Source organism: Neovison vison, chromosome 1 (genome assembly GCF_020171115.1).
Source record: "Neovison vison isolate M4711 chromosome 1, ASM_NN_V1, whole genome shotgun sequence".
NCBI lineage: Eukaryota > Metazoa > Chordata > Mammalia > Carnivora > Mustelidae > Neogale > Neogale vison.
The window spans coordinates 284,781,260-284,838,859 of record NC_058091.1 but is presented as its reverse complement, the minus strand read 5'-3'; the positions used below and the strand labels follow the sequence as shown (position 1 = coordinate 284,838,859).

The window sequence follows — 57,600 nt, the reverse complement described above, 5'->3', positions numbered from 1 at the left end:
GCCCGCGGCGATCTCCCCGAATCGTTACTCATGGGGAGGGGTGCCGCTCTCCTTGCGATTCCGAGGGGATAGATGGGCACTGGGGAAGCCCACGCGGGCGAGGCAGCTGTGTGGCTGGTTACTAGTGCGGCGAGAATTGAAACATGGCAGGGGACACCGCCCTGCCCCAATGTTCTAACCTCTTCATTTTTCCTGTGCGGATGGAATCTAAAAGCCACGGAGAGTTGTCACTTGCATCTTCGATGGAGTTTCCCCTTTTTCCACCCACCGCGCTGGTTCTTTGTTGTTGTTACTTTGAACCAGTAAGTTGCTATTGGGCATCTCGACAGCTTTCCTCCTTCTGGATGCTTTTCTGAAATTTCCTTCCCAAGCAAGCTCTGTTGGAAGGAGCAGGTTGGAAATACTGTGAACGTGCGTGTGCTCGGGAATGGGATGTTACAGACATAGGAATTAATATTTTTTGATTACCGATAAAATGTAGACTTTGAACTGAAAACAAGGCTTATATTTACAAGTCAATCGACAAGTATTTATTGTACTTGCAATGAGTAAGATTTAGTCTATTATCTGTACAAATGGGATGTCCCATGTTACAGGGGAAGTAGGGAAAGTATGCTTATTTCTATTCAATTTTTAAGCGAGTTCACTGCTCAGTTGTATTCCCCTGACATGGGTAAAATGAAGTGTCCAAACGATATGATCTCTGCTTTGCAGTGTCATAGCTTTTGGGCCAGTGTCAATGGGCAAAGAGTTGAACTCTTCAAGAAAGTAATATAAAAAAAGTAAGACTAAAAATGCTGTCCTTTTTGTTCCTAATCAAAGTAACCCAGCTCCTCTGATGTTTATATACTTTCTCTTTATGAAATCAAAGTAACATGAATTAAGTACTGCTTTGTTCCAAGCACAGCACTGCAAGGGAAGCAAAAGCTGGCGCTTAGAATTACAACAGTTACAACTAGGCTTGGATGATTAGTTTTTATTGTATTAGGGACCGCACATAGTCTGAAGGAGCATGAAGGTAAGAAGTCTGATTACTGACACATTTGGGGGGTTGGGCAGTGGTTACTGTTGCAATTTTTGCTCTCTGGTTTCTTCACCTTTTCTTGTTTGCCTTGTGAGTTTCTGCAGCCCAGACATTTTGGATCTCTACAAAGCAGAAATAATTTACTGGGTTATCTTAGGGGGGGCTTTCATCCCTAACCAGCGAAGTGTCATCTTAAAATGACTCTAAATTTGCATCATGTCTAGAGTTTAACATAGCAAAATTATTTCTTCTAAAAGAAAAAAGTCACAAGCTACCTCAACCTTGTATGGTTAAGCTGGGGAGCATCTTACAAAGAAGCAAACTGAAGCTGAATTTTGCAAACCAATTGCCAATCTCTTCGTGAAACTATGAAGACCCAATTAAGAAAATAGTATAAAGTTTTTTTTTTAACAGAAACATCAGTTTGTTTCTGTTCTAATATTTTAGATTATAGTTTCAATACATATTCATTAAATGCCACTATTTACTCAAAAGCCTTGTTGGGGAAAGAAAACCTAGAATCTTAGATCAAAGGATTGAGTAGGAACTTAGAGCTCACCTTAACTGGGTCTTTCATAGTCTCTGTTTAAGCAGCTTTTATTGCTGGGTTTTGTTTTTTTTTTTTTTTTCTTATGAGTTAAAAACTGAATTCAATTAAGAATTCCTAAGAAGGTAAACGATAATCCTCCTTTAATCTTTTGCTTTTTCTCTTTCCTTCATTCCTTTTAAAAAATTTCTGCCCCATTTGCTTCCACTTCTCTTCCTTTCATTATCCCACTGATCCATCCCCAAACCTTCCTTTCTTTCTTCTTCAAGCATTGTCAGATACTGTGGATAAATACAAAAGGAAGATTCATGATCCCTCCTTTGAGGAGCTCATAGTCCAAGGTGAGAGTTCTCTATATTTCTCCCACCCAGGACAGACAGTATTCGCACTCTCAACATTCTCCTAGGGTAGAAGTGAAAATAAGGCAAACTGGTTTACACCCAGTTTCCAGACCCATCAGTTGTAACCCTAACCCCTATCTCAAGCCAAGTGTATTGGAATGTAATTGGGCAGGAGTGACTATACAGAAGCAACCTTGATTGCACACTAGTTTAGGAGGGAGGGAAAGGTAAATTGTTTTCAGATTTCAGTACTTCAACTTTTACTAGTACAACTAAGTCACAGTATATCTCAGCACGGATGAAGACATACCATAATGACCCAACAACCTGATAGGGAACTTCTGGTCTCAGAAGAAGCTAAGTAATTGTCAGCTGTTTCCTCTCTGGCCCTTCAGAGAGTCTGTGGGAGCTATGCATTCTCTTGGGCTTTTCTTGCTAAGGCCATCACAGAGTTAGTAGACTGTACATTGTCAGGTGGATATTACACTTCTTCAATCTCTTTCTCTAAATATGGTGGCCAAACTAAAACTTCTAAGTACTACACTTCTATTAATAGAGCCTAACATGTCCTTAGGTTAATTACATTGTAACTAATATTCAGTGTTAATTAAACAAGTCGGGATTAGTTTGCTAGAACCTGAGTACTCAAAAAGCAGAGGAACACAGTACTGCCTTCAATGTGGCAAAGCAATGTGATAGTTGCTCTAATAAGAACATGTATATGGTCCTTTTTTTAAAAGATTTTTTTGAATACTCTTTACACCCAACATGGGGCTCAAACTCACAACCCCAATATCAAAAGTCATATGATCCACCAACTGAGCTAGCCAAGACCCCCTTATTTATGGTCTTTGGAAAGGGTTTCATGAACGAAAGGCATAACCTTTATCTGTGGAGGTCCATAAAGTCTTCAACTTGAATATATTTAAGAGAATAGAAAGGGATATTGCACTGTACTCAAAGAAGGGTGACATAGGGTGTAGGGGAGACACAGGGAACAAGGCATCCCAGGTAGAAGGAAGAGCATATGCAAAATCACAGAGGGAAAGAAGCCTATGGCTTTTCAAGGGAGAGCAAAGTAGTTACAGGGGGTGAAATCTGGAAGCACAGAGGAACTTATTAGAAGAAACAAAAGAGAAACAGGAGTAAATCCTGAAAAGCCTCATAGGTACTTCTCAACTTGGACATTATAGATGATGAACCACGGAAGACCTGAAGACATGGAGATGTAAAGTAGATGCATTTTAGAATTACTTTCTTTGCCAAAGAAATTGATGTCTATGGGTGCCTTTGGTAAGTGAAAAGAGTGATCAAGAAGTCAGGTGCAAGGGGCAGACTTTTCCCTGTGAACCTTCTTAACTTCTTAACTTAACCTTCCCTTCTTAACTTTTTGGTTTTGCACCTTATGCATATATTATAGAGTTGAAAACTATTTAATGATTAGAAAAAAAAAGTCTTAAACTCTGAACTGGATTGGAGAAGAACAAGACCAAAATGGTGATAAAATAGGAGAACTGGTGATTATCTAGTGGAGAAATGATGAAACAGGCCTTACGTATGCAGAGGAAAAGCATAAGCCATAGACATGGAATTAGCAGTGGACAGAGAGGGTGAGGAAGAAATTTTGGCTACCTCTTTACATCTGGAGGGATGATGGGGGAATGGGGAATAGAGGTTCTGTAGAGATAATTCTATTTGTAACATTGGGACATCTAAGAGACATTCAGGTAAAGATACCCAGGATGATACTGGTAATACAGGTCTATTACCTTGGAGTAATAGACCTGTCTCTAGGTCAACCTAGAGACAGATTGGGTGTCATCACTACAAATAGCAGATGAATTAGAGCAATGAGTATGAATGAGGTCTCCCCGGTTCATAGAATTAAGGGATCCAAGGACACAAGACTTACTTAGAGAATGAGGATATTTAGAAGGGTCCAGAAGCAATATAAGCCTATGGGAGGAAAGAAAAAAGAGCAATTTATATTAGCTCCCAGGAAGTTACAGTGATTAAAATTAGTTGGTGGATGAGTGTCACCTAGAGTAGATGATTCCTAACTCCTCTAATTAGAAACTTTTTAGGCAAAAATGTTTAGAACCTTCTTATGATGACAAATTTTAAGCTTCAATTACCCTTGTAGAGATAGGCCCAGAACTGTTTCCTTGGGAAAATCTTAGCACTAAAGTTTATGAGAACTCCCTTGGCCTATCTCTCTATACAGACGGTTGTTTGATCCTGGTTGGCTTAATTACTGTTAGCGAGAAAACGTCAACCCTGCTCACCTCCCAGCTGATTCTCTGAGGATTAGGCATGTGGGTCTATCCATGATAAGCAGCAAAAAGTGTATTCAACAAAAAAATGTGACTCTAAACTTCGCTGTTTTTATCTGCTAATGGGAATAATAATACCCTTGAGACTCTTAGGGAGACAAAAGTAATTGCTCTTTGCTTGATTTTGCTCGATTTGGTAATACAAGGAGCAGATAAACACTTGAATATCTTGAATGGGTTAATAATTTGTCTCCGTTCAGACTACTGGCTTGGTTCCCTTCAAAACAATACTCTTTAAAAATTCATTCAACATTGGGGTGCCTGGCTGCTCAGTCAGAAGAGTGTACACAACTCTTGATCTCCAGGTCATGAGTTTGAGCCCCATGTTGAGTATAGAGATTACTTTAAAAAAAAAATACTAAAAAAATTTTTTCTGTTTGACATTGATCTAAGTGGAAAGGCATAGAATAGAGGATTGCTAAGTAGTGTCCCGGGGAGTGAAGACCCTGCTATTACCAGACCCTCATTTCTTAGACACAGTTAGCAGGCCCCCCAAGCACACATTCCATTGAATCGGGCATTCCGTAGCGGGGGAGCTCCTCTCCCACCCCAAGTGATTTAGCAAAGTGGTCCTTTTTCACCACGCCTTTCCAGGAAGAGTTCAGGTAAATAAAAATTTGAGTGTTATTTTGGTGCCCCAGAGAAGTGTAGTATCCCTTGGGGACTGACTCCCATGCAGCTGCTGGCTTGGCGCTCTCTGGGCAGGAGCTGCTGTCCTTAGGGCAGGGGTGCATTGTAGGAATGGAAGGGATGCTGTAAGAAATAGACGCGCAAATTCTCTTCAGCCCGCCCAAATTTACAGCCCACTTCTAACAAAGACATAGTTACTAACAATATGTTCTAGAGTGTTCTAACCTCATCCCTGAGTTGTATTTTGTATTGTATTTTCCTTTCCCTAAATTCCTTATTCCTCAGCTATTTCTTGTTTAAGGGAACTATTACTCTTTAAGGTTCCCAGATTGATTGATTGATTGACTGACCGATTTTGAGAGAGAGAGAGAGCACAAGTTGGGGGAGAGAGAATCTCTGGCAAGTTCTGTGCTCAGTGCAGAGCCTGATACTGGGCTTGATCTCAGGATCCTGAAATCGTGACCTGAGCCAAAATGAGGAGTTAGATGCTTAACCGAATGAGCCACCCAGGTGCTCCCAAGATGCTTTTATAGTAGGCTTTATTTTTTAGAATAGCTTTAGCGCTACAGAAAAAAATGCGAGAAGACTGCAGAGTTCTCATACACTACACAGCCCGTTTCGACTATTGTCAACACCTCACACTCTTTTTTTTTTTTTAAGATTATATTCATTTATTTATGTGAAAGAGAGCAAGAGTGAGAGAGATCACAGAGGGAAAGGGAGAAGCAGACTCCCTGCTGAACAGAGAGCCAGATTTGGGGCTTGATCCAGGACCCTGAGATCATGACCCAGGCCAAAAGCAGATGCTTAAAGCCACCCAGACACCCCAACACCTTATATTCTGTGGTACATTTGTAACAATCAATGAGCCAATATTGATATATTATCATTAACTAGACTTCACACTTCATTCCAACGTCTTTAATTTTTACCTGATTTCCTTTTAGTGTTCCAGGACCATATTGCATTTAGTTATCTTGTCCCTGTAGGATCTTCTTGGCTGTGACAATTTCTCAGGTATTCCTGGTTTTGATGACCTTGACAGCATTGAGGTGTATCGGTCAGATATTTTGTAGAATGCCTCTCTTTCAGAATTTGGTTTTTCTCATGGCTAGACTGATGTTACAGGTTTAGGAGGAAGAACACAGACACTGGTCCATTTTAATCACATCATATCAAGGGTTTATACTGTCCATATGGTTTATCACTGTTGATGTTGACCTTACTTACCTGCCAGAGGTTGTGTTTGTCAGGTTTCTCTACTGTGGAGTTACTCTCTTTTTCCTTCTTTCCATACTGCACTCCTTTCTGTATTCTTTGGAATGGAATCACTACCCAGAGCCCACTCTTAAGGTTTGCGAAGTTGTGCCCCCCTTCTGTAGGGTGTGCTATCCACATAAATAATTTGTCATTCTTCACAGGAGGTTTGCCTCTTTCCTTCCATTTATTCATTTACTCCATCATTTATTTATAGCAGTGTGGATTCACGGCTATTTATTTTATAACTGGGTTATAATCCCCTACTCCCTTCATTTATTGCCCGGATTGTCCCAGCTTTAATCAGTGGGTGCTTTTTCAGTTAGCGCCTATATCCTTTTGACATACCTCTATCAATGTCGTTTTTACTGCTTTTCTGTTTTACGCTTTCTTACTTTCTAGCGCTACAAGGAAATCTTGTGTACTTCCTGCCCAGGGCTAGGATCAGCCATTTCTCCAAGGTGTCCTGGCTACTTTTATCAGAGAGTGGTATTAGAACCCAGGATTTGGTGTTTGGAGTGTCATTGCTCCTAGACACCCTCAGCTGACAGAGCAAGGAAATATATGTATATACTAACCAATAAATATACCTGTATCTCTGAATATTTCTAGAACTGTCCCTGTCTGTAATAAGCTTAGCATGATGTCATGCAACCAACTCTAATCCGTTCCTGCATAGGTTAGCCTAGTCTCTTCCCTTTGCTTACCTGTAAACTCCCACTCCAACAGTGAGAAACCTAGCTTCCATTATCTAACAATCACTTACTGAATTGCTCAATCAGAGTAGCATATATATTTGTGGAGGTATCAGAATTGTTAACCCCACTGCTCTGGACAACAACTGTATCATACTTGAGTCCCCTGCTTGTGTGCAGTTCCTTTTGTCCTTAGTCTTATAGATTTCCCCTCATTTCCAAGTGCTAATCTGGACTCCACCATTTCTTTAGGTAAGCACCTTTGCCTTCCACTCTCTTCAGTGAGGCTGTTATATACAAGAATAATACCAATAGATTTTCTTATCACTATCTGTTTTCCATCCTGGGATACCCCATCTTGGTTTTTTTTTTTTTTTTTAAGATTTTATTTATTTGACAGAGAGAGGTCACAAGTAGGCAGAGAGGCAGGCAGAGAGAGAGGAGGAAGCAGGCTCCCTGATGAGCAGAGAGCCCGATGCGGGACTCGATCCCAGGACCCTGAGATCATGACCTGAGCCGAAGGCAGCAGCCTAACCCACTGAGCCACCCAGGCGCCCCCCCCACCATCTTGGTTTTAATCTCCTATGCACCATGTTGGTGAGAGAGGAATTCCCTCTCTATGGTTTTGTAGATGGCCAAATGCACAATACCCAACACAGGACAGATGTATCAAGAGTGGTCTACTGGCCACATATACTCACAGCCTGTGGCATGTGGGGGGCACCATGTAGGTGCACTTAAAAACTCAGAGCTGCACTTAAAAACAGAATGAACAACCAGTGGCTTCAGAAGGCAGACTTTGTAGTATCAGTAGGGAAGGCTGCCTCCTGGTTCTTGTGAAAAATGGGCTTAGTTATTTGAATGATTCTATAAGCTCACAGGGAACTGAACCCACTACTCCGGGATTAGCATTAACTATGCCTGGCCTTTGGTAAGGAGGGTTGTTTGGCTACTTCTCTATGGGAGCAGCATGGGGAGGAGAACTTAGAGCTGGGCCATTTGAGGCCCTCAATAGTTCCAGATGTCAAAGCAACATGTAATATTGAGCCTTAATATTAGGGCTTATACCCACAACCTTGCAAAGGAATTTTTAAAAATTTGCATCATTGAGGTTCACTTTCTGCTGGAAAGTTCTGTGGGTTTGACAACTGTTCAGTGCCATGTATTTGCTATTACAGTATCAGAATATTGTCACCACCCTAAAAATCCCCTCTGCTCCACCATAATCAACTCTGTGCTTTTTTTCCTGTCTCTATCATTTTGCTCTTTTTAGGATGTCACCTAATTGGAATCATACAGTGGAGTCTTTTCAGACTGGCTTCTTTCCCTTAGCAATAACCATTTAAAGTTCATTTCTGTCTTTTCTGTCACCCTTAAATGCTTTTGAAATAAGGAAAATTTGCAATATTTAAAAGCTTAAGATTGGTCTCCATTCTAAAATATTGTCTTCAGATAATTTAAAATATTCTATACTTTTTAAAAGAATCTGACAATGGTGCAGCTTTGCTAAAGGGTGTGTTAAATGTACCAATAGGAGATTGGATAGATAGATAGATAGACAGACAGTCACTCTGTTATTTAGCTCTGGTGATTTCCTTAATAACTAATGAATTGTGTAGGCAAGAAAAGAGTTAAAGACCTGATTTTGAGGGTGCCTGGGTGACTGAGTCAATTAAGCATTAAATATCTGCCTTTGGCTCAGGTCATGATCCCAGGGTACTGGAATGGAGCCTGCTTCTCCCTCTCCCTCTGCCTGCTGTTCCCTCTACTTAATGTTCCCCCTCTCTCTCTGTCAAACAAATAAATAAAATCTTTAAAAAAAAAGAAGAAGAAAACCTGATTTTGTTTTCTGCTTCAGTAAAGAATATTATTCCTTACATATATAATCAGTACATGAAATTATTAATTTAATTCTCCCATCCTTTATATATATTCTCTTACATAGAGTAAAACACAAATTCATGTACATTGTCAAATGTGTAGAACTTTTAATTTCAGAAATTAAGATGGTTTTGGTTTTGTGTGGGAATTTTATTTTCTTTGTGTTGGGAATTTGTTCTAAGTCTAGTATATTTTACCTTTACTGAAATGGCTCTAGATTTCATAGATTGACTCTATGAAATTCTGACTTGGAGCATCCCCTAGGTGTCTTATTCAATGACATATATTATAATTGATCTTTAGTAGACTTTGTTTTGTCTGGAACTAATACTTTGTCATGTTTTTTGCCTGTTTAGATTTCTACGTACTTACCATAAATTCAACCCAAACTTTCTAACAATTGTCTAAAATCTTTTCTCGATATTAAAATGCATGAGGTATATGATATGCAGGAGGTATTCATACTTTGTCATAGTTTTTACTTGCTTAGTTTTCTATGTGCTTTTCATTGATTCAACCCAATTCCACCAATTTTCTAAAATCTCTTAAGACATTAAAACGTGGTATGGAGGGGCACCTGGGTGGCTCAGTGGGTTAAGCCGCTGCCTTCGGCTCAGGTCATGATCCCAGGGTCCTGGGATCGAGTCCCGCATCGGGCTCTCTGCTCAGCAGGGAGCCTGCTTCGCTCTCTCTCTCTCTGCCTGCCTCTCTGTCTACTTGTAATCTCTGTCTGTCAAATAAACAAAATCTTTAAAAAAAAAAAAACGTGGTATGGATTATCGGTTTATATTCTTACATAGAACTCTCCTAGACCTTTCTCCTAATTTGCCTTCTATCCCTGTGTCAGAGTTTCCACTGGAGAATCCCCTTTTGCCTTCTTCATCAAGAGTTCCTTTACCTTTCTCCTGTGTTGGATTTATTATTTTCAATATACCATGTTTTCTCCTTTTTTGTCCCATTTTTGCTTTTGTTTTCCCTGGTTTTGGTGAAGCCTATCCCGCCAGTAGCTTCATGAGAAAGGTTCAGGGAAGTTAATTTTTCTGAGAGCTTATGCATTTGAAAATGTCTTTATTCCACCCCACACTTTGTAGTTTGGTTGGATATAGGGTTTTAAGTTGTAAAAAATTTCCTTGAGAATTTTGAAGGCATTACTCCATTGTCTTCTAATTTCCTTTCTTTTTAAACAATATACTGAAATGTGATTTACATTTAATAAAAGTCACTTTTTTAAAAGATTTTCTTTATTTATTTGAGAGAGAGAAAAAATGAGCATGAACAAGGGGTTGAGGGATGGAGAGAGGCAGAGGGAGAAGCAGACTGCCGGATGAGCAGGGAGCCTGATGCAGGGCTTGCTCTCAGTACCCTGGGATCATGACTTGAGCTGAAGGCAGACACTTAACTTACTTACTGAGCCATCCAGGCACCCCTAAAGGTCACCCTTTATTTTAGGTGATCCAGTGAGTTAAAAAAAAACAAAAAACAAAAAAAACAAAAAAAACAACTACATAATGGTGTGTAACCACCACCACTCTTAAAATATAGAATACCTCTACCGCCCTATAAAATTCCCTCATGCCCTTTTACGTCCACATAATTTTACCTTTCCAGAGTAATACACAAACTCATACAACATTTAGACTTTTGCAACCAGTTTTTTCCACTTAGCCCAGCCCTTTGGAGATTTTGTGGCATGGGTCAAGAGCTGATTGCTTTTTTATCCCTTAGCAGTATCCCATTATGTGGATATACCAAAATGTACTTATCTGTCCTCCAGTCATGGTGTTTGGGTTGTCTCAATTCCTACAGCAGGAATAGCCTGCTATACACATTCACATACAAGTCTTTGCCTTCCCATTTCTTTGAATAAATACTAGAGACTGCTGGGGTGTAAAGTGTATGTTTGACTTTATAAGAAACAGCAAACTTGTTTTCCAAAGTGGCTATACCATTTTGCATTTTCACCAGCAATGAGCAAGCAATCCAGTGGTTCCTCATTAACATTTGGGATTGTCAGTTTTCATTTGCTTTCTATTTTAGCCACTCTATTAGATATGCAGTGCTATGTCCTTGTGGTTTTAATGTGCACTTCCCTGATGACTAATGATGTGGAGAGTCTTTTCATGTGTTTATTTGTCATGCACATTTATTCTTTGGTGAACTATCTGTTCGAATCTTTTGCCCATTTAAAAAAACAAGAAACTTAATTGTTAACTTCTAAATACAAGTCATTTTTATATATGTTTTGCATGTATTTTCAAGTTGTGTCTTGTCTTTTTATTTATGTATTTTTAATTATTCCTTTTGGAGAACAGAAATCCTTTCACCTTTTGGTGAAGTCCAGTTTAGCAATGTTGTGTAGTCCAGTTTAGCAATGTTTTTCTTTTATAGGTTGTGCTTTTTATATCATATATAAGGAATCTTCCCCTAACCCAAGTTCACAAAGATTTTTTTTCCTGTCTTTTTCATAGAATTTTCCTGGTTTTTTTCCATATAGTTTCAGGTTTTACATTTAGACCTTTGATACAACTTGATTTCATAATACAGGGTAAATTTTGAGATTCTTTTTACTTAAAAAATTTTTTTACATGTGGATGTCTGATTTTTCCAGGACCACTTGCTGGCGACTATTCTTTCTCTGTTGAATTACCTTGGCACCTCTGTTAAAAATCAATTTACCATATTATTTGTCGGCCTGTTTGTGGACTCTGTTATGTTCCTCTTATGTCCATTCTTACATCAGTACTACACTATCTTTGACTATCATAGGTTTATAGTAAGATCTTGTGTGGTTTTTTTTTTAAAACAATTGCATCATTCCATTGCAAGAATGTACTATAATTTAACTCAACTTCTACTTAGGCAATTTAGAGTTAAATATATATATATATATATATATATATATATATATATTAGAAATAATGTGACAACAAATGCCCATAGGCATAGAATTTTGTGTCCTTGTGATGGTGCTTAGATAGTATACATGCTTCCAGTTGGGCATGTTAGATCAGTGTTTCCCCACACTTTTTCCTAGTAATTGCGTGTACTTTTTTTTTTTTTTTAAGATTTTATTTATTTATTTGTCAGAGACGGAGAGAAAGCGAGCGAGCACAGGCAGACAAAGAGGCAGGCAGAGGCAGAGGGAGAAGCAGGCTCCCTGCCGAGCAAGGAGCCTGACATGGGACTCGATCCCAGTACCCTGGGATCATGACCCGAGCCGAAGGCAGCTGCTTAACCAACTGAGCCACCCAGGCGTCCCTAATTGCGTGTACTTTAAGGTCCAGACCCAGTTGGGTGGCCTTAGAGAGTAATTAACTAGACTGTCTTGACTGTGTTCCAAGGCACTGCATCTGATCTTAGTTTCTACTAGCTCTGTGTTAAAGCAAGGATTTCCTGCTTTCTTCTTTGGTTAGTTCATGAGCAATGACAAGGTGTTCTCTCAAGAACACAAAGATAAGAATGCTCTTTTAGGGTGCCTAGGTGGCTCAGTTGGTTAAGCGTCTGCCTTTAGTTCAGGTCATGATCCCAGGGTCCTAGGATTGAGCCTCACATCGGGCTTTCTGCTCAGCATCAAGTCTGATTCTCCCTCTCCCTCTGTGCTCTCTCTCTCTTTCTCTCTCTCAAATAAATAAATAAAATCTTTTTAGAAAATGCTCTTTCAGAGTTAAAGTGTTTGTCAAGCCTTCCAGAGCATTCTGCCTATTTGACAGTTACACTTTTGATTAGTTGGCAAGCTAATTTTCAAACAATTTCTAATTACCTGGGAGTGGGTTAATCAGTTTGCAGGAGGCTTGAATTCGTGACCTTGAGAACTAGTCACATTATCTACTGACTGAGCCAGCCAGGGCACCCCCCCCACCTTTTTTTATATAGATTTTTCGATGTGGCAGCTAGAAAATTTAAAACTCTATGTGTGGTTTGCATTTATGGCTCACATTAAATTCCTATTAGACACTGATTGTCTAACGTATTTTACAGATGCTGTATTGGCTAACTCAGTACAAATTTTGCTCAGGTTGAATCTGACAAAGAGCTCTAAGCTGGGGCACCTGGCTGGCTCAGTTGGTAGAGCATGTGACCCTTGATTTTGGGATTGTGAGTTCGAGCCCCATGTCGGCTGTAGAGATTACTTAGACATAAAATGATTCTTGGTAAACTTCAAAGAAAGGCCTAGGATTTCTGCAGTCAGGCTCCTGCCCTGGCCATGGGTGGTGAGTGACCAGAAGCTTCCCTCAGAGGCCCTCCAGGCAATTTCACAGCAGAAGGCTGTTGGGCATTATACCTCCCTGTGAATGGCTTTCCCATCAGCATCCCCCTGGGCTTTCCCGCTAAGTCCGGACAGCAAGACACTTCAATATCCAGTGAGCTATGCTCGACCTTCTCAGACATCTGGATCTCAACTCCAGGGGTAGGGCCTTTACCTTTGGTGCTCTATCTCAGGTACTAGGGGTGGTGGCTCCTCCTTATTTCACTCTTCCTAGAGAGTTCTCTTTCATTTTTACTATTCAATCCCTCATTACCCCAATCCCTTACATTATATGATTCCCATTCAAATTACTGTGTGGTTTCTGTCTCACTGAAGTCTGATATATCAAATATTTTTACTGGATGTTTTTATTTTATACTCTGAATGTTATTTTTATTATTTATGTGCTACACTACCAAGTTTTAGTACAGTAAGTGAAGTTTTCTTATTTTGCCAATATTAAAGGCCTGTCTGTTCTTGCATCTACACAGATTTTCATATACTCTAAACTTAGGACATGGAAAAAAAATCCAGAAGGGAGAATGTATGGGATACTGCTTTTAAATCTACCTATAGTTAATCTATTCAAATTTTAAACGTTATCTCCTTAATGCATACAAAATTTATTCAAAAAATTTTAAACTGTTCAAAAATGAACTATTGAGGATTTTATTCTATAATATATTCTCTCACAGGACTTTTCTGAGAGGGAGTGGATCAGGAAAGAGCAGATTTGCTCTGATTGAGACTGTTGGAAAATGGCTTGCTATTACCTTTTTTTTTAATTTTTTTTTATTTTTTTTTTATTGCTATTACCTTTTAAACAAGCTTACCTAATGCTAAAATTATATATGTAATTAGTGTCTCAGGTCTCTGTACTTTATGACATATGATTGGCCCCGTGGCTCCACATCCAGGCTACAGATGAGTAAGGGTTCCATTTAATGAAGATAAATTTTCTACAAAGTAACCTTACATTATGCAGCATCTTTTTAGTATTTTTAATATTTTTATTTAACACAGAGAGAGGGAACACAAGCAGGGGGAGTGGGAGAGGGAGAAGCAAGCTTCCTGCTGATCAGGGAGCCTGACACGGGACTTGATCCTAAGACCCCAGAATCATGATCTGAGGTGAAGGCAGATGCTTAAAGACTGAGCCACCAGGCACCCCTGTGCAATGTCTTTTTAAAGGAATGTGTCCCAACACTTGAGGTTGTTGGAATTTTCATTACCAAAGAAAATACATACTTTTAATAAATAATCTCTGTGCCTTAGTTTTCTTCTCTCCCAAATAAAGAAGTGACCTTATGCCCCCTCCAGGCTCCTGCAACTGTGAAGGCACGGTGCCATGCGTGTTACCTCACAGGACTAAGTTCCCGGAGGTTTCTCTCCCCAGAGCCATCCCTAATTGGACAGTACTTCTCTCAGAGGCTTCCTGCTTCCTGTCTCCTCTCCTGGGGGGCTGCTGCTTCTCTGAGGGCTGCTCCTCTGTGCCACAGGGACTGTAAAGAGTTTCTGCCCTGACTATGCCTTCTCCATTCTGAGGTTGCTGAATCATATACCACCCCTTCCTCCCTCCTATTTGCCCGAGATAGTTATGCTCCTGAAATAATACCATCTGCCACCTGGCATAATAGCCTTTGCTTCCTCCTCAGCCACCTCGACTATCTCTACTCTAACTGGGGGAAGCTGGACCTTGCTCTGATACCATTTTACCAGTTGTCTTTTTTTAAAGATCTTTCCTCTAAAGGATTTGTTTTCTCTATATAACAGTCAGGAGTTCAGATCACTTTAAACATTTTTCAGGGCAAACCAAGTACTTTTAGATTTGCTAGATGTTTATTTTCAGAGCTATATAAATATAGCATTCTATCAGAATAGGACTTTTCCTGCCTCAAGGAACTACCAAAATGGGACATAAAAGAGAATATATCCAAAAACCTGTCATAGCGCTTAGAATCCTCAGATCAATGACATAAGAGGGGTACAAGGGAGAGATTAGCAAAGAAATTCCCTTGAAGAGAGTTTTAAGTATTTAATCCAACCTTTTGGAAAAGCGGGTTGCTACCTTCTGGTGAAGGAAACTTCAAAGGAACCACTAAGGGAACTTTGAAATATGTTCCTGCAACGGTTTTGGCGGTGTGCCAGGAAAGGCCCGCTGCACTTCAGAATTTGGTCAGGTCAGGAATGTGGCAATATTTCTCGTGGCCCAAATGTGGGCCACTCAAGGCAAGAGAGAGCATGGGATAGTTCTGGATCCTGCCAGTAGGGCCTTAGAGGTACAGAAAACCCTAGGAGAAAGAGGCGGAACACTAGGGCCTAGGAAGAAATCACAAAAGACAGTTTTGAACTGAGATGGGAACTATAGGAGAGGGGTCTCAGTAGGAAATCTCCAAAGAGCTAATACAAGAGCCCAAGAGTAAAAATCGGCTTAATCCTCTGCTCGGTACAGGTGAGGAGTAAAGTTGCAGCTGACAGAGATGTACAGGAGAGAAAGGTGAAACCAGAGGGACCAAACCTTCTCCTCCACTGCTCGCATCCAGCCCAAAGGAAGCCCAGGCTGGAAGTGAGGTAAGGTGAAGACATCTTTGAATTTTGACTTATTACATAGGACTGGACATTTTACTTAATGAAATAAAACTGTTTTGCAACTAACCATGACTGGAAGGGTTTTTTGTTTGTTTGTTTTTGTTTTTTTGTTTGTTTGTTTGAATCTGTGAGTGCTCTAAAAATACATGGGTCAGACGAAGTCTTTATGCTGGGGCACTGGAGCATATTCCCCCTGAATAAAGAAAGCACACAAAAATAAAGTTGTGTTTTTATCTCAATCCACATATCATGCCTATTCTACAAACTACTTGCACACACAGGAACCATTTTTTCATTGGAATTTTCCTTGACAAAACATCCCTCTTCCTTACTGTGCAGGGACATTTTTATTTCAGATTCCATTTTGGGGAAGGTAGAAGGCAAAAGGAGGGAAAGAATCTTAAGCAGGCTCCATGCCTGGTGCAGAGCCCCAGGCGGGGCTGAAATCAAGAGTTGGATACTTAACCGACTGAGCCACCTAGGTGTCCCACATTTTTTTTTTTAACACCTTTTTGTTTTTTTTGTTTTTTTTTTTAGAGCATAAGGAGGGATAGCAGGAGATGGAGAAGCAGGCTCTCCACCCAGCAGGGAGCCCTATGCAGGGCTTGATCCTAAAACCCTGAAATCATGACCCGAGCTGAAGGCAGAGGTTCTACTGACTAAGCCACCCAGACGCCCCTTTTCTAACACTTTTTAAAAAGAATTTTTATTAAGTAATCTTTATATCCAACATGGGGCTTCAACTTATAACCCAAAGATCAAGTCACATGCTCTACCAACTGAGTCAGCCAGGCACCCTGTTACTTTGCTTTTCTTATGTGAATATACAATATTACACAATTACAGCTAATTATAGCCTAAGCTAAATTTTGCAACCAACCCAGAACTCAAAAAAGACTGAATATCTGCCTGAATGACTGTTGTCTTTGCAGGGGCGGCTCCTTATCATTTAGCTTTCTTAACCACCTTTCTAAAGAAGGGTCCTCTGTCTCCACATTCTTTATCGCTTCTTTGTTTTTACAGCACTTATTGCTTACTTGTTCCCAGTAACCCTCCAACACACACACACACATACACAAGCTTATGTACACACAATTGAAATCTGTCGGAGCAGGGTCCTTTGTTGTTTTCCACCTACCTCCTGGACCTGGGCGTGCTTCAGGCACACAGAGGTCACTGAACACGTATTTGGTTCAGGAAAGGACACCATATCATCAATAGAAGTGAAAGGAAACCATAGAATTTCCAGGTAACCTTCCCAAAGCAACTTTTTTAAACTTGTCATTCCTCATTGTCTGATCTTTGCTGAATCCCTAGAAAACTGGCTTTATTTTCAATACTCTATTGAAATCAAGTTTATGCCAAGTAAACATTATCCCAAATTTTGCCAAATCTGGAAGTCCCGATTTTTAAAGATTTTTTTTATTTGAGAGTAGAGAGTGTGTGTGTGTGTGCATACACATGAACACACATGAAGCAGGGGGAGGGGCAGGAGTAGACTCCCCTCTGTGCAGGGATCCTGATTCAGGGCTGCACTCAGTACTTGATCCTAGGACCCTGGGATCATGAGCCAAAAACAGACACTCAACCAATGGAGCCACCCAGGCACCCCTGGGAGTCTTTATTTTTAAAATCTTCATTCTCAAAAAACAAAAACAGTCAAACCCTTCATTTTATTTATTTATTTATTTATTTGCTGATGATTGAGTGCCCCCTCACCTCAAATAATCCCTTTTCTTTGTTTGTATGACTCAACCCTGTCCTAGTTCATGGGCTAATTAATTCTGCAACGCCTGGTGTCAACTGTCAACTTCAACCACGTGTTTTTGTTCCCACTGCACCTCGAACATGGCCTGCCACATAGTAGGTATATCACTGTGCACATTATATGTTGAACAAATGAATGAACCGCTCTCTCTAATCTATGGACTTCTCCCCAAATCCTTCTTTGAGACTCTCTACATCATCTTTTTTCTTGAATTTGTGTATTTTCAAACAGTTTCAACTGTCAAGGATGGCTGCTGAAGTTCCTCAGTCAAGTAATTGCATCCTTTTCTCTCCCCATCATCTCTTATCTCTGTGTAAATTATCTTCACCATTCTAACCCTTAAGGTCCCTTTCCCAACTTCACTACTCCAGTGTAGAGCTCAAGCCCAGACTTCAGGTCCAACTGCCACCAGGTTTACTCAATTCTTCTTGAACACCTCCTCCTCATGTCCCATGGGGATTACAACAAAACCAACTTTAGCATTTCCCCTCTTGCCTCCATTCTATTCCATCTCAGTGAAATGCACAAACCACCACTTTGCCCTGGTCAGAAACCTATCATCCAAGACTCCTATCTTCCTGTTAATTTTTTTTACAGAATTATTTTTTGTCAAGCTTTTACTTATTTACTTGAGAGAGAAAGAGAACACAAGCAGGGGGAGTGGGAGAAGCAGGCTCTGCTGAGCAAGGATCGAAACGTAGGGTTCAATCCCGGGACCCTGCGATCATGACCTAAGCGGAAGGCAGACGCTTAATGACTGAGCCACCCAGGCGCCCCTTCCTGATAATATTTTTGCACATATGACCTCCTGGAATCCTTACACAGCTATGTTACAGAAGGAAATGGGAAGCTTAGAAGTTCCCTTTGATTTAAATTTCAGATATTCTCATTAGAGACTTTCCTAATATAGCCAGCCCCACTACCACTACCTCAGTCCAAGTCCTCATGATTTTCACATTAACTTTAGAACCTGCAGCCTGATCTTCTAGCTTCAAGACTCATGACATTCACATCACCACCTTCTGTAATTACCTTGCTAGTGAAAACTAACTGTGCTGTGCCCCTGCAGGGTTGAAACCTTCAATGATTTATCATTACTTTCACACTAATGTCCAAACTCCTTAGCTATGGTACTTGAAACCTTTCATGATTTGTTCAGCTTACCCCTCCAGATTCTGCTCTTGCCAACCCTCTCTTTCTCCTGACCCGACAAAACCACAGTATCTGATTAAAGGGTTGGGTTAACAATACAGGAGACATGAAGCACTCATAAATTATTTCTGGATTTCATTTCAACAACATGTTGATGACTAATCTGGTCCTGAATACCCTCTGCCTGAGAAACGCAATTTTCTCCCCAATTCAGTAGGGTAACTAAGCTGCCTTGAGTGGGTCAGGTGTACTTTCTACTGTCTTACATACAATTAAGTGGGACATGTTTTGTCGGATAGGGATCCACTGCCCAAACCTCAACCAACACTCGGGATGTCATCACATCAATCAGACATAAACTTTCTGCAAATCATGACTTGTCTGAACTGTTTGCTCTCTAAATGTGCTAACCCAGCTCCATCTCTTTGCAATTGCTTCTCCTTGGGCCTTAAAATCAAATTTAACTTATTGGAGTGGTATCATTTGGTCCATGAGCCTTCTATGATCTGGGGGGATAATTACCATAGCACTAGAGTAATTTTCCAAATTCACTGTGTTAAGGGCCACACGCACTCGCAAATAAAGTCAGCTCACTTATACTCAATAAACACAGGCCTTGGCTAATGCATCACTGCCCACCTGCCCCCTTACCCTTTGCCCAATGCTTTTCCTGACCCAGAATTCAGTAATTTCACAGGTGTTCAGGTCAGTGCACATTTGCCCCACAGACTGTTTATTTCATACTGGCCAATACCTATCTTAGTGGGTCCCTCCATTACTTAGGAAGCATTAGTGACACTGGAAGATTTCAGGAAGACGTTGAGAGCAAATCAGATTATTTCAATTCTCTCCAGTATAGCTGAGACTTGTAACAATGCAGTTTTGGAGAATCAATACCCCAGGCAGTAAAAAATGCATGTTTAAGTTTCACCTCTCCAAAACCTTAGTCTACTGTTTATAAACTTTACTGGTTAAGTCAATACATTGTGTATATATATTATACACTGTGTTCTTATAATAAGCTAGATAAAAGTGTTTAAATGAGTAAAGCTTATAGGATTGTACTGCATTTATTCGAAGACCAAGACTCCAGGAAGCATGCTCTAACAATACATGCCTAGAGTATAGAGGGGTCACTCTAGTCTCACACAGGGAAGCCCAATGTATTTAGATGAGCTGGGGATCCCTCAAGTCAATGTAAGCCGAGATCTTAAGGATGGGTTAGAAGCTAAAGGAAAAAAGCAGGGTGGTGCCTGGGCGGAACATTCCACCGATCTTGGCTCAGGTCATTATCTCAGGATCCCGAGATCACTCAGTAGGGCATCTGCTTGAGATTCTTTTCCTCTGCTCCTCCCCCAGCTCCCACACACCTGTGCTTGCTCTCTCAAATAAATCTTAAAAAAGTAGGGAGGCAGCACTTAGCTAGTATCCTGGGAAAGTACTGTAGGGTACAGTAAAGGTTGGCAAGGCATTGAAGATCATGAAAATCCTTTACAGGTCAGGTTGTGATCAATGGGAAGCTGCAAATTAAGACCGCAGTTGGCCACTTTAACAGTGACTGTTCAAACACTCGTGCTCCACTTAATCTCTGTTCTCTCACTCAGCAGTCCACTGTGTTGGCCTTGTCTCATTACAAAATACTGGCAACAAACTGCCAGAATTGGGAAAGCATGGCAAAAATTTGAGAGCCCTATAACAGAAAAACCAATGATCACTCAGTTGAGGGTTAAACACACCACTGAGGACTTATTTACCACTGCCTTTCATCTACAAATGTTAAGTTTATTTTTTTTGTTTTTCCTTTACTTTGTACGGATTGCATTTGCACGTGGCCCAACTTTCTCTTCACCCATCCCACTCCAGTGTTTTGACTCACACCTAGCAAGGAGCTTCCGATATTCAGCTGGCTACCTTTAATCACACACAAGCCTATATGCTAGATACCAAGCAAGCATTTTGGAGACTAGAATGAGTTAAAATCACCTTTCCAAAACAACTTATTCAATCACTATCCTTCATGTTCTCACTGGTACTCCAAACCCTATCACACAGGATTGAGGACTACTCCCCAAAGTCAAGACTATAGCAGATGAATGTTACTAAAAGCTTTTTCATCTAACATTATGCTTTTTCATTTACTCTAACATTTTTTTTTTAAGTTTTACTTAAGTCTCTATACCCCAAGTGGGGCTCAAACTCATGACCCTGAAATTAAGAGCTGCATGTTCCTCCAACTGAGCCAGCCAGGTGCCCCAACTCTTAAATAAATCTTAAATACCCGTATGTACCGTGAGTCCTACTGTGCTCATACTGCATTCTTTCTATCGTCTAGTGTTACTTACTTGAAGGAATCCTGGAATTCTGCTTGTTTCTTATCCTCTTAAGCAGTATCACAATCCAGTTCAAAAGCTAATGCTCCAGAACAGTCACTTAACAAGTAAACCTAGTTAAGTTGTCCCATCCCCAATACTATGGCAACTCACTGATACTATGGGCCTATCAAAAATACCTCAGCACACCAAACTTTTTTTTTTAAAACCATGATGTTTATTCTGACTAATTGTTGAAATCCTTAAGATGAACTGGATGCTGCAACAGCTGCCCTCTTGGGCTTAGGTGTTGTTCCTTCACGGAATCCATGCCTGCATGGTATTAAAAATGAAAACCAGTTACTTCAGCAACAATTTATACATTTCAGTTTTTATTAATACAGATTTAAATGAGCTTATCTCAGTTAAATGCTGAAATCAGTATCAAATTCATATGTTCAGACATTTATTTTTACGGCATCATCGATAAGCTGCACGGTTTTATTTACTTCCTTCCGCTTCAAGATACCCATTTCAAACATACACTGAGTTGCAACTGAAAGAAGGTCAACAATTTATTTTGTTGTCCCGGTCACCAGGCCAGTTCGTCTCTCCTGCTTGTTAAGAGATCCATTTGTGAAAGTAAGTCCCTAGGCTATCAGGCAGAGATCCTAAGCACTCTCCTTTAGCCAAGGAAAACAAGGAGTATGTTTAATTGCTGACATTTTCTAAACTGCTTAACTGCGCTTTACATTTTAACTCATTTATTATACATACACACTCCAAAGAGAAATTGTACTGTTATCCTCCTTTTAAAACTTTATGAATTGAAGCACCAAAGGGTTAGCCTGGTTTTAGTTGATGCTCTCCAACTCCTACTTTACACAGCACAGGGCAGTCTCCCCAACAAATGATCTTGGTTGACACCTAAATGACTGACACCTTAAGAGGCATGTTAAAATGCAGTTTCTCTGTAAGCGGGGGCTGAAATTCTGCATTTCTCACAACTCTAGAGCCTGACTTTTACGAGAGTAGGAGATCTTTCTTTCTATACAAATGCAGTAACTATCACCGTTTTCTACAGATTTGCTCAAAACCACAGAAGTAAAGGCCCAACCCCAGACCTCATTCACCACTGTCCTGACAAATTTGCGGGAAAAAGTGAGGTGTGGCCTATCCCCAAGAAATATTACATTTTGGGGTGTCCCGCTCAAACCGCAGTCTAAACGTTTATAGCTTATACGGTTGCTCATTGAGAGAGTAACAAAATCCAGACTGACTGGTCTGAAGGTTACAGGGGAAGCAGAGAAAATACCTTCTAACACGTGCGACCCCACTAACCAGGGCAGTACCGTCATTTCACAACACACCAAGAAGGTTCTTCTCCAAGCTCACAGAACTAAACTACAATGGAAACACAAAAAGCTGTACCTGAATCTGCGGTATACAATTTTTAGGTGCCTCATGCGACCGGTCCCAGTGGTGTTCCGTCTTTTAGCCTTGGCACTCCAGTTATCTAGAACACAAATGCAGGTAAGGTTCTAAGGGGCTCTTCCCCACCTAGGTTACAGGCACCGCTGGTCAATATATTAAAAAGTGCCTCCCTCGTTCTGTAAGTCCACTTCATCCGCATAAAGACGCACTTTTCCTTTAAGGACCAATTAATGCCGCAAGCCACGCCCACTTTCCTACAGTGCGCCCGAGACCACCGCCTTCCCTCCCAACGCCCGACACGCAGTTCGCCTGAAACCAATCCACTTACACTTTCTCTTGCGCTTGGCAGGGTAGCCGCACTTGCCACACGTGGACTTCTGAAGGTGGTAGGCCTTCGAGCCACAGCGGCGGCACAACGTGTGCGTCTTATTGCGACGCTTTCCAAACGATGACGTCCCCTTCGTCTGCAAAGGGGAGAAAAACGATTTTGAGATCTAGTGATTTCTACACGTATCCCGGCGTTTTCACTGATTAAGATTTAAAAGCAGTTACAAAGGTCTGAAGACAGTCCAGGGCTGAAACCGCGGCGGACGCTCCTAACTTAAACGCTAGATCAGAGACCACTACCAGCATTTCACGTTACCTAAAGCCTTCCGCAGGGACTACTCTATTTCGAAATCGGCTACATTCTTTAGAGGACAGAGACAGAAAAGACAAGCCGCAAGACGAAATAACGTGGGGTTTTCCTCCCTACCCCGACCCCCAAACTTAAGAGCTCCTGCAAGACCTCATCAACAGTTTTTTTTTTGCTTACAGAGCCAAACGCTCCCAGACCACGCTTCTTCCTTCAGTTCACATCCGAGGGCAAGGCTTCTCCAAAAATCAAAAAAAAACCAAGGGACCTAGAGTGGCTCCTGCTCCACGGCTGTAGACTTAGCATCCCCAGGTACACTTAGGAGCCATTCTTCTGGCTCTTGAGGGCCACAGTATGCCCCTTTCCTACCCACCCGCTCCCTCTAGCAGGAACCTCGCCGGCCCCCTCAGGATGGCAGGGAGCGCGACGCAGAAGACGAGGATGGAAGGCGATACGAAGAACTACTGGAAAAAACTCACCATCTTTTTTCCGCGGCAGGCCCCAAAGAGACCGGAAGAGGAGGCACTTCCGCTATATCGTGCTAAGGAGCTTCCGCCCAGGGAAGTACTTCCGGCGAGCGCGGGGCGCTGTTCTCAAACGTCCGTCGCAGCGGTGTGGGCGGGGTCTAGAGGAGGAACCAGAGCCAAGGCAGGGCCAATAGGGATTTCGGCGCTCTGCGGGCGGGAGGGCTCACAGCTTCGTGGAGTCCGAATGGGCGTAGTTTCGGCCGCCCCGCCTTGCGCGAGAGCTGCCTAGACACCGCAAGCTGGTTTTTTGTGATTCCTCTCCTGCTCTCCTGCCTCTTAGTTTTTAGATCTGTGGCTACATCGCGGATTTCGGTCACTAAGCCAAGCCGGTGGGGAGCCTGGGGCACGAGTCCGCGCTTCCGGCGGTGGTGGAGGATTCGGGATGGAACTGGAATCCCGATCTGGGAGAAACGGGCTCCTCCAGCTCCCTCCTCACCCTGGATGGAACTGGAATCCCGATCTGGGAGAAACGGACTCCTCCAGCTCCCTCCTCACCCTGGATGGAAGCTTTTGGCAGACGCTGGTTCTTGAAGAGGTCGCAGGCGGTACGGAGGCACCGACCCGGCCTCTCAGGAGCTGGCCTCCAGATCTCAAAAAGAAAGGGGAATCACGTTTTCTTCTAACTGTAGTAGTTTAAAGGTATATGTTTTGATCTAAAATTTAAGTATGCTATATCACACGTGGGATCTTCGGATACAGTTTTCTGCACCACCCCCCCCCCCGGTCCCCCGTGAGGAAATCCGATTCGGCCCCTTTTGTTAGGGCCTGGAAGTCTGTACGTAAACGCTTTGTAAGTAGGGTCTAAATTGGTGATTTCCAGATCTCCTTGATAGACGGGAATCCGATTGTAACCTTTCACCCAGCAACCCCCCCACCCTCGCAAAACAGCAAAAAATCCAAACATTTAAGAGTACGTAGGGAGAAGGATCCCAAATAGCCGTGTAATGTGCTTACATTCTATGTAAACCGAGAATTCTTTACCTGTCACATGTGAAATATTAGCAAAGGTGACGGAGTAGCTGGTGGCGGAACTCTAGGAATCAGGGTTTACAGGACAGTCCCGTCCTCATGGAAGCGGCAGATAGAGGATAAAGAGGAGGCCAACCTGCCAGTGCTCGGATCCAAACTGCAATTCGAGGGGCTTGCTGGATTAGATGCTGTATTAGTTTCTTACTGCTTTTCTATCAAGTTACCACAAATTTAGTGGCTTAAAACAAACAAGTTATACTGCTTTTTAAAAAATTTCATCTACTCAAGAGGAATAAATTCTAGGGATCTGTTGGACCTCGTTGTGCCTATAGTTAACAATACTGTGTATGCACACTTAAAATCTGGTAAGAGAGTAGATCTCTAGTTAAGTGTTCCTAACCACAATTAAAACACACATTACAGTTCTGGTCAGAAGTCTGAGACTGGTCTCACTGGGCTCAAATACAAAATGTGGTCAGGGCTGCATTATATTCTTAGAGGCTCCAGAAGTTCTGTTGTCACCTTTTCCAGCTTCTAGAGCCTGTCATTCCTTGGCTTTCTGTCTCCTTGTCCCTTCAAATCCAGTAAGAATCTCCTATCATACCCTTCTGCCTCCCTTTTGAGATGCATTTAGTTAAAACTCTAACCTAAAATTAATTTTTAGTATTATATAAAGACTTCCTTAATATTTTTTCAACCTCAGGAACAGCAGAGATGGATTCATCATTATCCTTGATTCTTAATACATCTCAACATCGGTCCATGCAGCATTGGTCCCTGCCCTTATTTACATATTTAATTACCTTTAATAATATATTAAAGACCTATAAACTTATCCCTGGATTATAGCCTATGTCTAACTCCATGATCTTCCTGTCCTATTATCCCAGCTTATCCCCAACCTTTCCTGAACCTAGGTAACCATCTTTCTTAACTTCATATTCATTATTTCCTTACTTCAGGTACCCACACTTTATATAATTTTAATGACTCCATGTATATTCCTAAAATGTGTGTATGCATGTGTATGTATTTAAGTTACATTCAACTTTTAAAAGGGGTATCATGCTGTACATAATCTTTAGGGACTTGAAGTATATTTTTATGATTATATTTTTATAATTATAATTATTTATAATTATAAGTGAATTATAATTATTTTATATTATATTTTTATGATTATATTGTGGGTCACTGAAGTTCATTCTTTTTGAATGGTGTATACTATTCCATGAAATACTATAGTTTATTCATCTAGGAGCCTGTTGATAGTTATTTAGATTGTTTTCAGGCTGTTCTTGCGAACTATGGAACTGTAAATAAAGACCAGCTAGGAGTGCTTGAGTGACTCAATCAGTTAAGCATATGACTTGGTTTCTGCTCAGGTCATGATCTTGGTGTCATGGGAGATGGCCAGTGTCCAGCTGTGTGCTCAGTGTGGAGTCTGCTTGGGATCCTCCTCTGCCCTTCCCACTTGTGTGCTCTCTCTCAAATAAATAAACAAATGTTAAAAAAAAAAAAAAAAGACTAACTAGATGGTTTAAAAAAAAATTCAGGGGTGCCTGGGTAGCTCAGTCAGTTAAGTGTCCTACTCTTGGTTTTAGCCTGGGTCATGATGTCAGGGTCGTGAGATCAAGCCCTGGGTAGGGCTCTGTTGTCAGCATGGAATCTGCTTGTCTACCTTACCCACCATGCACGCACGCATGTGTGCTCATACTCTCTCCAAAAAAAAAAATAATAAAATCTAAAGAATAAAAACTAAAGTCTAATAGAAACAAAAAATGTAAACTATTAAGTATGCAGTAGTATTTAAAGTAGAAATTATGAATCCCTCTGTAATCATATCCCCAAAGATAACCAGTGCTATAATTGGGGAGTCTCTCTCCTGTCTTCTTGTAAATATATATCACTATATATATTTTATATATGTGCATTATACACATATTAATTTTTAAAACAATGAGATCTGTAACTTTGTCTTTCATAACAATATATCATGGATATCACTAGTTGTTAATATACATAGGCTTACTTCATCCTTTTCTTTCTTTCTTTTTTTTTTTTTTTAAAGTAAACTCTACCCTAATGTGGGGGTCGAGCTCGTGACCCTGAGATCCAGAGTCTCATGCTCCACTGACTGAGCTGGCTAGGCACCCTGCTTCATCCTTTTAAACTATTCTTTTTTGTTTTACTGTTGATATATCAACATTTATTCCACAAATCCCCAATTTGTGAAAATCTTAAGTTATTTTAAATTTTCTGCTATTACAAACGACATCATGCAGATTCTTGCACATTTATCTTTGAACATTTGTCTAATTATTTCCTTAAGATAATTACTTAGAAGTGAAATTGCTGGGTTGAATGGTGTAAATTTGTATTTTTATCCATCTCCATTTATTTATTTATTTATTATTTATTGCTGCCTGTTGCTAGATTTCTCTCCAGAAAGAGTTAATCAGTTCACATTCTCATCACAAATAGATAAAAAAAAAAAAAAGAGTAGATAGATAATCTATAGGGAGCCAGGCCAGTCGGCTCAGGGCTAGATTTGCACACTGTCTTGGCTTGTTTTTAGCCACTCTCTTCAATGCTAGGCATCTTTGACCTGTTTATTCTTTGCCATTTTTTTTTTTTAAAAGATGTTATTTATTTGTTCGACAGAGAGAGAGAGAGAGAGAATTAGAGTTCACAAGAAGGCAGAGAAGCAGGCAGAGAGAGGAGAGGAAGCAGGCTCCTCCCGAAAGAGAGAGCCTGAGCAGAGAGCTGAGCAGAGAGCCCCGTGTGGGCTCAAATCCCAGGACCCTGAGACCATGACCTGAGCCGAAGGCAGAGGCCTTAACCCACTGAGCCACCCAGGCGCCCCTGCCATTTTTTTTTTTTTTTAAACCTGTATTTATTTACTACTGAAACGGTTTCATAATCCATTTCCTGGTCTAGAGGACGGAAGAACAATGGCTGCGGAAAGTGTTCCTTCTGAGCTCATAGAAAGAGAACGGAAAAAGTTACTTGAAATCCTCCAACAAGATCCTGATTCTGTCTTAGACACATTAACCTCTCGGAGGCTGGTTTCTGAGGAAGAGTATGAGACTCTGGAGAATATTACAGATCCCCTGAAGAAAAGTCGAAAGCTGTTAATTTTGGTACAGAAAAAGGGAGAGGTGTGCTGTCAGCATTTCCTCAAGTGTTTACTTAGTACTTTTCCAGAGTCAGCTACCATTTGGGGCTTAGAGCATGGTAAGTTGGATTTCTATACTTTTGGGGGGTGGTGGGAGGGACAAGGTAGATTTCCTGAAAAAAGAAAATAATTGCCTTTTGTTTTCATTTGTCTATCTCCCAGAGATAATTTTCACTGAAATATGATAGAGGGTAAAAGTGTCCAGGAATTTAAAAGCAGGGAGCAATGTATCTTATTGGCTTAAGGGATTGATAATTTTTTGTTGAAACTGTATCTAAAATTTGCAGGGGTTTTTTAGTCAGTCAGTAACTTCATGGATATTTAACAACCCCAAGACCAAGTGCTGCATCTTTCACTTAGTATAACCATTTCGGAAATAGCAGAAGAATGATACATGGTGGATTAATAACTTCATTTTTTTCTGTGATAAGAATGCCAACAGAAGCCTGCTTTTCTGGAGCAATTCAAATGCTAATTCTTATTTTTTCCTAAGATTAATTTTTTTTATTTATTTATTTCACTCACGGAGATCACAAGTAGGCCAAGAGAGGCAGGCAACTGAGAGAGAGAGGAGGAAGCAGGCTCCCCCCTGAGCAGAGAGCCCCATGCTGGGCTCCATGCTGGGCTCCATCCCAGGACCCTGGGATCATGACCTGAGCTGAAGGCAGAGACTTTAACCCGCTGAGCCACCCAGGCATCCCTGAAGATTTTATTTATTTATTTGACAGAGAGCAAGCGAGAGAGAGAGAGAGAGAATACGAGGAGGGGGAATGGGAGCGGGAGAAGCAGGTTTCCCATGCGGGGCTCTTTCCCGGGACCTTGAGATCATGACCTGAGCTGAAGGCAGACACTTAACCGACTAAGCCACCCAGGTGTCCCTCAAATGCTAATCCCTCAATGTTTAAAAATATTTTGTGGCATGGGCGCCTGGGTGGCTCAGTCGGTTAAGCCGCTGCCTTCGGCTCAGGTCATGATCTCAGGGTCCTGGGATCGAGTCCCGCATCGGGCTCTCTGCTCAGCAGGGAGCCTGCTTCCTCCTCTCTCTCTCTCTGCCTGCCTCTCTGCCTACTTGTGATCTCTGGCTGTCAAATAAATAAATAAAATATAAAAAAAAAAATATTTTGTGGCAGATGAGGGAGTAATTCTTCCAGAATGGATTGTTTAGCAATTTTGTAGATTACCACTAGAGGCAGGTATAGCTCCTTTTTCTGAAAGTCTAAAAAATAAAGATCATTTTAAGAGATAGTAGAGAGGTAGAGGTTCAGATAAAAAGTTAATGATCTCTACTGTAGGACAAGAACAATATGCTTAGAGAAATAGATACTATTATTTCTAGGACCTACTATTCCAAATTAGAGCTATTTGCTTCCTGATTAGAAATCATTAGGATCAGATTTCATTAGCAATGGCTCTAGGAAATCTGAGATGGTTTTGGGTCACAGTAAAACCACAGATAAGCACTGTTCATAGGATTCACATTTTCTGTTTCACTCATGTACTCTTCGAGTTTTCTACAAAGAACTCAAACTTTTGAGCAAGGTAGGAACATGATTTGATTTTTTTTTTTTTCCAGTGAGAGAAAGAATGCCAGGTGACTTGTTATTTATGTGGGAGATGCTAGGTTTTCATATACTCCAGTTTTGAAATAAAGAAGAGAGATGATGCTTTGAGGTCTTGGAAACTCAAGTTATTATAAAATTTATTCTTGTTAATTTGGAAAAATGAAACAACCTCCCTCCCAACTCTCTTGTTCTTTTCCAGAACTTTTAAAGAATGAGAATATACAACCTCCTCAACCTATAGGGGTAAACAAGAATTCAGAAGATTTTTTTTCCTCTGGAGAGAAACAGCCTGAGAATCCTGAGATCACAATATCCTTCACAGAGAAAGAACACATGGTTATGGGAATCTCTGAATCCTTTGGGGAGAAGAAAACTAGTCATAAAGAGACTGCTTGGACCTCCAGCGAAGATGAGAAGGAATACAACATGCCTGAAGTCATATCACCACATTCAGTTGAGAACTCCGAATATGAAATTCCAGCAACTATTGTTTATTTACAGGATGGACAGAGATATGAGAAGCCAGATGATTCTTTGTACTTAGGAAGAGAGGGATATCTAGAATCCCTTGGATACTCAGAAGATGCAGAGCCCGCTGTGGAAGAAGAGGATTATAATGACTCAGAGCACAGTGTTTATGATGGCGAAGAAGGCTGGACATATTCAGAAACCCTGCACTTCTCTGAGGAAGAACAGAGCTATGAGGATTCAGAAACTGGCATGTTGCTGGAGGAGGAGGAGAAGGAAAAGGAGGAAGAGGAGGAAGATGAGAAGGAGGAGGAGGAGGAGAAAAGGATTGAAGGTATGGGAATGATATGTGATAGTTGGGCAACAACTTATTCCATCCCATAATGGGGAGAAGGGGTGAAGAAAGGCACTAGACGTCAGCAGAAAAGCTGCTACTCAGATTCTTTCTGCCTCCCTAACCTGGAATTTCCTTAGAGGTGGGTGTTGACAGAGAGGAAGACTCAGGACCTACACAATGGTGGACAGTAGAAGCAAAAATAAATACTGATTGTCAGCTTATAGGTTTCTTTCTTTCTTTTTTTTTTTTTAAAGATTTTATTTATTTATTTGACAGACGGAGATCACAAGTAGGCAGAGAGAGAGAGGAGGAAACAGGCTCCCCACTGAGCGGAGAGCCCGATGTGGGGCTCGATCCCAGGACCCTGGGATCATGACCCGAGCTGAAGGCGGAGGCTTTAACCCACTGATCCACCCAGGCGCCCCAGCTTATAGGTTTCTGTAGTCACCTCCTGTGATGCATAAAAGAAGCTGCTAACCACTAATTTTAGGTGTTACCTTCTATTGTTCAAATTAAGCCTCTTAAGTCATTTTAGTGCCTTTGTGACCAATGGCATATGGAGGTTTTGGTCCTGACTACTGAAGTGAAAATCAGAGAGGAGCCTGTAATGAATGGATAAGATCCCCTTGGCTTGATCTTGGTCATAAATTACCGTCTTAGTAAGGGAAAATTGTATTAGTATCTTTAATTGGAATATTTCTGAATGAAAACTTGAAAACTGAGAAATGCTTCATTTGAAGAGATATTGTTTATGAAAATAAATATCCCCAAGTTCTGAGTAGAGGAGGGAAAGGTAACTCTCATCTCCCATTCAGTTCAAATCCTGGGGATGCACTGTCTAGTTCTAGATAGGAGAGGAGTAATGTCCTCCTCATCAGACCTTTTATTAGTTTGCTAGCGAAGTACCCCAAATGAGGGAATGTAAATAATAAACAACAGAAACGTCTTATCTCAGTTTAGAGGCATGCCTGTGCTTGCTCTCTCCCCCTCTTTCTCTCTGATAAATAAATTAAAAAAAAAAAAAAAAGAAATCAAAGTGTCTATAAGGTTGGTTACTTCTGAAGCCTGAAAAGGAGAATCTTTTCCTGGTTTCTGGTGGTTTGCTGGAAATCTTTGGCATTCTTTGGCTTGTAAAAATATCCCTCTCATCTGCCTTCATCTTTACACAGTTGTCTCCCTGAGTGCATTACTCTAGGTCCAAATTTCCCCCTTTCATAAGGACACTAGTCATATTGGATTAGGGCCCACCCTAATTACCTCGTCTTAACTAATTATACCTGCAGTGACCCTATTTCCAAATAGCATCACATCCTGAGGTACTGGGGGTTAGGATTTCAACATATGAATTTGAGGGGGTACATAATTTAACCCACAACACAAATCTCGTCCCACCCCCGTACCTTCCCAGCCCATTATCATTTTTAGGCGTCCTTCTTAATTTTTATTTATTTACACATTTCCCTTACTGTATAGGGTTGACTCAGTTATTCATTACATAGTATCATCATTATTCTATAACAAACCCCTTTTTGTCTGTTTATTCCATTTTTTCTTCATTCTCCGTTTCTCCATAGGTAACGTTCTAATATTATGATGCGTTTCTTGCATGTTACTATTTGTTGGTATGATCTTGTTTTCTGTATCATTTATTTATTGCGACAGTAGCGCTGCATAACAGAGCTTATCAAAACAATAAGAGTGTCTGCAGTTGGCTAGGCAGTTCTTCTGGTCTTTCCTGGGTTTATTTATGTGTCTATAGTCAGCTGGTGATAGACTTGTCTGTCATCTCCTGGCAGGCTAGTCTGGACTTCTCAGACTAGATGGGGCATAGTCTTATGGTGAGGACAGAGGAGTATAAGAGAGAGAAGGCAAGAAAGAGAGGGAGAGAGAGAAAGAGACAGAGAGAGGACGAGCCTTAGAACTACCATCGCATCTGTATTAGCTTCCTAGGGCTCACCAAAGTACTACAAAGCGTGGCTTAGGACAATGGGAGATTTACTGTCTCTTGATTATGGAGGCCACAGGTCTGAAACCAATGTGTTAGCAGGGTCACACTGTCTCAGCAGGCATTAGGCAAAGTGCTGTTCCCAGTCTTCTCTCCCTCGTTTCTGGTAGCCTCAGTTATTCCTTGGCTTGTAGATGACCGACCATCTTCTCTCTATGGGTCTTCAGATCATTTTCCTTCCGTGCATGTCTCTGTTTTCAAAATTCCCCTTTTTGTAAGGATACTGGTCTTATTAGACAGGGCCCACCCTAATGACCTCATTTTAACTTGACCTCTCTCAAGATTTTATTTACAGATAAGGCCATAATCTGAGGACCGGGGTCTTAACACAGTTTTGTTTTTGTTTTTGTTTTTCAGGGTTGGGGGTGGAGAGTAGACATAATTCAACCCATAACACCATCACTTCTGCCACATTTTGTTGGTCAAAGTATGTCACAAAGACAGTGCAAATTCAAGGACTAGGAAAAAATAGATACCACTTCTTACAAAGCAGTATTGCAGAAAGCCAAAATATATCCAGAAAGCCATTAATTGGGGCTATTTTTTGTAATCAATGTAACATCATTAGCAAAACAGGTCAAGAAAAGAGATGCTTAACCCAGGTGACTAAACCCCACAGCCACCTCTCTTGTTTGTTAAATATCTTCAAAGAATCTTCGTTTTTTTAAATCTGTTCTAGTTTCCAGTTAACCTAACTGGACTCAAATTCAAAATACTCCTTTCAGTGGATGGCAGCTAACATCTCTTGATCATTTCTTTTGCCTCAGCTGGGCTATTTTCATGAGTTTTAAATTTATAAAAATGTATTAGGTTCTTGGAAGGCATGAGTGGCTCAGCTGGCTAAGCGTCTGCCTTCGGCTCAGGGCATGATCCCAGGGTCCTGGGATCGAGTCCTGCATCGGGCTCCCTGCTCAGCGGGGAGCCTGCTTCTCCCTCTGCCTGCCGTCCTGCCGCTTGTGCACATGCTCACTCGTTCTCTCTCTCTCTCTGACAAATAAATAAAATCTTAAACAAACAAACAAACAAACATGTATTGGGTTCTAGATATTTATTATTGCTTCTTAAATTTTTGTTTTTCTTTTTATCCAGCTCTGTGCTTATTGTTATTATTATCATTGTTGCTTCTTGGGGGTATCCCAGATGAGCTCCATAGTAAGACTGTTATTACCTTGTCAGTTCTAGATATCTTGGCCAGGGCTGTGTGAGTACTGGTTTTTGTGATGAAGAAATAGTGGATTGTTGCCCAAAGTCAGCCTAGTTGATAGGCAAGAGCAGGATCTAAAATTTTTCCTGCAACCTGTCCTGTCACTGCCTCCTCTGGGAACCCATTTTGCTGGCCTCAACTCCTCCCTCACCTTCTTTCCCCAAAACATATTCTAATTCAAGCAACTTTTAGACTACCCGAGGATTTCTCAGGGTTACCTTTGTTAATTATTAAAATCTCTATTTTTTGCTCAGTTCTGTTGTTTCTTCCAGGCTATTTTTAAAAAAGATTTATTTATTTGAGAGAGAGAGAAAGAGAGGGAAAGAGAGGGGGAAGAGAAGTGGGGAGAGAGAATCTGAAGTAGATACTGCTCTGAGCACAGAGCCCAACGCAGGGCTCACAACCATGAGATCATGACCTGAGCCAAAATTAAGAGTTAGATATTTCACTGATTGTGCCTCCCAGGTGCCCCTCTTCCAGGTTATTTTTATAGGGGATCCAAGAATCTTTTTTTTTTTTTTTTAAGATTTTATTTATTTATTTGACACAGAGAGAGACAGCACGCACACAAGCAGGGGAAGTGGAAGGCAGAGGGAGAGGGAGAAGCAAGCTCCCTGTAGAGTAGGGGAAGCCAGATATGGGACCCAATCCCAGGACTCTGGGATCATGACCTGAGCCAAAGGCAGTGGCTTACCCAATTGGGCCACCCAGGCGCCCTGGGATCCAAGAGTCTTATGTTAGTTTGCCATCTACCAGGAGTAGAAAATGCTCTCTGGCATTTTCTTTTTCTACTAAGCACTATATCTATTCTCAAGAAGTGGTTAGGAGGCATATTAGAAAACGGGAGATTAGGAGAAATTAGGTACAATGCATAAATTCTGAGAAAGTTTTAATTGGAATAAAATCTTCCATTTTCCCAAACTTTAGCAAGAGATACATTTAAGAGAGAAATTAATATCAACCTAGGAAATTCCTCACACATCTATATCATGAAGCATTAACAGTGTTTTCCATTGCTACATATAAACATTAGTCAAAAACCTGGAAAACCTAAATGATCATCTGTAGATAATGGTTAAATAAGTAATGATCCATCTAAATCATGAAATATGATCAATTAATTAAAATGAGTTAAGTCAATCTCTGTATAAACTGATTTGGAAGAATTTGCAAAGAATACCATTAAGTGAAAAGAAGTTGAAGAATCACTTGTTTAGTATAATATCATTTATATAAAAATAAAATAATATCCACCAAACCAGATGATATATTTCTCTCTATGCACGCATACTTATGTACTTGCATGGAATAAGGATGGGAAGCAAACATACGTAACACATTGACATCTCTTAGAAGGAAAGTGGAATTGGCAAAAGGGAACTTTCACTTTATTTGTGTTGTTCTATCTTTTCACAGTGAAAATGCCAATTACTTATTTAGTTTTAGAACTCCATGAAGGAAGCTTGACTCTGAATGTGACATTCACTGAGTATCTTTTTCCCTACAGAGAGAAAAAACGTGTTTCAAGATGTCCTATCATGTTTAAACATGGATAGGAGCAGAAAGCTTCTGCCGGATGTTGTTAAGCAATTCTCCTTAGATCGAGGATGTATGTGGACACCTGAGACTCCCGGAGACTTAGCTTGGAATTTCCTGATGAAAGTTCAAGCTCTGGATGTGACAGCCAGAGATACAGTCCTCAGACACAGGGTTCTGGGTGAAGATGGCAAAGAGGAATTGGTGACTGGGGTAGAGAATTTGGAAATCAGGGACGTACAAACCATTCATCCCTTTGATGTTCTTTGTGCCTCTATGCTCTGTTCAGACAGCTCCTTGCAGCGTGAAGTCATGTCAAACATGTATCAGTGCGGGTTCGCTCTTCCCCTGCTCCTGCCAGATGCTGAAAACAATAAAAGCATCTTAATGCTAGGGGCCATGAAGGACATTGTGAAAAAGTGGTCAACACAGTCTTCAGGAGGACCTTCAGGGGACACAGAAAAGTTTCTGAAGATGCCTGTCATCTCCTTTGTGCGCCTAGGGTACTGTAGCTTCTCCAAGTCCAGAATCCTCAACAGACTGCTTGGTCCTGCCCAACTGAAATCACACGAAATCTTTCTCCATCAGGATTTTACTGTCCCAGTGCTTCCCTGGCAAATCTCTGATGGCCTGGTTGAGATAATGTGGCATTTTCCTGAGCGAGACTGTCTAAAGGAAAACCCTAGTTTTTTCCAGAAGCCTGTTGCTCTGGCCAACCTCCGTGGAGACTTAGAAAATTTTTGGACACAGTTTGGTTTTTTGGTGGAAATTTCCTCAGCTGTGTTTTTTTTCACTGACTACTTAGGTGAGAAGGAGTGGGACTTGCTAATGTTTTTAGGAGAAGCTGCCACTGAGAGATTGTACTTTGTCCTCAGTCCCCAGGCCCAGGAGAGTGAAGAGGCTCAGCTTTTCCAGAGAATTCTAAAGTTGAAGCCATCACAGCTACTGTTTTGGGAGGAGGAGGAAGCTGGGGAGAGAGGGAAGAACATGGAGGGTCTTCAAGCTGCTCTGCAGGAAGTGATGTCCTCTTCACTCAGATATGTGACCATGGAGGAGATGGGCCCCCTGGCCAGGGAGTTGGGAATCCAGGTAGATCAAGACTTTGAGAACGTTCAGGGAATTCACAGTTCCTCTAGTGAAAACCTGGCTGAAGATGAGAGACAACAAAGACATGGTCAGCCAGAAAGCTCATCTGAAATCGCAGCTGAGATGACTGTAAGCGGGCCTGAGGCTAGCTGGAATCTTCAGAATTTCCACCCCACCCCAGTACTCATGCCTCCTCAGGAAAATTCCTGTCCTCTACCAACCAGAATTGGAGGTAACTTTAACCATATGTCTCTGAAAGCCCCCTGGGTTATGGGCTCCCACTTTTGGTCAGAGCAGAGGACCAGGTGGTTCCGTCCCTGCCCCTTTCAGAAAACAAGGGGCTATGGTCGAGGTAAAAGTTTTAGGTCTCAGTACTTCCCACCCCAGAGATTTTATTCACCTGGAAGATTTATAAAATTTCCAAAAACTTCTTGGGGATATTGCGTGGATAAAACAAGACCTGTGTCTCAGCATGTACAGGCCTGGCCTCAGAGACCGCAGGAGGACAGAACAATGGGAGCTCTTAAAAGATCTGGGGCAGTGGTCTCCCACATAGGTCACTTCCATTCCCTGGGTTTGCAGCCAGCAGGAACAGTTGGGAAGCCACAGCCTAAACAAGCCTGTGCCCAGAGAACACAGCCAACTAGGGCAACTGGGAAACTTATAAAAACAACATCCCATATTGAAGGTCTTTACCCCCAGGCCTTTCAACCAGCAGGAGCCATACAAAAACCTATAAGACCTGGTTTTCAGCAAGGAGCCAAACTGAAGGCACAGGATGGGCCTTCAAATCCAACTTTCCAAATGGGATCCTATCCCAAGTCCAACAGCAAATATTTACCCAGCTCCCAGTTCACATCCAACCAGCCCAAGCCATTCCAGGTCAACCAATCCCAGCCTGTGCCCTCTCAACCCAAACCCACGCACACAAAACCCACTCATCGCCGGCCCTCCCAGACTAAACCCTTTCCAGCCATCCCCACTCAACCCCAGCCCTCCCAGGCTAAACCCTCTCCACCTAAACCTACTCAGCCCAAGCCATACCCACCCCAGGCTTCCCAATCTAAGCCTTCTCAGCCCAGACCCGCGCAGCCCAAGCCATGCTCACCCCAGACCTCCCAATCCAAGCCTTCTCAGCCTAGACCCGCTCAGCCCAAGCCATGCTCACCCCAGGCCTCCCAATCCAAGCCTTCTCAGCCCAGACCCGCTCAGCCCAAGCCATGCTCACCCCAGGCCTCCCAATCCAAGACTTCTCAGCCCAGGCCCACTCAACCCAAGTCATGTAGGACCAGTCCTTCACAGGCTAAGACAAACAATCTAAAAGCAGCACCCAAGAGGGCAGGAAAACGTTAAAGTGCTCACTCTAGAGACCTATGAAACAAATCCTTCATCCAGGCCATTGCTATCATATGGTAACCTGAAGAAGAATGGCAGAGATGGTCAGAGATTCCTATCATTAACATGACAGAAAGAAAAAAAAAATATGCACAGCTTAACTGGTATCATTAAAATATCTGTAAGAATTGTGTCTACCAAAAGAAAAAATATGAAAAGAATTAAGAATAGAATCAGTGAGTAAATAAATTAACTGAACCCAGCCTTGAGTATTAGGTAATATATAACCCGATTGCCAGGAAAGGTGCTGTTGAGGTGACTCCATAAAATAAGGCTCAGCAGCTCAGTGTTACAAGAAAAACTTGTGCTCGATGTTTGCTGCTCCAGAGGTGTCTTGGTCAAAACTTTTTGGTTCAGCCACTAAGCAGATAATCTATTTACCTGTGATAACAGCTCCAGTTTGCTCAAATGTTATAATTCTCTCATTTTACCCTTACATAAAGGAATAATGAGCTGTAAACCAATGAGATGAGTTATTTTGCATTTACTTGGGTATGATTTGTGTATGTTTTATATATTTTTCTTAAAAGATTTTTTATTTTTTATTTGACAGACAGAGATCACAAGTAGACAGAGAGGCAGGCAGAGAAGGGGAAGCAAGCTCCCTGCCAAGCAGAGAAGCCCGATGCGGGGCTTGATCCTGGGACCCCGAGACCATGATCTGAGCCGAAGGCAGAGGCTTTAACCCACTGAGCCACCCAGGCGCCCCGTGTATGTTTTATATTTAAAGTATTTGTAGGGATGCCCATGTGGCTCAGTTGTTAAGTGGCTGCCTTTGGCTCAGGGCTCGATCCCAGGGTCTTGGAATCCCAAGACCCAAGACCCAAAACTTGGGATTCCAAGACCCTGGGATCAAGCCCCGCTTCAGGCTCTTTGCTTACCAGGAAGCCTGCTTCTCCCTCTCCTACTCCCCCTGCTTGTGTTTCCTCTTTCACTGTGTCTCCCTCTGTCAAATAATAAATAAATAAATATATAAATGAAATAAAAGCTTGTAATAGTTAAGGTAATTTGGTTTATTAAAGATCTGATATCCTCATGATTTCAACTTAAAATGCATAATTGAATTTTTGATTTTAGAGTTACAAAGCTTGTAGAAAGTATTGCAATGTTTAAGAGAACTTAAGATTCACAAAATTTGCAATTTTACTTTATTAGGTTCATTTACAATATAGGTTCATCCTAAACATTTGGGTAAGATCTGCCAGTTACAAGCATAAGTAAAAGGAATATAATAAATTTAAAATATTCAAATGAAGTTTAATTAAGCTTGCAAATGATGCCAAATATTAATAAAAGACCACTTAAAGGTTAATACTAAAATTCACTAGATGTAGAAATAAAATAATAAGATTTGTAATTTGAATTAAGATCTCTGTTTTTTTAATTTAACACTTTTATAAAATTAATACTAATTTTAAGTACTAAAATAGCCCCACGTTGTCTTTTCGGGTTAGAAATTTTTTTGCCTTCAAGGATGCCAAGGGAAAAAGATCATATTGATAAATAGATGAAAAATGATTATTAAAAAGGAGTAACTAATTTCTGAGAACATGCTCATACTCCAATAGGCATCCTTTATTTATGCATGTCTTAAACAATTATACTGAGTAGTTAGAGGGTGTTAAATCTAAAGTCATTGTAAGGATAAAGAGAGAAAGAACTGTGCATGTAGATTTTTATCTATATCTTTCCAAGAGAAAAAGCCTAATACCTAGTGTATTACTATCGAATTTTCAATGTATAACAGGAGTTTCTCAATGAGAATAATCTTTTTGTGCTTAAATTTTTGAAATGAGAAATACTTGGTGATATTTTTAGAAATGTTTTTCTAAATCCATCTTTAAGATTCATTCCTGGAGGACAGAACTTGCTGGATTCTTTGTCACTAACAGATTCTGTATCAGCCTGGGTCTTGGCAATACATAGATGGTACATTCAGTTTGGAGACTTGGAGGAACATCTCATAAAGAGACTATTTACAAAAGACTGGACAAGATGTAAAAACAGGGCAAGAGAGCACGGCACCCTGGATCTAGTCAAAGTGTGAGGTACATTGCCACCCCAAGATCCGAAGGGAGAGAGGGGGCAGTGCTCTCCCCAACCAGAATTGCTGTGTGGGAAGGGTCTTGGGTCTGGTGGTTGAGGGAGACAGCGGCCTGCAGTGACCCACAGGGAGCTGCCCCAGGGAATAAATAGCTAAATAAATAAATAATAAATAGTGCATTCCCTTGGCTAAAGCCAACCAGAAACCAGAGAACAAGGAGCTCACCTAGGTGGTTCTTGTTGATCAGGCTTCGGGTTCAAAGTAGGGTGGAGAGGTGAATCTTGACTGGCAAACAGATGGCACTTAGCAGATTTCTCCCTTCCCATTGCATTCTTCCTTCCCTTTTTTCTCCTTTCTTCCTTCCCTTGTGTTTATTTCTTGAGCATATATTATGCGTGAGGCAGTGCAGTAGGAACTGAGAAGATATGAAAAAAGAATGAGAAATCCTGCTGCAGTTGTGAGATCCTATAAATCTGTTTCCTCTTTATTATAAATCTATAAGCCTATTATATACAGTTTCAAAAATGCAGAAATAGACAAAGAAGAAAGGAACATAAAAATAGTCTGTAATCTCATAACTCAGAGTAACCAAGTAACCGGCAATGTAGTCCTCTAACTCACTAATAACATTTTCATATATTTTTTTCTGTGTAAATATATTTACAGGCAGCCCTCAGTTACATATTTGAGTCTGTATCAGGATTGAATGTGGCAAAATTAAATAGTGTTGGGGCAGGTAGTATAAACAGCATAAAATACTAGTTTTCCAGATATCTTAAGAAAGTCTGAATTCAAGGCATGAAATACAGTTTAAGGGCATCTTTATATAATGCACAAGTTCAATTGCTTTTAGTTAAACATGCAAAAACTCAGAACTACTTGTTTTAGGTGTGTTATTTACTAAATTGAGAGCGTTCAATTTGTACCTGAATTCTTTGTTGTTGTTGTTAGCAAATTTAGGAGTCTATCCAATGACTTATTTTTTCTTAAACACCTTAAATCAATTTATATTTTGTATAAGAAACCAAATAAAGATTACTTTTTTTTTAAACATTGAAAAAAGTGTATTCTTTGTTGAGATGCTTGAAAGGAGTATATTCCAGTGGGATACAAAGACACCATAGGGAAAAAGTCGCCTTATAAATCATACTAGCATCATAAATCTAGGTTTTACCTACATGCATAGTGACCTTCTGCATTTCCTTATGTCTTAGAACTTTTTTGATAGTCCTCCTCATGTGTAAGGTATAGCTCTCTTCTTATTTGCCCTTTGGAGGTCCATGTAAGCATAGTATCTTGGGGAGGATAAACATGACACTGACTAAAAGGATTCAGAAATCCGGTTTAATGGGTGGCCTTAAGTGGTAATTGGCTAAGGGTAGTTTTTAGTGTTGGTTAGGGTAAAGGCTGAGATGCTATAGCAAAGAGAAGGCAAAAATCTCATGGCTTAACTAATATGGGAGCTCATTTTTCCTTCATGTAACAATTCAGTAAGTCTAAACTGGTAGAACATCTCTTCTCATTAGGGTTAATCAAGAACTAAGTTCCTTCCATCTTGTTTTTCCATCTCTCTGGACATTGTCCTTTTCTGCACAAAGCCACCCTCTCATTTCCTTGATGCAATTTATAGAATGTGAGAAAAGCCAAATTCCAGAGAGACCAGCCTGACTTTAGTTAGGAATGATCTGGAAACTGCATATATCTTTCAATCACACTCCGTGGTTCAAACTTGGTCATCTGACCACACGTAGCTGTAAATGAGGTTGGGAAGTGTCGTCACCAGAGCAGTGGCCACACATGCAGGAAAGAGAGAAGCAGCATTTTGCCAAAATATCATAGATTGTCAGGAATATCAGAGAGAGACCAGGAAGAGGAAGACAAAGTCACTAGATAGAACCCTAAAACACATCATATGTTCATTCCTACCACTTTAATCATAATTTTTTGTTATTTATAGGATGCATAATTTTAGTGACAGGAAGGGGCAATATTTACCCACATTGATGGGAGGATTTTGAATGCAGAAATAGACAAGAAAGGAAGAGAAGATTTTATTTTACGTACTTTTTATTTAAATAAAATAATTATTCTATAATAGAAATACAGACTGTTTAATGCAAGATATCAACATTCTTCACATCCTCTTGGCAAGTTTCCTTAAATTCTGAAACCGTGAGTGTATAATCTGAGCTCGCACAAAAATCCCCTGAGACGGTTGTTAAAATTGCATATTATTAGGGTTCTCCTTAGAGATTGATTTAGTAAGTCTGGAGTAAGCCTCAGGAATGGCCTCTTTGCAGGGACTACCACTGATGCAGAAGATCCTGGGGCCACATTCTGAAAACCCAGATCCAGCCTGGGCTGCAAACCTGTTTTCTGGTGCTCAGAGAAAAGAAATTTTCATCTGGACCAGGAATTCAGTCTGAAATGATTTCCCTTCATTATCATTCTCATTACATTCATTTTTCATCTCCTGTTGGAAAATTGGGCCCTAAAAAGCTGATTTAATGAGGCAATAATGAGGTAAAAAGTTTTAGACGTTTAAGATCAGGACTGTTCTGTTCTACCTATAGGTTTCCATACCTAGAAACTTCCCATTTTGTTTGCAAGTTTTGTACCTGATTAAATTTAAAACACATCCTTTTATTTTTCAAAATGTGCTTCTTTCTCTTTGCTCTATGGCTAGGACTTGATTTTTTTTCCCCTCAAGCCTCAGCCGTTTCTTCCTCTTTCCCAGTGTCACCGGTTTATATCACATTATTCTTTCACTAATGGCAGAGTGACTTTGCTAGAGATTAATGCAGATGATTTTTGGCTTGGGTCTTGATTTGACCGTTTCGTGTCTCTAGGCCTCGCAGACCAGATAAACGTCTCTGGGTTGGCCAAAGCAGAGAGAAAGGAGAATAGAGCAAGATACTGAGATGTTGTGTCTGCTCTCCAGATGGGCCTTGTCTCCTATCCCTGGTCCTTGGTAAATATCCCAGGCCCACTTCTGGACCGTAGGGGGAGCAATACAACCCAAACAGATTTGAGTACTGTGGGCCTTTAATGTCTGTCCCACTTCCCATGATTGGATTGGGTTAAGGAATGAGGTAAGAGAGGAGTAAATACTATTAATGAAAAACAATATTAATTAGTCCTTCAAACATCATCCCCTCCAGACAGAAATCCGGGTAATGGGGACAGAATGCCAGGGGAGGAAGGGCAGCACTTAGGCAGCCAGAGGATCAGTGATGTGCAAAGAGGAGGGCTGGACAGAGAAGAGCCAAGATGGGTGTGGAGGACGCCCTGGCCGGGTGTGTGGCAAGAGGACAGCACAGCTGCCTTGAGCATTTTATCAAATCAGGGCCCATTTCCTTGCTTTGAGACTAGACTTATTTTTGATGCTTTTAAGATAAGGAATGAGATGAAAATTTCCGAAAAGAAGAGGAAGACTTGCCAGAGGGGTCAAAGGGTTATTAGGCCACCTCTTGACTCTGCCCCAATGGTATGTAAAACTAGACAAATAATTGCCCATAGAGTCTCAGTCCTGGGCAGCCCTGGCCTGTGCTGCTCAGTTCCCCTTTCACCTCGGATCCTGCTGGGCTGCCTTGAGAATCCACTGGGGCATTCCGGAAACCACACCCGGGTAGGCTGCCTGGCAGTGACTCAGCATGGTGGAGGGTACTACAGCTGGGGCTGGAGAAGGGTCCTCCCCACGCAGGGGGACTCCAGCCTGCTGCCTCTGCTCTGGGCTCTGTACTGGCCTGGCTGACACCTTCTCTGAGCGGCAGGGTGGTCTGATGCTCACACCCCCACGTACGCTCCCCCTGCTTCCCCCCTCTGCCCCCTCCCCCCACCCCCCACCGCAGTCCTTCTCCCTCTTCTCTTTGGCTTGCAGGTGTCAGACCCGCATGGCCATGGGAGGTCCTTCCCGCCCACTCCTGCTCCCTTCTCTCTTTGGCTTCACAGACTTTCCTTGCACTTGAATCTATCTTAGCATTTGCCTCACGAAGGACTTGAACTGGCTGGCACAAGTTCTCTATGAAAAATGTTTCTTCTTTTTTCCAAATGTCTGTGCATTCTTGGACACACCTACTCCTCTCCCAACCCTTCAGAAACCCAGTGGGCGAAGGTTGTCTATGGTGCAGAGAGACGACTTCAAAGAGGGAGAAATTTGTTGAGTCATTTTAATTATCTCTTTTAGGCTGGACATTCATTTTGAACATGGAGGGTGGTTTTTTTTTTTTTCTAACAAGATCTTGGCACGAATTGCATATTTCAGCTGCGCCCTGTCTTTAAGCATTCTTTTTTGCTTCAAGATAACAAAAAAATCATTCACAATTTGCTCTTCTCTTGAAGCCCATAAGAAAGAAGAAAACAATCATAATATGGTGAGTGCCAGGATATCGCTTCAGGTCCCTTGGGTCTCTTACAACTTGGGCTCACGGGGTCAACTACCTCAAAAGATCAGTAGGCTCGGAACTGAGCCACGTGCCCTTGCCTTGTGTACTTGTGGTCGGTTCAGTTTTGGGAAGATGAAGGCACAGAAGCCAAGCTGAGCTTCAAGATGAGCTTCAAGATGGTAACGGGAAGCCAAGACGTGGACACTTCAAGAAATTTGATCAAGAAGGAGAGTACTTTACTTATTTGGTCAAGAGAGGCTTTTCTGGGGTGCCTGGGTGGCTCAGTGGGTTATTGCCTTTGGCTCAGGTCATGATCTTGGGGTCCTGGGATCCAGCCTGACATCAGGCCCTGTGCTCAGGGCTGAGTCTGCTTCTCCCTCTGCCTCTGCCCTTCCCCTGCCCTCCCCACCACCCTGCCTTGTGCTCTCTCTCTCTCAAATAAAAAAAAAACTTTTTAAGAACAAGAAAGGCTTTTCTTTTTATTGTCCTCCTCCCTCCCCCTCCCTTTTCCCATCCTTCCTTTTCCTTTTCCTCTTTATTTTTCTTCTGATCCACTTTCCTGTCTTCTTAAAAACAAACAAACAAACAAACCAAAAAAAACCCCAGAAACAAAAAACAAGGTAACGTAATATTTGGAAAAAATTTCAAGCACTGTGGGAATATATATTGTTCAAAATTCCTCGTAATTCCACCCCTGGAAAGCAAGTATTTTCAATATTGTTTGCATATCAGCATCATCTAGGGAGATATTTGGACCTGATGTCAAGCCCACAGTACCTGTGAATGACATGACACCCAGATAGGAGCATTCTTTACGTTCTCAAGGTGGCTCCCCTACACAGCCCCGGTTGAGCACCACTGTTCTAGGACTTTGCCACTCAAAGTGTGGTCTGTGGACTAGTGACATGAGCGTCATCATCCAACAGAATCTCAGCTCTGCACCCCCAGTCTACCTATGGAGGTCTAACCTGCACTTCAGCAGGATCCCTTGATATTTCTTATGCACCATAAAAATAGACAAACCCTTTCTATAGACAAATCACTAAAAGCAAGAAGGAAGACTTTTTTTTTTAAGGTGGCATGGACTCATGCTTATAGACTGAGAGGAAAAAGAGATAAAGGGGAAAAAATAGAAAGTATAAAAGAGAATGTCAGAACTGGGCGGGGAGTGGGGGGCCCTGTCCCAGAAGGGCTGGGAGGGTTGGAACTGACAGCCTGTCGAGAAAATGAACTTTAAAGAGGAAAGGGAATGTGTCATCTTACGACACAGGAAGGAAGTATGATAGACTGACAAGCAGATCTGAGGGTGGGCCGGCAGCTGCCTCCTGATAGCCTTTGTTTTCTGCTTTCCTCAGGGAAGTAAGAGGAGAGGTCATCTGCTGAAACTGAAGGGAGCAAAGAGGACTAATGGCTACTGAACACCCACTATGTGTCATACAGTATTGCTTTTTTTTTTTTTTTTAAGATTTTATTTATTTATTTGACAGATAGAGATCACAAGTAGGCAGAGAGGCAGGCAGGGAGAGAGAGAGAGAGAGGAGGAAGCAGGCTCCCCGCTGAGCAGAGAGCCCATGCGGGGCTCGATTCCAGGACCCTGAGATCATGACCTGACCCGAAGGCAGAGACTTTAACCCACTGAGCCACCCAGGCGCCCCGCCTTTTTTTTTTTTTTTTTTTTTAAAGAATTATTTATTTATTTGAGGGGAGGAAGGGGCAGAGGAAGAAGGGAAGAGAATCTTGGGCAGACTCACCACTGACTCTCTCCACCCTGAGATCATGACCTGAGACAAAATCAAGAGTCAGTTGCTTAACCAACTGAGTCACTCCTTATACAGGTGCCCCTCATATAGATTTTTTTACATACAAAAATCACGTGTAATACTTCCAAAAGCCCTATGACAATTCTGTTATACAGATGGGGACATTGCTGCTCAGTCTCTAAACACCTATCCTGAGGTTCCTTCTCCATGTCTTCACTCCTTTGGTGACATGACAGAGTCTCCTGACTGTAAATGTTATCCACGTAAGCCCAACTCCCTGATGGGTGCTACACCCCACCCCACCCCCGTGGTTGACTTGACTTTTCTAAAATGGCGCCTGCCTGGCAAGAATCCCAAACTGGGTAAAAGAGAACTCATCCCAGAGCTGCACTCCACCGGGACATCATAACAAAGCTGAAAAACCAGGACTTCTGGAAGTGCATCATCCCTCCCTCCTCCCATCCCAAGTCACCAAGGAGTCTTGTCAACTTGATCTCCCTAGTATTCTGAGTCTTCTAAAAGAAGTCTTTAAAAGCAAATCCAATATATAGGATTGTCACTCCATCATAAATATGTCAGTAGATATGTCTCATGGAGAAGGATTTTCAAAAGTACTAGAAACAGAATGCTGATTGCGTTCTTAGTGCCCCGGTGTGCTGTCCACATTTATAAATTTTATCTCATTTAGCTTTCACAATGTTTTGTTTTGTTTTTTGAGGGGGGGGCATTGCTAGATGATTTTACTTACAAAGAAAATGGAGATTTAGAGAGTAAGGGACTTGCCCAGAGGGCTGCCATTTGAAGTGGGAGTCCTTCAATTCCCTGTTGGGTGTCCTTCCCCACCAGCCTCTGTGCCTCTCTGAGGGTTTCTGTCCTCATCCCTTAGTGCCTTGCATCTTGTGATCTTGCACTGTAAGAAAAGAGAAAACAAAAAAGGAACAATCCATATATTTTCATCACTGGAAAAAAAAAAACCATTATATTTTCAGATTTTCCTCCTTAAATATTTTCTCTCCAAAATTGAGGGAGAACATCATTGTGCTGCCATCTTCTGGATCTTTTGAAGGCTAACAAATCAAGAATACAGAAAATTTAAAACCAGTTCTGTCCTGCTCTTTCTAATCTAGGGCTGACATCTTAAACTTTGTACAATTAAAATTATTTCTTTAGTTAATTGGAAAATTCTTGAAAAACTAGGGAGGCTAAAGAGGTCAGTTATTTTTCTTTATAGGGGAAGAAGACAAACATATACAGTAAAATTGACAAGTAATTCAGCAGCCACTTTTTGGCCATTGATTTCAACAATAATTTTTAGGATTAATGTTAATAGAGGTGGTGGGTAAAAAGGCTAGTCCATTGCTGGTGGGAGTATAAATTATTACAGAAAGGCAATTTGACTACATATATAAGAAATAAAAATAAAACACGTGTAACTCTTGGCCCAGCAATTTTACCTTATGAATTAATCCTACATATATTCTTATAGATGTATGCAAAGATATATATGTGAAGAATGTACGATCTCACACTGTTTATAAAGGACTAGAAAAACCCAGAATACTTAAGGAAATGTGGTACCACCCCTGTGTAATGTAATTCTGTGGTGTTAGTTGAAAATAGTGTTGTAGTTCTGAATATGCTAAAAATAATAACTGATATTGTAAGAGGTTTTTTAAGAAATATTTTGACCCAGAACTGGAAGATACTATGCAAAAGAAGTATTCCTTCCTTTTTTTTTTTTTAACCAGCAGATATTTTTGTAGTAGAATCTACATTTGTATTTTTGTCACTAAAAAAATGATACCCTCAGATTTTTAAGAATGAGGCAATAAAGTATAATGAAAGTTCATAATCTGATACTATAAATAAGATAAAAACAATTTGAGCGTAAGTTACACTGTGTGGTTTCTACCAAGAAAATTTTAAACTAACAGGAAGAAAACCTTGGTGCTCTGTGAAATCTGTACCATGAGGTTAAATTTAGAGTGCAATGTCTTTTTTACTTACTCATTATTTAATAATAAAATATTCAATAATTAGAGCAATCATGACTGATATTTATTGAGTCTTTGCTATGTGCCGAGTGCTGCTCTAAGTGCTTACCATGGGAGATATCAGCTGACCCCTCCAGGACTCTGGAAAGACCATGTAAAGATAATGTTCCTTCCTATTTAATAAAGTTGAGAGTAAGGAAAGCTGAGTCACTTGCGAAGATCACACAGCCAGCGGATGATCAAATCAGGAACTGGGTCCAAATACTCTGAATTCCAATGCAGTGCTCTTTCTATTATACCCAAAAGGGTCAAAGGGGAAAAAATCGATGCAAATGTCTGTACTGAAATGCTTGGTAACGTATAAGATGTGCTAAGCACGCTGCCGGGCTCATCGTAAGTACTCACAAAATACTGACCATAATTCTTGTTGTTGTGATTATTATGCTGAGAGGAAATAATGCTAGGTATTTTTCTGAATGACATTGACAAGCATCACTCCCCCACAACTCTTCTACTGAAAATTCTCAATTGCACTGCAGTATTTTCATACTAGAATGGAGCATAAGACCCATGAGGGAGGTGTTTGGTCTGTTCTGTTTACTGACACACCTTGGTGCCTGGGTCACAGCTCACATACAAATGCTCAAATTTGATGTAAATATTTAACAATGTAAATATTTAGCGAATAGATTGGGAAACTGTAAGCTTTTCTTGTTCTTCTTTTCTTTGACTGTGACATCGTTGGCTGACTATTGGTCTGCCATTCTGTATAATTTGTATGTTTTAGAGTAATGCTTCTCAAGTCTTAGTGGTTATGAAACTTCCTTGAGACTGGGGTAGGATCTCTTCCAGGAAGCTGCACATACTTTTGCTGGTATCTCCTTGGCCAGAGGTTAGCATCATGTCCTCACCTACCTGCAAGGGAGATTATAAAATGTAGTCTTCACTCCACACCCTCATGAGCCCAGTTAAACATCAGAGCTCCATTACTACATAAAAGGGGAGAATAAACATAAGGGGACCAAAAACACTGCGGGACCCATTTACTGAATGGCATTAGGTGAAAGTTTTCTGTGTATAGTTTGCTACTCTTATAATTTCTATTTAGTGTTCCAAAGGTTGGTATTTTGTAACTTACTTACTGGTTTTAATATGTTCCCTAGCATATCCGTAGGCTGGGGAGGTGAAGTTTAATGGAAGAGTAAGCAGGGTGGGGTGGGGCTAGAATGGCTCAGTTGGTTAAGCCCCTGATGCTTGATATCAGCTTAGGTCATGATAATCAGGGTTGTGAGATCCAGACCCAGCTCAGGCTCTCTGTTGAGTGGAACCTACTTAAGATTTTTTTCTCCCTTTCCCTCTGCTCCTCCCCCCACCCAGACACAAAAGAAAGGAAACTAAGATTTATGTCTGGCAATATGCCAGGTACCTGACTGGAGGCTTTCATATATATTTTCTCATTTGGACAAGGCAAGAGAGATAAGCAGAAAGAATTATTTCACCCAGGGCCAATCATCAGCAAAATGGGTAAGAAAGGCAGGCTTGCTTTCATAATTCAGGTTTTCTCTTTCAATAGGTCTTTTCTAAAATGCGTTCTTCTTCTTCTTTTTTTTTTTTTTTTAAAGATTTTACGTATTCATTTGACAGAGAGAGAGGAAAAGAACACACAATTGGGGGGAACAGCAGAGGGAGAGGGAGAAGCAGGCTCTCAGCTGAGTAGGGAGTCCGACTCGGGGCTCAACCCCAGGACCTTGGGACTACAACGCGAGCCGAAGGCAGACACTTTATGTACTGGGCCACCCAGGCATCCCTAAAATGTGTTCTATGTGTCTATTATTTTACAGCAAAATATCCAACATAGAATGCAACTGAAAATACTCTGTTGTGCAAAATGGTATGTATGACTTAAGTGCAAATGGAAAAGTCATTTGTCCAAATAAATACTTAAGATATAATCTGAGGTCTTATAAAATAGTCTCTCAAATAGATGGCTCCCAAATCTGATTGGCTGATCTGCCTTATCTCTGGACCCCCAAACAACAATTGTTCTTCCCCTGCTCAAATGGAAAAAATAAAAATGTGGGAGAATCTGGGCCAGTGGTTAGGTGTGATCACCTGGTTCCTTTTCCTAAGTTTTCCCTTCCACCATAAAAATATGAGCTAACTTGGGTAAAAGACAGCAGAATTTTCTCAGAGCAGAGTGGTTCATGGGGTAAGTATGGTGAGTGTTCTACACAAATCCCTGGGTTCCTATTTCTAGCGAGACTGCTAGATGACTTTCTTCAATTTATTATACAGGACAAGCACAAGGGCTCTGTGATACTGTGATCCGTAGTAAGAAATTTATATTTGGTCTTCTTCCCCTTTCTGGCACGGAGATCCTATAACTCTTGGAATTCCCTGTGATGAAAGCCATAAAGCTATGTCTTGTTATGTCAATGCAGTGACTTTTAGAGGACACCTAAGGGTCAGGGCTGATTGCCCGGGGAACCAACCAACCATGTGATTAGAGGGTTGGAACTGTCAGTCCCACCCCCGGAACCTCTAGGGAGGAGAGTGGGACTGGAGTTTGGATCCATGGCCAGTAATTTAATCAGTCATGACTATGTAATGAAGTCTTTATAAAAAACCAAAAGGACCAGGTTTGGAGAGCTTTCTGGTTGGTTTATAGGCGGAGGTGCTGGAAGAGAGCATAGAAGCTCTCATCCTTTGCTCAGGCCTTATCCTGGGTATCTCTTCTATCTGGCTCTTCTGGAGTTATATCTGCTTTTATGATACACTGGTGATCTGGTAAGTAAGATGTTTCTCTGAGTTCTGTAAGCTGTGCTAGCAAATTAACTGAACCTGAGTAGGGGGGTTATTCATACCTTTAACTTATAACCAGTCAGTCATAAGTATAGGGAACAACCTGGACTTGAGCTTGGCGTCCCGGGGTGGAGGGGGGTCATTGGAACTTCCAATTTGTAGTCAGTTGGTGGGAATGCAGACAACAGCCAGGGTTCGCAACGGGAAGCTAAAGTGGGGTGGGCATGGGAGCAGTCTTGTAGGACCAAGCCTTCAACCTGTGGAATCTGGTGCGATCACCCAGTAGACAACGTCAGAATTGAGTTGAATCCATGGACAACTTACTTGTGTTCTAGAACTGCTTGGTGTTGTATGGAAAGACTCCCCCAGCCCTATTTTCAAACTGAGTCTCAGAACACTGGAAGGGGTTCCATCCAGCCCTTGAGAACGTTGGATCACGCACCCGGAGAAAGGCCCTTCCACCGGCCTGTTTGGAAATGGTCCTCCAGCATTCGAGGTGCCAGTACATGTGATGTCAGCGCCTTTGTGCCCACGGTGCCAAGTCAGCCACTGGCTCACAGCAGCGCAGGGGTAGGAAACTGCCTTGGATTTTCAATTCTGCCTGCATGGTAGATTTTCTAACATCAGCTGCCAAGTGGGTTCTGGGAAAATCTGCTGGGTAGATGAAAGAGAGTGAAGCGGTCATAGCTGTTCGGCGAGAGAACCCATTACCAGCAAAATCCCTCTAATGTTGCGTGGGCTTGCTTCGTCTTCCTGAGAACACCTGCTCGTAGTTACCCTAAAAAGCAAAGAGAAGGGCTGAAGCAAGAAATATCTGTTGGCACTTGCCGTGGTGGCCTTCTAGAAGGAGGATACCTCTTGTCCTTTGGGAAGACGGAACATGTCATCCACCGTGCCTGTCGGCTCACACGTGGCAATCGCCTTAGCAGCTGCACCCACTCCCTCCGCCTCGGCAGTCGTGGAGACGGCAGTGGTGATGCTGTCAAGAAGTAGGTGACGTGTTGAGTCACTGCACAGAAGGGGCTGGAGGGAGAGCTGAGGCCGGAGCGAGCTTTGAGAGCCAGGAGGGCTGGCGTCACTGGCTCAGCCCTGCCACCGCCCGCGCTGAAACGCTACCACGTTGCTTAATTTCTTATGTCTTTTCCTTGCCTTTCTTTTTTCTTTTCCCTTTCAAGTAGGGCACTTCAGTGGCCCAGGCTGGAGAAGGATTATTTGAAGCAAAGATTAAATAGTTAAAGCTAAATTTAAGGCCTCATGACAGATCAGTATTTGGATAAAAGATATCTGGAAAATAGACCCAGAATAAGTGCGTGAAAATCGGCATGGGGATTTTTTTCGTTGAAAAGAGAAGCGACCAAAACGGCAAAAGAGGCTGGGGCGCCTGGAAAAGCCTTTGCAACGCGCTAGTGTTGCTGTTAACTCAGGAGAAACACTGCTTTACTGTATCGAATCTACCCTAGAAGCCTCAGGCTCCACAGCTACTTCCATCACCTGGGAGCGAAATTCATCAGTGGCATTCTTTCCCTTATGTTTTTGAAGGCTGCTCTCATATGGAATAGAAAATGCTTTAGAAATCAATTTTATTAATGGGCACCACCATATTTTTTATAATCTTACTGAAGGGACTTACGGTGAACAGCGGGTCAATTTTATCTCTCTCTTTTTTTTCCCCCAACCAAAAGGGCACATCACTTAGCAGAATACTCAGTGGTTATGAGAGTGAAAACTAGTTGCCCAGCGTAAAGTGCGGGCAACATACTGAATTAGAAAGTATAATATGCTTTCCTTTTTATTTTATTTAAAAATTTTTTAAAATTATTATTTTTAATGTTTTAAAACTTATTTTCAGCGTAACAGTATTCATTGTTTTTGCACCACACCCAGTGCTCCATGTAATCTGTGCCCTCTCTAATACCCACCACCTGGTTCCCTCAACCTCCCACCCCCCACCCCTTCAAAACCCTCAGATTGTTTTTCAGAGTCCATAGTCTCTCATGGTTCACCTCCCATTCCAATTTCCCTCAACTCCCTTCTCCTCTCCATCTCCCCTTGTCCTCCATGCTATTTGTTATGCTCCACAAATAAGTGAAACCATATGATAATTGACTCTCTCTGCTTGACTTATTTCACTCAGGATAATCTCTTCCAGTCCCTTCCATGTTGCTACAAAAGTTGGGTATTCGTCCTTTCTGATGGAGGCATAATACTCCATAGTATATATGCACCACATCTTCCTTATCCATTAGTCCGTTGAAGGGCATCTTGGTTCTTTCCACAGTTTGGTGGCCATGGCTATTGCTGCTATAAACATTAGGGTACAATGCTTTCGCTACATCTGTATCGTTGGGGTAAATACCCAGGAGTGCAATTGCAGGGTCATAGGGAAGCTCTATTTTTAATTTCTTGAGGAATCTTTACACTGTTCTCCAAAGTGGCTGTACCAACTTGCATTCCCGCCAACAGTGTAAGAGGGTTCCCCTTTCTCCACATCCCCTCCAACACATGTTGTTTCCTGTCTTGCTAATTTTGGCCATTCCAACTGGTGTAAGGTGGTATCTCAATGTGGTTTTAATTTGAATCTCCCTGATGGCTAGTGATGATGAACATTTTTTCATGTGTCTGATAGCCATTTGTATGTCTCTTTGGAGAAGTGTCTATTCATATCGTCTGCCCATTTTTTTATATGATTGTCTGTTTTGTGTGTGTTGAGTTTGAGGAGTTCTTTATAGATCCTGGATATCAACCTTTTGTCTGTACTGTCATTTGCAAATATCTTCTTCCATTCCGTGGGTTGCCTCTTTGTTTTTTTGACTGTTTCCTTTTAATATGCTTTCTTTTTTGAACTAGGCCTAATCAATGTGCTTTTTATATGTTATCAGGATCATTCATCAATTATTGATGAAACACTAGGCAAAGGTTTTCTTTTTCTTTTTTAAGATTTTTATTTATTTTTTGTATTTGACAGAGAGAGACACAGCGAGAGAGGGAACACAAGCAAGGGGAGTGGGAGAAGGAGAAGCAGGCTTCCTGCAAAGCAGGGAGCCCGATGTGGGCCTCAGTCCAAGGACCCTGGGATCGTGACCTGAGCCGAAGGCAGCCGCTTAATGACTGAACCACACAGGCGCCTGGGGCAAAGCTTTTCTTGAGACCATTAGAAACTCTGGCTGGAGTGGCAGCCCTGGGATCTGGGGTTGTTGTCTATGAATATTATTCTACAAAATACCCTGAGTACCCACTAGGAGCCCAAATGCAGAGTGTCACTGGCTCTTGGAGATGTACTTGTTTGGGGAAACATTTGGAACAGGGGCCACAAAATCACTCCATCACACAATGCTTAATTGTAAAGGGAATGGGGATGCAGATTCATTGTGTGCAGGGCTGTTTCCAAGCAGGGTTTTTAAGGATAAGGAAGGCCGGCTCCTTAGGTTCTTGCAGAGAGTAGACAGGACAGGGTCTGGTCAACAAGGGGAACGACTGGCCTCAGTTAGGAGCACATAGGGTTCACCTGTGGTATTTTATTTATTTGTTTGAGAGAGAGAGAATGACAGAGAGAGAAAGCAAGGGGAGGGTCGGACTCCCTGCTAAGCAGCCCTCCTCCCCGAGTGGGCCTCCATCCGGGACTGTAGGATCATGACCTGAGCTGAAGGCAGTCGCTAAACCAACTGAGCCACCCAGGCACCCCTGGACGTCCTCTTACAATGCATTCCATTTCCTTAATGAAATAAGAAATGTGTTGGTTAAAATGAGTGTGAGACAGTAGATATCAGAGATACTGTATGAGGGGGAAAGTAAGTATGAAGTAGTTATCTACAAGTCTGGGATTCTTTTCAGTTGAAGTTATACTCACCAACTTTCCCCATTACACCCATGACCTATTCCTAGCATCCCAATGATCAATATTAAATAGAAGCCAGTGAAGAAAGAATGAATGACAAACTTGACAAGATGAATGAGAGAGGAATGTCATAGGGGACAGACATACAAGACAAAGAATGGTTAAGCCCGGGATTGATTTTTCCAAGCCCTTAGGGGCTGAGAGAGAGCTTTGTTTCTGTCACTTAAAATCACTCAATTTCATGTTTACCCTAGTACCTCAGAAGACACCAGTTTAGTTCCAGGGGTGAAAGTTGGGACAGAGGCTCTTTTCCTGGCTAGACTGCCTGACTGTACTGTACTGTAAACCAATTTGCTCTGACAGGCATCCTGTGGAATCTGGAGATCAAAAAGACTCAGTGTGAGTCCAAAGTTACCTTCCTTCTCTTCAGAGCTTCTAATTTTACCTGTCATGAAATATCGGCTAGGGAGTTAGGAGTATAAAGAACCAATACTTTGTAACTAGAGGGGACACAGAGTACATTTGTCCCTGGGGAGTATATGGAAGATCTTTCTTGGTTCAGTTTGCTCAGTGAAGTGGAGAACAAGGTTATTACCAGAGAGGCAAATTCAAGTTCATAGGAGAAGTTTAGAAAAGGAAGTGTGAATGGATGAGCTAGAGTAGTGTGATTACCACTTAAAAGACCATCTGAGGTTCACGGTCATGAATTTAAAGTCAGGCCAGTCAGAGGGTACAGGAAGAGAACTGGACTGGATTTAACCAGGTTTGTGATTTTGATAAATAAATAAGTACACACACACACACACACACACATGCGCACGTGCTAGGGATAAATGATGGGATGAGACAGGGAGAATTGACTATAGTATATTCAATCAAAAGAATGCAAGAATTCTTACACTGAAACCCTTGTGGATAACTATTTCATCCTTTCCCTCTCTTCTTATGTATTCAATCTCTATCTCTCTTTTTTCCCTTCTCTCTCTTCACACATACACACAAATATATAAATTATATATAATAAAGGGAAAATAAAAGCATAGATTTGTATTTTCTTATATTTGCATAAAAGAAACCCCAGAAAGATACACCAAAACTAACACAAATGATTACTTTTGCAAATGCTTACTAATTGGAAGGTAAGGGGACAGAGATGGAGTCCTTCCAATCCTTCACAAACTCTTCCCAAAATAGTAGGAGAGAAACATGTTTCAACTTACTCTATGAGGCTAATACTACCCTGATATAGAAACTAGAGGAAGACATCACAGGAAAACTACAGATTAATATCTCCTATTGGTATAGCCACAAAATCTCTCAAGGAAAAACTAGCTGACTAAATCTGGCAGCACATAAAAAGGGTGACATATTATGGCTAAATAGGGATTTATTCCAGGAATGCAAGATTGGTTCAGTGTATGAACATTAATTATTGTAATACACTATATTAAAAGAATAAAAGATATAATCCATACAACCATCTTAAGATTCAGAAAAAGCTTTTGACAAAATCCAATGCCCTTTCATGACATAAACACTTAACAAATAGGAGTAGAAGGGAACTTTCTCAACATTTATGAAAAACCACATTATAAAAAAAATTTATGAAAAACCCATAACTAACATCATACTTAATATCAAAGGACTGAAAGATTTCCTCCTAAGAAAGGAAAAAGACACGGATGTCTGCTTGCTTCTTCTCTTCAGTATTGCGCTAGAGATTCTAGCTAAGGCAATTAGGAAAGAAAAAGAAATGAGGAGCATCCAGATTGAAGAGAAGAAGAAGCAAAATTAATTTCTCTTTTTAGATGATATGATGTTATAAATGGAAAATTATAAGGACTCCAAACGATGAAGGCTAATAAACTAACTCATCAAGTTTATGAGATATATGATTCATAAGCAAAAATCAATTGTATTTCTATAAATTAACAATGGAAAATCTGAAAATAATTTTTTTGAAGATAAAAAAAAATTTTAAGTCCATTTACAATAGCATTTAAAAGAATAAAATGCTTAGGAATAAATCTGACCAAGGAGATTCAAGACTGTGCACTGAGCACAGAGCCCGATGTGGAGCTCCATTTCACAACCCTGAGATCATGACTTGAGCTGAAATCAAGAGTTGGACACTTAGGTGACTGAGCCACACAGGCACCCCTAGTTAATTGATTTTAAACAAGAATGTCAAGACCATTCAATGGATAAATGAAACTCTTTTACAAATGATCCTGGGACAACAGGATATCTGTGTGCAAAGGAATGAAGTTGGGCCCCTACCTTGCATCATATTTAAGATTAACTTAAAATGAATAAAGACCTAAAAAAAGCTTTGAAATTTCTGAAAAATATATAGGGCTGAATCTTCACGACCTGGACTTTGGCAAGGGATTCTTAGATATGACATCAAAAGCAAGGGAGACCAAAAAAATTAGATAAATTGGACTTCATCAAAATTAAAAACTTTTGTTCATGAAGAGACACTATTAAGAAGTGAAAAGACAACCTATAGAATGGGAGAGAATATCTGTGAATTATACAACTGATAAGTAAGATATATAGAGAAGTCTTATCATGCAATAACAAAAAGAAGTAATTCAGTTAAGAAAATGGGTAAAGACATTTCTTCAAAGAAGAAAGACAAATAACCAAAATCACACGAAAAGGTACTCAACATGATTAAGTTATTAGATAAATGAAAATGAAAGCCACAGTGAGATACCATCTTGTACCCTCTCAGATGGCTCTAATTAAAAAGATAGATAGTATTATGAAGGAATATAGTATGCAGGGCCTGCTATGAAATTTTTGGGTCCACCACAAATGAAAGTTCTGGATGTCTTATTCAAAGGAGCAGGGGGAAAGTACCATTAAAGACACTAATATATGTTTAGTTTTTTCTTCAATGGTCTGTCTCAACTCATTATAACGTCTTTTGAGTATTATTTCATGTCATTTTAAGTAAAGAAAGATAAAATTTTTAATTATTGACAAGAAAAAAAAAGATAGATAGTAAGTAGTGCTGGTGAGGATGCAGAAAAATCAGGAGCCTCATACATTGTTGATATGAATGTAAAATGCTTTTGAAAACAGTTTGGTAGTTCCTTAGAATGTTAAGCAAAGAGTGACCATATGACTCAGTAATTCTAGTCTTAGGTATAGGCACACCTTGTTTTATTGTTCATCACATTATTGTGCTTCACAGATACTGTATTTCTTGCAAAATGAAGGTTTTTTGGAAATCTGTAATAACTGACTCAATCAGCACCGTTTTCTAACAGCATTTGCTCACTATGCGTCTCTCTGTCACATTTTGGTAATTCTCATCGTATTTCAAACTTTTTCTTTATTATTATTATATTTGTTAGGGTGTTCTGAAAGCAGTGATTACAGATTGCTGTAAATAGAGAAGTCTTATCATGCATGTAAATATTAAACACATTGTGTTTTTAGACTTAACGCTGTTGCACACTTAATTGGCTACAGTATAGTGTGAAATAACTTTTATATATACTGGAAAACCAGAAACTTCATTTGATTCACTTTATTGTGATATTTATGTTATTGCAGTGGCCTGGAACTGAACCTACAATATCTCTGATGTTTGTCTGTAGATTCTCAAAAAAATAAAAGTGGTATATATACAAAATATTATTGTTATATATCCACAGAA

General features: G+C 41.0%; 2 protein-coding genes and 1 non-coding gene across 3 annotated transcripts; 1 reads left to right on the top strand and 2 right to left on the bottom strand.

Moving 5' to 3' along the window:
- Positions 1-20,987: 20,987 nt before the first annotated feature.
- RPL37 (ribosomal protein L37) lies at positions 20,988-23,412 on the bottom strand. The gene is made up of 4 exons (XM_044232494.1): positions 23,320-23,412; positions 22,535-22,670; positions 22,204-22,288; positions 20,988-21,105 (listed from the first exon to the last, which is right to left on the bottom strand). The coding sequence occupies exons 1-4, from the start codon at positions 23,320-23,322 to the stop codon at positions 21,036-21,038; spliced, it is 294 nt and encodes a 97-aa protein (XP_044088429.1). The 5' UTR covers positions 23,323-23,412; the 3' UTR covers positions 20,988-21,035.
- LOC122898318 lies at positions 21,186-21,265 on the bottom strand. Its single transcript, XR_006382985.1, has one exon. It is a non-coding gene; the product is annotated as a small nucleolar RNA SNORD72 (small nucleolar RNA).
- A 186-nt stretch (positions 23,413-23,598) lies between the features above and the next one.
- CARD6 (caspase recruitment domain family member 6) lies at positions 23,599-37,681 on the top strand. Its single transcript, XM_044232492.1, has 4 exons — positions 23,599-24,006; positions 27,277-27,573; positions 29,276-29,878; positions 34,598-37,681. Exons 2-4 carry the CDS (start codon positions 27,291-27,293, stop codon positions 37,063-37,065), a joined length of 3,354 nt encoding a protein of 1,117 aa, XP_044088427.1. The 5' UTR covers positions 23,599-24,006; positions 27,277-27,290; the 3' UTR covers positions 37,066-37,681.
- The last annotated feature ends 19,919 nt before the right edge of the window (positions 37,682-57,600 follow it).

Bases quoted from the DNA above. Each gene is read 5' to 3' on its own strand.
- RPL37 (XM_044232494.1), bottom strand. The intron at 22,289-22,534 runs GTAAGTGGATTG...TTTGTGTTCTAG, and splicing joins TGCCAAGCGCAAGAGAAAGT to ATAACTGGAGTGCCAAGGCT. The intron at 21,106-22,203 runs GTACAGCTTTTT...AATACCATGCAG, and splicing joins ATTGTATACCGCAGATTCAG to GCATGGATTCCGTGAAGGAA.
- CARD6 (XM_044232492.1), top strand. From the start codon at position 27,291: ATGGCTGCGGAAAGTGTTCCTTCTGAGCTCATAGAAAGAGAACGGAAA. The intron at 27,574-29,275 runs GTAAGTTGGATT...GTTCTTTTCCAG, and splicing joins CATTTGGGGCTTAGAGCATG to AACTTTTAAAGAATGAGAAT. The intron at 29,879-34,597 runs GTATGGGAATGA...TTTTCCCTACAG, and splicing joins GGAGGAGAAAAGGATTGAAG to AGAGAAAAAACGTGTTTCAA.